Source organism: Neomonachus schauinslandi, chromosome 5, assembly GCF_002201575.2.
Source record: "Neomonachus schauinslandi chromosome 5, ASM220157v2, whole genome shotgun sequence".
NCBI lineage: Eukaryota > Metazoa > Chordata > Mammalia > Carnivora > Phocidae > Neomonachus > Neomonachus schauinslandi.
The window spans coordinates 48,088,197-48,159,194 of NC_058407.1; the positions used below are offsets into that span (position 1 = coordinate 48,088,197).

The window sequence follows — 70,998 nt, forward strand, 5'->3', positions numbered from 1 at the left end:
TGCAAATCTTTGATCAGATACATAATTTGCAAATATTTTCTCCTGGCCTATGACATCTTCTCATTATTTTTAAAGTGTCTTTTGAAGAGAAGACATTTTACATTTATTTATTTTATTTTATTTTTTAAGATTTTTTTATTTTATTTATTTGACAGAGAGAGACACAGCGAGAGAGGGAACACAAGCAGGGGGAGTGGGAGAGGGAGAAGCAGGCTTCCCGCGGAGCAGGGAGCCTGATGCAGGGCTTGATCCCAGGACCCTGGGATCATGACCTGAGCCGAAGGCAGATGCCTAATGATTGAGCCACCCAGGTGCCCCCATTTTACATTTTTAAAAAAGTTTTATTTTTATTTATTTGAGAGAGAGCAAGAGAGAGAGAGAGCCAGTGCGGGCTGGGGGTGGGGGCAGAGGGGGAAGGAGAAGCAGGGAGCTCGATGTGGAGCTTGATCACAGACCTGAGTGGAAGGCAGATGCTTAACTGATAAGCCACCCAGGTGCTCTGACATTTTACGTTTTGATGATGTACAATTTATCAATTTTTTCTTCAGTGAATCATAAAATCATACCTTTTGTGCCATATTTAAGAAATCTATATTTAACACAAGGTCACAAAGAATTTTTACTATGTTTTCATCTAGAATTTTTCTAGTTTTAGGTTTCACATTTAGGTCAATGCCTTTTTGCATCTATTGGGATGATCATGTGATTTTTATTTTTTAAGCAATTGATACAAATTACATTGATTTTCAAAGTTAAACCAACTTTGGATTTCTGGGATGTACTCTATCTGGTAATAATGTGTTATCCCTATCATGTATTGTTAGGTTCAATTTGCTAAAATTTTGTTAACAATTTTTGCATCTACATTTACGAGGGACGTTAGTCTGTAGTTTTCTTGACTTGTAATATCGTCTCATTTTTGGAATTAGTATAATGCTGGTCTCATTAAGTAAGTTGGAAAGTATTCTCTCCTCTTGAATTTTCTGGAAGGAGTGCATAGAATTGGTCCTTTGAAGCCATTTCTGAAGCCAATGGTCCAGTGAAGCCATTTTTGCCTAGAGTTTTCTTTTTTTTTTTAAAGATTTTATTTATTTATTTGAGTGCGCGTGTGAGAGAGTAAGGAACAGCATGAGAGGGGAGAGGGTCAGAGGGAGAAGCAGGATCCCCACTGAGCCAGAAGCTTGATGTGGGACTCGATCCAAGGACTCCGGGATCATGACCTGAGCCGAAGGCAGTTACTTAACCAACTGAGCCACCCAGGTGTCCCTAGAGTTTTCTTTGTGGGAAGATTTTAAGCTAAATATTCTATTTTTTTAATAGATGCAAGGCTATTCAGGTTATCGATTTCTTTTTGAGTGAGCTTTGATAGCTTGTGTTTTTCAATGATTATAAATTTCCCTTTTGATACAACTTGAGCTACATCCCACAATCTTTGATATGTTGTGCTTTATTTTCATTCACTTTGAAATACTTTCTAATTTCCTTTTTGATTTCTTCTTTGATCCATTGGTTATTTGGAAGGGTGTCATTCAGTGTCTGTATATTTGGGGATTGTTCCAGATGCCTTTTTGATTTTGATTTCTAATTGATTTTATTCGGGTCAGAGAGCATCCTTTATATGACTCAAATCCTCTTGTATTTATTGAGCCATGTTTGTGGCCCAGAATTTGGTTAATTTTGGTAAAAGTTCTTTGTGTATTTGAAAAGAATAGCTGTCTTGCTGTTTGGTGGGGTTTTCTAGAAATATCCACTAGATCAATTGGTGGTTACTGTTTTTCAATTTTTCTATATCTTTGCTGATTTTCTTTCTACTTATTTTATCAATTATTGACATCTCTGACATTAACTGTGGCTTCTTCTGTTTCTCCTTGAAGTTCTTTCAGTATTCATGGTAGATGTTCATATGTAGTGTTGTGTATTCTTCATCAGAGGCACATAGTATATGGCATTTATGTTTATCATGTTAGCAGTCATTAATTATTATCTAGATCTATTTATTCATAAGGCATTGCAAACTGATACTTTACAAATTCTATTATACCTTCTTTATTTATAAGTGGGGTAATTCCATAAATAGAACTTACCCCTTACCACTTGGCTGTCCTGAGAAATTGATCATACAAAAAAGGCAGCACAAATAGTTCTTTTTCTTTACCAGTTTTCAATATAAGGAATTGCTTTTCTAACATTCTTCTAAGGCAATCAATGAGTAATTATTTTGTCTTAGTGTTATTATTAACTCATGGACTTGTATTATTTTTCATTTTTGAGGAATCTTTCTGATTTCTACAAGCTTCCTGCCTTTTGGGATTCTTTGTAAGTCCACTAAGACTGGCATCTTATTGAGCCACTCGCAAGAGACAGCAGCATGATGATTATCATGGTAGACCATTTGGTCTGGAATTCCAGTACCATTGTATTTGAATGTCATCTCCTTGTTTTTGGTAACATTCTAGGCATTTTGCAGTACCTAATAAAATATTACATATTAAAATAGTCTGATTTGGGTGATTAAGATGGTATAATTATTCAAAGGAAATAAGTTATGGGTGATGTAAACATTTTTATTTTTATGATCTTTGCTAGCCATAGTATTTGGATAGTTGACCTATGTATATGTAAAAAAGACATTAAAGATTCTTATAGAATTCAAATACTCTCAGACTTAAAAAGGAACTTAATAGTTGCTTAGTTGAATTTACAAAATAATTTGCCTAATTGCTAGTGATCCAAATTGAAACTGAAAAAAAAATTCCATTCATTTTTAAGATTTCATGATCTACTTTAATTAACATTTTGAGAGCTTAAGTAGTAATGGTGATTAGATACATTTCTTCATATTTATTGTACGTATTTAATTTCAAAGTCTGGTAAGTCTTGGCAAATAGAGTATTGGTGTCTCGATTTCTTGTCGTGTGTTCAATAAGTAATTTGTATACCCAAGTGCAACTAACTCACCAACTTATGAAGCATTGCCAATTATTTATCCTGGTAATTTCAGGGTTTTTTTCATTTATTTTACAGAGAGACACAGTGAGAGAGGGAACACAAGCAGGGGGAGTGGGAGAGGGAGAAGCAGGTTTCCCGCTGAGCAGGGAGCCCGATGTGGGGCTCGATCCCAGGACCCTGGGATCATGGCCTGAGCCGAAGGCAGATGCTTAACGACTGAGCCACCCAGGTGCCCCAATTTCAGGTTTTTAATTGCAATTGATTGAAGTGATAAAACCAGAATTAGGAAGTGAGACCAACCCTGTGTTACTCTCTCATTAAGTGCAAAGTCCAAAACCTGTCTTCAACAATACCAATAATTTCATCTTGTGGTTGTTGGAAGAATTAAATGAGATAATATACCAAAGTTCATAGCATGTAGTAGTTCCGTAAAATTGTTAGTGTCGTTTCTTATTGTTTTCTTTACACAGAACACTAATTTTCTTCCAATTATATTTTCTCAACAATTTCCAAAGGAGTGGTTCACCTAAACAACAAATTCCTTTTCAGTGCCAATGTTAGTGTTAACTTGCATAATATGTATAATTTACAGTAATTCTTTAAAGATAAAGAGATCATTTTTGAATAATTGAATATATTATTCAATGTAATTGATTTTTGAATACTTAAAAATATTATATAAATATATTTAAACCAATATATTTGGTAATATATATTTTCTTTTTTTTAAAGATTTTATTTATTTATTTGAGAGAGAGAGAATGAGAGACAGAGAGCATGAGAGGGAGGAGGGTCAGAGGGAGAAGCAGACTCCCCGCCGAGCAGGGAGCCCGAAGCGGGACTCGATCCCGGGACTCCAGGATCATGACCTGAGCCGAAGGCAGTCGCTTAACCAACTGAGCCACCCAGGCACCTGGTAATATATACTTTCTAATGATAATATAGAATAAATATATTTTCTAATGATATTATAGAATCTCTTTGTTGACGAATTTACTCCTTGGTTAGTGATATATAACTTTTCTATCAAAATTATGGGGCACAGCTCTATCCTTCCAGGTGCTAAATTACATGGACTTATTCTCTTTTTATTGATATATGATTGATGTATAACATCTTATTAGTTTCAGATGAGCAACATAATGATTTGGTATTTGTATCAACTGTGAAATGATCACCACAGTAAGTCCAGTTAAACTCCATGCATGGACTCATTCTGATAAACAGTTACACTGAGAATTTTTAAAAATCTGCAATAAAGTTATACTACCCTAGTATCTGTATTTAAGGTATGGAAACTCTTTCTAGTTTTTTCTATGACTGGAATGTGGAGAAATGTTGAATGAGGGTCTAGGATTATTGTAGGTAAGCAAGATCATATACACAAATCTATGTCAGATGATTCTATTAGTTATGGAGACTATAGACATAAGACAATGTTTTGTAAACTCTTCTGATATATATTTATTCAGGAATTGGCTACCTGTCATTTGTTTTTTAAAATTAAATGTCAGATTATGAATTTGGCTAATAGTTTAGTCATTTTCCCTCCTTTCATGCAAGTTCTTTGGACACAAATTTAATTATGCTTTCTTACACTAATTAAAAAATTTCATTTCTAGGTTTCCTATAAATCTTTCTGGTCTTAGTAGTGTTGTATTGATGTCTTAAAGCCCATACTTTTGCCAAACTGACATTTAGTTTTTTCAAAATGGGCTACACTGATATACTTTTCTCAACTGTTATTTTAAATGCACATGAGATCGTATTTGTAAGACCTCACATAAAAAACTGCAGAAAGCTAATTAATAAGATTTGCTTAAAACTCTACATTTGCTATCATACAACAAAATTAAATTAATTTAATATTTAATTGAATCCCTTATCTATCATTTGCATTCTGGGGGAAAGAATGTTTCAGGAAACCAAGGTCATGGCCAGAGTAGGAACTGTGTTAACTGTTTTTTTTTTTTTATTTATTTGACAGAAAGAGAATGAGAGAGAGAGCACATGAGAGGGGGGAGGGTCAGAGGGAGAAGCAGACTCCCTGCCGAGCAGGGAGCCCGATGCGGGACTCGATCCAGGGACTCCAGGATCATGACCTGAGCTGAAGGCAGTCACTTAACCAACTGAGCCACCCAGGCACCCTGGAAATGGGTTAACTGTTAACCATTAAGGTCAACTAAAAACAAAACCAAAACCAAAAAAAAAAAAAAAAAAAAGAAGACAAATTAAAAAACAAAAAGAGATGGTACAATCCATTCTGAAGTCATATGCTGAGGTCAATATAAGATTTTATGTATGATTTTATACTCTTCCAGAGGTTGTGAAAATGCTGTATATGTTTATGATAGATGTAACATAATAGAACTCTTCAGAGAAAGAATTTGAGGTTGTTCATTTGAGAATACACTCGGAGCAATTAGTTCTCTGCAGGACTATACTGCATGTAGCTGTCTAGTCCTTGACGCACATTTTTCATTTCCTCAGAATGATCAGTGGAGACGGATTTTCCATTTGTGCTTTAGCTGTGATACACAGTACAGATTTGTATGATTATTCATTTTTTTGTTTGTTTGTTTTAAAGATTTTATTTATTTATTTGAGAGAGAGAGAATGAGAGAGAGCAAGCACATGGGAGGGGGGAGGGTCAGAGGGAGAAGCAGACTCCCTGCCGAGCAGGGAGCCTGATGCAGGACTCGATCCCGGGACTCCAGGATCATGACCTGAGCCGAAGGCAGTCGCTTAACCAACTGAGCCACCCAGGCGCCCTGGATTTGTATGATTATTCAAAACATGAGGAGATTAGGGTCACAAAATTACAGATTGTATCTGTTCGCCCAATTGTTTTTAACAAACCAAAATGCTCACGAGTGCCCAGGACATTCATTCTGTTATTAAACCATAGGCTTTGTGATCCCTGAAGCCGTAAGCTGGTTCTTGCATTGTATTCATTGAGTCATTCATTCAATGAACATTTATTGAGCATCTAGTATTTGCTGAATACTCTTCCAGATGCTGGAACAATAAAAACTGACTGATAAAGTCTCTGTCCTTTGAGAACTCCTTGAAAATGCTTCCAGCCAGGTTCAGCCGGTCTCAGCTTCTGCTGGGTGCTGTGTAGGAAGCAGGACTCAGGAGAAGCTGGAGCAGGGCTGGAGGCTAAGGGCCACACCGCCCGTCATTGACTCTGGCCATTTTAGCTGAGACGGGAAGGGCGTCCAAATCATCTCTGCTCACTTCAGGCTGGAGCGCTGAGCTTCCTCTGCTTGTCCCTTCTCCCTGCTCCGGCCACTTTATTTTTTATTTATTTTTATTATTTTTATTTTTTTATTTTTAAAGATTTTATTTACTTATTCATGAGAGACAGAGAGAGAGAGAGAGAGAGGGAGAGGCAGAGGGAGAAGCAGGCTCCCAAGGAGCAGGGAGCCCGATGTGGGACTCGATCCCAGGACCCTGAGATCATGACCTGAGCCGAAGGCAGACGCTTAACCATCTGAGCCACCCAGGCGCCCCGGCCACTTTATCTTATTCACCATTCAAGGTGCAACTAATTGGTTTTTTCTTGGGATCCCACAGTCAGGCTGCCTCTGCTGTCTTAGAGAAATTGTATTTTTTTTATTACAATATTTATCACATAGTATTTGCGTCACTGTCTGTCTCAGTAGATTGTGAACCATCCCTCGTGCCCCAAGGCCATTTTTATCTTGTAGGCTACTTTTAAAAAATTAAATTAATCGGGATGCCTGGGTGGCTCAGTCGGTTAAGCATCCGAGTCTTGGTTTCGGCTGAGGTCATGGTCTCAGGGTCCAGAGATCGAGCCCCACGTGGGGCTCCTTGCTCATCGGGAGTCTACTGGAGATTGTCTCTCCTTCTGTCTCCATATGCCCCTCCCCCCCACGCTCCTGTTCTCTCTCTCTCTCAAATAAACTTGAGAGTGTTGCCTGGTGTTAGTTATTCCCTGACTATCCCACACTTTCTTTGAGTCCTAGTTATTCTAGTCCTACTGACAAATGGCCTGGAGTCTAGATCCTATCTGCTCTGGTCAAGTCTGTCAAATCATGCAGCCATTCCTACAGTGAAACGGCTCACCCTATGTCGTGCATCGCTTTCAGCAAATGCAACTATACACTGAAATAGAAGGTAAAGGAAATCATTCCTTTAGAAATGTCTCTTTCCAAGATAAGTCATCTGAATTGTGACTGTAAAACCTGGCTGTCCTCCTGGGTCTGTAGACATGTTTACAACAGTGAGGAAAAGGAGAACCTTCTGTGCAGGATCTTTAGTAGGAGGTCATTTACAGTAAATGGAACTGGAGACACCAGAAAGCATCCCGTAAACCAGCACAGCCCTAGTGGCAACACCAGCAGCTGTAAGTGGTTTTTGCTGTTGCTGTGGTCGTGGTGGTTTTGCCAAACCTCGTTTTCTCCTTTTCTACTCTTCTTGCTCTTCTTAGATGGAGTGAAGTCAGATGCCTTTCTTGTCCTTCCCACCCGGTGTGGGATGAACTGCAGGTCGGAGTTCTCCGGGCAGAGACATAGTCAGCAGGAATGCCTTACTGATATTTAACTTCTGTACTGTCCAGAATTTGGTTGGTTTCTTTGGCTTCCCGCTGTCGGTGTTAAACCTTTAAGCCCTAGCGCATGCATGCTTGATACTATGCCATCTGACTTGCTTCTGGGCTTTGTAGTTGATCCTTTGCATCTAAGAACTTGGATATTGTGCCTTGGAATTAAGCAAGTATTGATTTTCTTGATGTTCTCTTTCATCCAATTGCAAGATTTGGACCAACTACTTTTATATTAGATGATTTCGGGTGAGAAGGAATTAGCATCTAATCAAACTCTCTATTTATAAATTAGTGGGAAGACTTCTCTAAATTCTTTCCATAGCTACTATCTTGGCTGGACTAGACTTGGTTATTTCTAGGATTTCCTTTTGTAGTTCCAGTCTGAAAAACAAATGAAAAAGAAGCGCACACGCACACACAACAAACACGGGATTTCTTCTGTTTATTATCATATCATCCATTTTCGAGTTGAAATCTCTGTCTCTGTCTCTCTCTCTGCCAATCAGCTTAGCCCTTTAAGGCCATCTCCAGCATTTCCCTTCTGTAATGCAGAGCAGAGATCTTTAAGCTAATCTCTCTTTGGAACTGGACTTTCAATGTTTTCAACAAGAGACTGGCTTAGTCAGAATATCTTTTCCAAGTTATGCTGGTTGTTGTTGTTGTTTTATTTTTTTTTTCCAGTATAATAGAATGGTTTTAAGTACAGACTCTGGAGTCTGAATATTTGGGTTAAGATCTCAGCTCTTCCTCTTACTGTGTGAACATAGGCAGAATATTAACTTCTGTGTTCAGTTTCCTGATCTGTAAAATGAGGATAACAATAGCACCTATCTTATAGGATTGTTGGGAGGACCAAGTGCATGAATATAATCGAAGCCTTCAGATTAGTGCCTGCTACGTAATGCTAGCGTGATACCTGTTGACTGTTCTTATTTTCCCCTAACAATCTCCTCAGTATTTTTGTCTTCGCTTGAAGGGGAATTGGGATAAAGAAGAGAGGTCCCGGACCTGCTGAATTTTTACCTTCTCACGTTGATCTGGTATTTCCTTGATTTTCCTATCCACAACTCCTATTTTCTTTTTTTTTTTTTTTTTGTCATCATGTCTTTAGCGTCTGGCACTGAAGCCTGACACACAAGAGGCACTTCACCAACTTTTGCTTAATGAATGAATAGATTCTTTCTGACTGTACTGTCTGACATTGGCTACCACTGTCCCGGAACTGTCGCTGTCTGTTTCGGCCTCCCTCCATCTGGTCTGGGTTGGAATGTCCTCTTCTTAATTCAGGGCTCTTATCACAGGGCAGTCCAATGCCATGCTTGCAAATCCTGCAAACCAGATCTTTACCGGAATGTTCTGTGTCTGCAGCTCTTCTGTGCTTACTCAGGGAAGCCCCCTTGACAAGAAGGATCTCTCCCTTCCTACGCAGTGTCTGACCTGAAAGCAGAGTCCCCATTTGGGCAGTCGTGACACCATCACCACCTTTACACCCCACAACAGCATTTGAGATGTAGCCCAAATCATTTCAGTTGTCTCCTCTTGATAAGGAAAGGAGCCTGCATGCTGCCCATTCTCCCTGCTCTCCTCCTCCTTGTGTTTTGGCCTCAAGGGACCTGCTGGTTGACATTGGCCATGTTTTGATTCTTTCAACAAATGTTGTCATTTAGCTGCTTCCATTTTGTGAGTTTTTACTGTTATCTTTGTTGATGTGCCTGGCCCTATTTTATCACTAGGATAGGACCTCCGTGACACCTTCAGCAAGTGACTTAACCACTGGGCCTTGGCTTCCTTTTCTGTAAATTGAGAAGAATTGGCCTATACAATCTCCTTGGTCTTTTCCAGCACGAAGCTTCTATGAGTAAAGACTAAAGAGATAAATTAGACATTTTCACCTTTTTCTTCCATTTTCTCTAATGAACCCTATAGAAATGTGGGGGTGAATAGAGGACAAAGTTAATGTCCTCCCACTTGATTTCTAAGCAATTTCTGTGCTTAGATTGGGACTGGAAATTCACCTCCACAAAGGAGGCTGGCAGTTTCTCCTGGCCTGGCTACTGCCCATCTTCTCAAAATGTCAACCTGCTCCTTCTTCTTTTGAAGAAAGTAATATTTCCTGGTCCTTTCTCCTGGCAATCAATACCTGAATATTGTACTATGCAATGCACATAGCAGACAGGGTGATTTTTCAAAAAGGGGATTTTTTCTTGTCAGTTCCCACATCTTCCATGCTTCCTACATCTCCCTGCTTAGATTGCCCTAGCCATGCTGTCATTCTTTTATTTTCTGGGAAGCACTAAGTCTTTCTACCTCAGGGCCTTTGCACGCCTTCTCCTCTACCTGAGTTTTTCTCTCCTGTGCATCCTCCCCAACACCCTCTTTCCTTTCTTCACTTCCTCATACAACTGGCTCCTTCTCCTTTTTCAGATCTCAATTTAAATGTCATTCTTCGAAAGAGCCTTCTCTGACCATCCCATTGAAAGTAGGTCATTCCTGTAAATTCCTATATAAACTACAGATTTCATTGTAGTTTATAATTTGTAACTTTCTGTTTTTAAATTGATTACCTGCTTCTCCCGTGAAACTATAACCTCTGTGATGACAGAAACCAACTATTATTTACCTGCCAGGGCACACCTATGCTCAGGACATTATACCTGCTCGATAAATGTTTACTGAATGGATGGGAAAGTATTATCAGAGCCTCTTCAATAATATAATCTGTGTTTTCTGTTGATTTATTAGATTTCCTGTGCTTCCTCAGCTAGAGAGATGAAAACGATTACCAGGATGAAAAGAACATTTTATGAGGTAAGTATTTCAAGTCATTGTTTTTGAGTACTCTGTTTTTTATTTATTTTATTTTATTTTATTTTTTGAGATATTATTTATTTATTTGACAGAGAGAGACACAGCGAGAGAGGGAACACAAGCAGAGGGAGTGGGAGAGGGAGAAGCAGGCCTCCCGCAGAGCAGGGAGCCCGATGAGGGGCTCGATCCCAAGACCCTGGGATCATGACCTGAGCCGAAGGCAGACGCTTAACGACTGAGCCACCCAGGTGCCCCGAGTACCCTATTTTTTAAAATGTGAAAATTTTCTGCTTTTATATCTCCACTTTATCTGCAGATTGGAAACAAAGGAATCTACAAAGCCATCAGTGAACTGGATATTCTTCTTTCCTGGATTAAACAATTCCTGGAAAGCATTAAGTAACTCAAGGAGCCAAGTGCATGGATTGGATTGCTATTTTGGAATATAAGGAGAACTACTGGAAATACATTTGTAAGAGTCTATTTCTTTAAAAAAGTTTTTGTACAACTTAGACGATGCAGAATAGACTATGGGAATTTAACATAATAAAGTTTTGGAGATACGTAAATTGTCACTAATATGTACATTTTTCTTTATTTTCAAAGAATGCTTTCATCCTGAACATGTCTTATTATTCCCAGATACATTGTATAAATTTAATTTAAAGCTGTATAATCAGAATTAACTCACATAATATTTGTGGAGGAAAAATGACAGCTTTCTGGGATACAGTATATTTTTATTGCAACTTACATAGATGCTATGTATATGATTATTACCTATTTAAGTGTTTGACAATTATTAATTATGCCCGGTATGAACTTAGCTCCTAACAGATTTTTTATTTTAATTAAATACACTGTCTTTCTTTCTCCTGGATGTCCTTTCTATGAAAGCATGCTAGAATTTCATGGAGTACAATGGGTGACAAGCAGATGTGATCACATAGGACAGACATGTAAATGAACTGCTTGGAATCATTTACCAGGAAGGCCTTTGACAGATGATAACTCAAGCCACAAAGACCACAAGTTACCAAGCTGAGATGATGTGGAGCTTGATAATGCTCTTTCCAGGTGCTGTGCAGTAAGGAAAGTCAACAGGGGCCAAATAAAAGCCTCAGGGCAGTTCAGATTCCTCCACAGGAAACCTTTCAGTGCTTAAAAGCCTTCCTTGCCCAGCTAGCCCTTCAGTTAAATGACTAATATGGACGGACCTCTGTGTTTGCGTTACATGGACTTGGCCCCTCCACTATGGTGTGCAAGGCGTGGGCTCTTGCAGGGAGCAGTGTATGGGACCCACGGCCAGTTCGCTTCCGCAAAGCATTCCTTGTGCCTCTGCGGCATACAGATACCACCGTGATGTGGTGTTTTGTGATATGAATAGGCAGGACTTCCTCCAGGCCTGTGTGGATTTGGGCACCTCTTCTTCTTCTTCTTTTTTTTTTTAAATTAAATTAAATTAAATTAAAAAAAATTTTTTTTAAAGATTTTATTTATTTATTCATGAGAGACAGAGAGAGAGAGGCACAGGGAGAAGCAGGCTCCCAAGGAGCAGGGAGCCCGATGCGGGACTCGATCCCAGGACCCCGGCATCATGACCTGAGCCGAAGGCAGACGCTTAACCATCTGAGCCACCCAGGTGCCCTAAATTAAAAATTTTTTAATTAAAAAAATTTTTTTAAAGATTTTATTTATTTGAGAGAGTGTGAGAGAGATCACGAGCAGGAGGGAGGGGCAGAGGGAGAAGCAGACTCCCCACTGAGCAGGGAGCGGGTACGGGACTTGATCCCAGGACTCTGGGATCATGACCCGAGCTGAAGGCAGACACTTAACCGACTGAGCCACCCAGGCATCCTTGGCACCTCTTCTTTATTGCTTTCCTGCCATCCAGTTCTTCTTTTCAATAGTATGGTAATGATTCTATTCACTAGGGACTACCCTCTCTTTGGATTATCTCATATTCCAAAGTTACTTCTTTGTTCCCTGCCCCTCGTCCTCTCTGCCTTCCCCATCAACACCCTGTGGTCCCATGTTTTATCTCTACTGGGGACTCCCTTATTAGACCAATCCACAGGGAGGGAAAGGTGTGGAGAGCCGAGGGGAATGGTGAGGGGGAGACTGGAGGACTGTCTGTCTGCATCTCACGCTGTTGACCTAGGGCTTCCCAGTGCAGCTCCTAGGCCATCAGTTATGGGAAGCCTACTGTTTGTTTGTTTATTTATATTGAAGCATAGTTGACACACAATGTTACCTTAGTTTCAGGTGATTTGACAAGCCTATATGTTACGCTGTGCTCACCACAAGGGCAGCTCCCATCTGTCACCACACAACACTATTACAATACCATTGACTCTATTCCCTATGCTGTACCTTTCATTCCCATGACTTACTCATTCCATAACTGGAAGCCTCTACCTCCCACTCCCCTTCACCCGTTTTGCCCAACCCCCAACCCCTCCCCTCTGGCAACCATCAGTTTGTTCTCTGTATTTAGGTTATGGTTCTGTTTTGGACACCCTACTTCCTTCTTTTTTTTTTTTTTAAGATTTATTTATTGATTTTAGAGAGAGAGAGCGCATACATGTGTGAGCAGGGGGACGGGCAGAGGGGGAGAGAGAATCTCAAGCACACTCCCTGATGAGCGTGGAGCCCAACGCAGGGCTGGCTCTCACAACACTGAGATCATGACCTGAGCCAAAATCAAGAGTCAGATGCTTAACTGACTGAGCCACCCAAGCACCCCTGGGTACCCTTCTTTCTTGGGGAACATTTGGGAGAGCTGGGATCCTGGGGATCAGGAATATACACCCTGGCTTTGCCATGGACTTGAGAGGAGGCGGTGTACCCATGGCCTCATTGTCCCACTTTTAGGGAGCCTGTGTCTTCAAGAGGAGCCTTCACGGCTCAGTTTGACTGTGCTGCACTTGCAGAGAGCCCGCGTCTCCAGTCTTGGTTGCAAACCATTCCTAAGCTGCTGCATTACTTAGGGACTTCAGACATGAGAGGGGCTGCGAAATATTCATTTGCTGGTCAGCAAAATTTAGGTCCTTAGGGATAAAATTTCACTTGTGCCCCCAAATATGTTTGGTGAATGAATTCAATTTTTTTGTTTGTTTATGTCCCCAAATCTTTGGTTTGCCCAGGACAGTGAAAAGGCTGCTAAACTCAATCAGAAGCACTCTAGGAATGTGAAGGTCATCAGCCAGTAAGAAACAAATATCCACGTTAGTGCCTTTTCACAGACTTTTTAAATGCCAAGGAAAAAGTGTGGTTTTAGTGTGTTTGAGTAAAGACTGGTATATTGAAAAGGCAGCTAAGAAGGGAGAAGCTGGTGTCCTTATGCACAGTGAGAAAAAGTGTTTGGTGGAGTCACTGGGCTCTGGATGAAGACTTCTCTTGAGTTTACAGGTCTTACTCTGGACTTTGTCAGAACCAGAGATGGTTACATTTTGGGAAATGGCCACATACCCCCAAACACCCACAAGATGCTCTGTGAACCCTAAAGACATTTAGCATTTATAGGTGGAGATTTCTTCTGATAGATCCTTCCTGGATCTTACCTGGGAGACTAAATTTCCTATGAAGATGTGTATACCAGCATATGATTAGAGCTAAAGGAGTTGCATCTGCTCTTAGCACGGGGTAGAACAGAAGGAGCCTGAATACCAGTGAGCAGCATGGAGTGGTGGGTAGAGCCCTCAGTGAGGTTAAGAGACCTGACTAGTCCCAACTTCCTTCAGGCCTCTGCCCACAGCATCAGATGGTCACCCATCACGAAGTATCAACCCCCTCCCAAGCCATCCTCTCACCCCTCATCACTGATCTAAACCACTTCTCTCCCACTGACATGCTTGTATTGACTCAGCTGTCTCCACCATATCAGAATATAGGGTCTGTGGGGCAGGATGTTGTCTATTTTGTTCCCCGGAAGATTTCCAGCACCCAGAACAGACCTCAAATACAGGACACTACCTGAGCGTGTGGTAAATGTATGGACCCAGGAGAGAATGGATTGAGGCCTTGGTCACACTGCTGTTAGGATGTGTGGCCAATGTCAGGTCACTTTGCCTCTTGGGCCTCCATTTCTGGATTGATTTTGATTGAAATTACCACAGGCAATCTGTACTGGTATTTGCAAAATGAGGGACTGAGATTGTCCCTCACTCCAGCTACACTGCACCTCTGGGTCTCCCACACCCTCTTCTCTTCCCGCCATCTGCCTCCCGTATCACCCCCAAACCCCAGCTGGCCTGGTTAATTTCTTCTGATCCTTTAAGATTTCATTCAAACATTATTCAGCTGTTAATGGTTTCATACATGCTTTACTTCTTCACAGAAACTATCATAATTATAATTCCTCTGTATATCTGTTTCTCTCACTAGACTCTCTCTCTGATTCACTGCAGTTCTATTCAGACCCTAACACACAGTAAGTGCGCCAATAAATATTTGTTGAATGAATATTCAGTGAATAAAGTATTGAATTAGATAGCCTCCAAGGTTTCTTCTGGCTCTGGCATATCTCCTACCATAATTTTTACTGGGCGGTGTGAATCTTGAGGAATGTCATTTAACAGTGCGTCTTAACCTGGTCCTCTAAGAGTATCTATACTATTATTTGCTAACAATGGATTTAAATCAACTTATTTTTTTACTTGCCCCCAATAAAAAGGTAACTGTAAATAAATACACTTAGGTTGCTAAACTTAAACAGATACCTTTTTTAAATTTTATGTATTTATTTGAGAGAGAGAGTGAGCACAAGCAAGGGGAGAGGAGGGTCAGAGGGAGAGGGAGAAGCTGACTCCCCCCTGAGCAGGGAGCCTGAGCGGGGCTCAATCCCAGGACCCCAGGGATCATGACCCAAGGCAGATGCTTAACCTGCTGAGCCACCCAGGTGCTCCTTAAACAGATACATTCTTAACTAAAATACGTTCATTGGCATACCATGTAGAATCATCTTGCAAACCCCAGGCGGAATGTGCTTTACACTTTGGGAAACACTGCATTATAATGAATTTCCACTGCCTCATTCTGGTCCAACTTAGAAATTAGAACTTGATCATTTTAACCTGCCCACAGATACCAGCGTAGAAAAAGTCAAGCCACGACGTTCAGGTTTCAAACTGGTTTCTGAGTTCGTGTCATTGTTTCCAGAGATAGAGGTACGAAAGCACACTCGCCCAGGCAGTCATTCCGCGGCCCTTACGACCAAGGCTCTGGGCAGAGGATTCTGGGATAGCAGTATGGCACTGGTCCTTCCCTCTGCAGGCTTCTGGGACCGCAGCGTCTGCCCAGGGAGCCATGGTGCATGCCCTGGGGGATGCAGCTTCCCAGGGAGGAAAGCTGCTGTCCTTCCTCTTAAGGAGGCTTCTGGAGCGCTCAGATGTATACACGGTGGTAGGAACAAAAAGTGAAAGCTCAGTCAGGCTGAACAGAACATCTCAAAAGCAGACGTGGAATGTGCTGTGAATTACTACACATCAGAAGAATTTGTAAGAATGGAGTCCTTCACCAGGACTGTGAGTTATTTAACTGCAAGGAAAACCAATCGATTTATGAACGCTGATTGAATGTATACCATCTGCTTGTCACATGGTCATCGCTGAGGCAATAAGGATAAATAAAACTCCGTTTTCTGTCAAGTTAGGACCCAGGAAGGGAGATAGGTAGGAAGATAATCACATGATGAAATATAAGCAAAATGGGGAAGTATACAAAGTGCAGTGGTGGAGGGCAGGACATGCTGCACTGAGGAGGTGAAGTCTGAGGTGATTTATCCTTTGAGACTCAGCTCAGGTGTCACCTCTTCCAGCAAGCCCTCCTTGCTTGATTCCCTCCTCCAAGTCCCCACTCCCAGGCTGTGCCCCTTGCACAGCATATTTTTAGAATAGCATTTAGCACAGCAGATTATAATTTTTTGTTTGCTTGCTTATCTCTTTTTTGAAGGCACAGACTGAGTCTTATTCAGTGTTGTGTCCTCAGTGCTTAACATGGTGCTTGTCATACAACAGTCATTCTGGAAATATTTTTGGAATGAAACATTGGGGAAAAAAAAAAACAATGACAGTGAGGCTGGAAGAGAGGAAATGGGTTTGGGTGATATTTAGGAGGTAAAATGGATAGAACTTGGAGATCAGTTGGTTGAGGGGGGATCAGTACTGAGGAAGTAGTCTAGGAGGACTCTGGGTTTTACATTTTCTACTGATTTGTAGTAAATGAGGACTCAGAGAAAAGCACTGTAAGGAGCTTCTAGCATCGCTTTTTGGCCAAACATAGAAATGCTTTGAAATTTGCACTTCATAGGAGTATAGAATCTCATCATTTGAAAGGACCAGTCAGACTACATTGTCCGATTTTGCATCTTATACCAGAACCTTCTCTATAACACTGTTCTCATCTAGCATGTGCTTGAGCACTTGCACTTAAGAAAGACAAAATACTTCGTGGAAAAGCCCTCTCTATCTCTAAATAATCCTGCCTATTAGAAATGTGTTAAAAAAAAAAAAAAAGAAATGTGTTTAGATTGGTCTGAAATCCTCTTGAAACTTGTCATCTATTTTTCTAGTTTCCAAATTTGAGGTTTCGAGTACTTCTGTCCCATCTTGCATGGGACAGGTGGATTAGTTAAGAGGTATTTTTGTATAAGATTTTATTTATTTGAGAGAAAGAGAGAAAGAGAGCGCACAGAGGGAGAGTGGGAGAGGGAGAAACAGACTCTCTGCTGAGCAGAGATCCCGATGTGGGACTCGATCCCAGGACCCTGAGATCATGACCTGAGCCGAAGGCAGACGCTTAACTGGCTGAGGCACCCAGGCACCCTAGTTAGGAGATATGTTGGGGAAGAGGAGGCTCTGCCCCTTCCTTTTAAAGGTTCAGCTTGGACGTTACATGCACCCTGTGTGTGCCCAGACGAGGGCCAGAACTTGTTACAGGAGTCACAGCCAGCTCCAAGGGAGGGGGAAAACGGCGTCAGCGTTTGGGGCAGCCATGCAGCCAGCTAAAAATCAAGGGTTCTGTCCTGTGAGAGAGAGGCGGGAAATGGACATTAGGTGACACCCCCACATACGAAACCCTGGCAAACAGTAATCATTTCCTCTTGTTTCCACTTCAGCTTCATCATCTCTTCCCACACAATCTCTTCTCCAGGCAACATGGCTTCACATTTCCCCACCTGTTTTCCAACGGCATGGTTTTGGGTGCTTTCAATATCTGAGACTAATTCTCTTCCAAATGTGTTCCCCACTGTCCTTAATGAATCCCTGTTGGGGTCTTGGGCCATGTTTTCTCACAATCGTTCCCTCGCTCTTCTCTTTTATACTTTATAACAGTTTTTAAAAATTATAAAAATACTGTATACTGTTGTAGAATTGAAATAATATCTAGCAAGGCAGATAAAGAAAATCATCATCTCTCTCTGTCTCTCTACCTCCACCTTCCCGATGAGCCAATGATGGTGGTTTGCTAGCCTTTGCCTTATTTTTCTATTTTTGTCAACAACAACAATTAAAAATATATATACACATATCTTTCCTTTTTTTAGAATCACAAATGGTATCACATTGTTTATTGTGCCCTTCAACTCTTTCCACTCAACACATCAGGAGCATATATATATATATATATATATATATATACACACACACACACATATACATATGTATATATATATATACATATACATATAATTTTATATATATATATAAAATTTGGAAAAACATTCATTTTAATAGCTATAAAATATTCCATAGAATGAGTACAGGACAATTTATTCAACCATTCCAGTTTGCTATTTTGGTATTTGGTCCATACATAACAGGCTATAATAAGCATTCTTGTATGTATATCCTATGTTTTTATTTTTATAGGAATGCTTTCTATATATAGGAAGCAGGATTGCAGGGTCATAAGATATGCTAAATGTTGCCAAATGATTTCTTATAATTCTTATATTGTTAATTTCCCCCAAATTCTTCCTAGTACTGGCTATTACCAATATTTTTCCATTTTTGCCAGCCTGATGGTTGAAAACAGCATCACATTGTTATAGCTTGCATTTCCCTGACAACTTGTCAGATGGATCATCTTTTCATATGTATACCCCCTTTACATTTTCTTTTTCTGAGATACATAGCCCAAAATGTCCTATGGGCCGTTTATTTAATAATAAGTTTGAAATCTTATCCATGTCTAACTACAAACGATACATTGCAATTGATTTTTAAATTTCAAATAATTTAATAGAGAGAAGCAAGCCCTGGATAATACATTGTGCTTTCTCTTTACCCGTCCAAAGCCCACTTTGCTCAGCAAGAGATTGGGGCTTCTCCCCGTGGCCCCGGTGAGATTGGGGGGGGTGCTGCACCCCAGCTGCCAGCTGTTCTGGGTGTTCCAGGGAGAGGGAGAAGTCCTGCTCTAAACTCAGGTGTTTGCATTTGCTGTGGGAAGTAGAGATGGGGACTGAGAATCCCCCAAGGGGAAGGAGACCCCACTTGCCTATTCAGCTCCTATCCAAAGCTTCCTCCAACTCCTTCTGCTCCCCACCCTTCAAAACTAGACAACCCATATCCCAGGTGATTTAGGATGAATTATGCTTGTTCCATGTTTTCAAGAATGAACTCTGATCTATGCACTTCCAGCAGCCTTTGAGGACCAGCAGTGGTACTTTGATGTCCTCTGGAACCCCACTTCTCCCCTTGCATTAAATGTCTTCATGCACCACTGGTTGGAAAAAAATTCTTCACAAATAAAGGTAGCTGGCACAGAAAAAAGTATCTAAGAGGGCGCCTGGGTGGCTCAGTCATTAAACGTCTGCCTTCGACTCTGGTCATGATTCCAGGGTCCTGGGATCAAGCCCCGCGTCAGGCTCCTTGCTCAGCAGGGAGCCTGCTTCTCCCTCTCCCTCTGCTGTTTCCCCTGCTTGTGCTCTCTCTCTCTGTCAAATAAATAAATAAAATCTTTAAAAAAAAAAAAAGAGTCTAAGAGAAGTGGCCATCCTCTTTAAAATCGCACACCTCCTACTATGGCACTCCACATTCCTTTTTCCCCCTCTCCATAGCATGTATCACCTTTAATATACTCTACAAATGACTCCCGTATTATTTCTATCTAGTGTTGCCTGCCTCCCTCTACTAGAATTTAAGTTTCATGACAGGAGGGATTTTTGTATGATCCTTTTACTTTTGTGTCCCCATGTACCTAACCAGTGCCTTATCCAAGTAGGTGCTCAATAAACTGCTGTTGAATGAATCAATGAGTGAGAGAATGGTGTATTCAGAGATAAGGGCGAAGAGCCAAAGGAGCCCTGTTGCCAAGAATGCTGGAAATCCTAACCATGGCTGGTTCCTAACCTTACCCTCCATGACAAGATAGGAACTTCAGCAAGAGAGTGGGCGAATGGCTTCCCAACCATGTGGTTGCATTTCTTTTGAATAGAACTGTTTCCAAAGCAGTTAATCTGAAATGAGGCTCTGGTGATTTTCTATTTTCCATTTACCCATACCATTTATGATCGAGTCCTGCCCCATTCAGATCAACTTAGAGTATCTTAGACTGAGAAGGCAGATTTGGGGCTAAGATATGGACCACCACGAGTGCCAGCAGCCTTTGCATGGTAAGATAATCTGACTCTTCGGCACTGGTGAGAAGGCATTCTCTTCGTAGAAATCAGGTCCCCCCCTAGCCACGGTGATTTTGAAATTCTGGTGAGAATGTCATGCGAAGTACAAGCTATAGTGGATGGTGGAGTCCCAGCTTTTCATCCATATATTAGGGCTCCCTAGTCACAGTGACTGATAGAGAATTCTGGAATAAGCCCATGATCCAAGAAGGTCCAGTCAGAGTGAATTCCAGGATTCTCTCCCTGCGCATGGCGGGGGGTTGGGGGGGTGGGGGTGGCGGTTGTGTACAGGGAGGGGGAGAATCTCTCTCTTCTCTATGAGCCTTAAGCTTGAAGGGATATAGGCTGAACTGCTGCAGCCAAGTTGCCACCATGAGGACAAAGCCTGGCTGAGAATCAAGCTAACACTTTAATCGCCTAGATTCTGGAAATCCACACTCCCCTGGGGTTCTTTCTACCTCACTTGGATACTGCTTCTCAGGCCTTCAAGTGAGTTGCTATCTGAAAATGACAACTTGGAGGACCCCAGGGCTTGGCTTTGGGCCTCTGCTAATCCTTGTGAGAAATCGCTATGAGATATAGCCAATTCCACCCCAAGGCTTGAAATACTGTCTGTGTGCTGATGACTCCATCGATGTCTCCAGGCTGACCTATCCCCTGAATTCCATACTCACACATCCAGCTGTATACTTGACATTTCCACGTAAGACATCTCACCAGAATGTCAAAAGCAAAAATTTTGTTTCCTCTTCTAAAATCAGTTCATCCTTTAGTCTTTGGCACCTTGGAAATACCAGATAAAATGACATCATGGTTAGGCACTCAGACTCTGCAACCAATAGAGCCTGCATTCAAATATTGGCTGGAATTTAAAGGCTGAGTGAGCTTCATCTCTATCCCTCCCTTTCGTCATCTGTACAGTAGGGATGATGGAAATAGTATCTATTTTTAGTGTTGTTTGTGGAGGATTAAATGAGGTAATATATGTAATGTAATTAGAGCCCATTAGGTGCTCAACAAGCATTTGTCGAATAGGTGACTGAGTTTACCAATCCAACACCCCCCATTCCCTGACATGTATGCTTCCCTTGAGGTCAGTCCATTTTTCAAAAAAGTCCCCCATATAAGACAAGCTTTTTCTGCTTTTAAGATCTTGTATATGCTGCTTTGTCTACCTGCTATGCCCTCTTGACCCTTACATTTCTAGCCAAATTCTATATTTTCTTCATGATCCTCCCTGATCTACAAAGTCTTCTGCGACTACCCTAGCCCACAGTGACTATTCTTTACCAGTTAATTTCCTGATGTTATCAACAATTGGCCATAAATATATGTTGAGCTTTCATATGTACCTGATTTTATTGATATTATTTCCAATTCTGCCAATTTATTCTAATATCACTTTCCAAGGGTTTACATAAATATTACTACATTGCATTTTTTTATTCCAATGAAGATTGACTTGTTTTATTTGTTATATGTCAATCTCTGTTTTACAAGTTAAACAGGTGAAAATACCATTCTAGTTGGGGGGGGATACAAACAATAAACAAATAAAGAAGTAAATATAGAGGTAACTTATAAAATGGGAGAAAATATTTGCAAAGAACATATATGTTAAGGGGTTAATATCCAAAATATATGAAGAATTCACACAACTCAGTAGCAAAAAACCAAATAATCCACTTTAAGAATTGGCAATAAGTTGAATAGATATTTTTCCGAAGAAGACATACACATGGCCAATAAGTACATGAAAAGGTGCTCAACATCAGCAATCATCAGGAAAATGCAAATCCAAACCACAATCAGATATCACCTCACACCTGTGAGGATGGCTATTATCAAAAAGCCAGAAGATCACAAGTCCTGGGGAGGATGTAGAGAAATTGGCAGCTTTGTATCCTGTTGGTGGGAATGCAAAATGTTCAGCTGCTATGGAAAATAGTATGAAAGCTCCTCAGAAAATTATAAATCTGACTACCATATGATGCAGGATTTCCCATTTCTGGGTATATATCCAAAAGAACTTAAATCAGGATCTCAAAGAGATAGCACTCCTATGTTCATTGCTGCATTGTTCACAATAGCCAAGATATGGAAACAATCTAAATGTCCATCAACAGATGAATGGATAAGGTAAATGTGGTATATCCATACAATGGAACATTATTCAGCCATGAGATAGAAGAAAACCCTGCCATATGCAACAACACGGATGAATTCGGAGGACATTATGCTAAGTGAAATAAGCCAGTCACAGAAGGACAAATACTGTATGATTCCACTTACATGAGATATCTAAAATAGTAGCAGGAAGTTGAATGGTGGTTGCCAGGGGCTGAAGGAAGGGGGAAAATGGGAAGTTGCTGTCCTGAGTGTATCGTTTCAGTTATACAAGATGAATAAATTCTAGAGATCTGCTGTATTGTACTCTTCAACTCTATTGAGGGTAAATCTCATGTTAAATATTCTTTTTTTTTTTTTAAAGATTTTATTTATTTATTTGACAGAAAGAGACACAGCGAGAGAGGGAACACAAGCAGGGGGAGTGGGAGAGAGAGAAGCAGGCTTCCCGCGGAGCAGGGAGCCCGATGCGGGGCTCGATCCCAGGACCCTGGGATCATGACCTGAGCCGAAGGCAGACGCTTAACGACTGAGCCACCCAGGCGCCCCTCATGTTAAATATTCTTGCTACAAAAAAAAAAAAAGTAAAAATAGGGTATATCAGATGATGAAAAGCGTTAAGAAAAATCAAGGTGGGAAGGAGATCCGGGTTGGAGGCGGTCAGGAAAAGGCTCTCTGATGGAACTACCATTTTTGCACAGATTTGAAGGACCCTCCCAATGACTGAGAAGTAGATGGCAAAGGTATTACTGATTTTGTGGTTTTGTGGATATAGAAATGGAGGCTTGAATATTTTCATTAAGATCATATATTATTATGAAATAGACTAAAACCATAACCTACAAGACTTTATACTTCTCTGAGCTGCCTTTTGTACATTAGTTTCTCTCAGGTGAGTATGTCAGTTATCTGATAAATTGTAATAAACAGCCGAAGCAATTTCTTGAAAACTGTATTGTCTTGATTGACCAAACTGTTTTTCTATGTATGTAGTGAATGTGTTTTCTGAATCAAAAATTGGGAAACAAACTCTGAAAAGTTCTAAAATGCTTAGAGGGACAATGGGACCAAGTAACTGAAATTGGTGCCAAATCAAGAATATGTGGCCACCATAATAGTACAGATCCTTTGGACCTAACAGCATTAAACACAAACAAAGGCATTCCTCGCTACCAAGAAAAGAGCGAATGTGACAGACGCCAGTATTTCTCACTCTGTTCCATGGAATATTAGCATTTCCTCAACATGTTAATGTATACTTTTTTTAACTTGCAAAAGTGTTTTCTTATTTAGCAAGTTTGGGAAAATGATGCAAACTATATTTTCTATCTGGGAATTAGATTTTACAATGGAATATTAAAGGCTTGGAGGGGTTCTACATTAAAACAACTCTTTAACATTGTTTCACCTGTTTCCAGAAGTTGTTTGATCCAAGAATATGTTAGCTTTATCACTCAGTAACAGTCTGTTTCTTTGTTTCATAGAAAATAATTTGAGAAACACTGATCCACACAAGTGATAATCTTGAGATGAAGCAGAGCTAGAAAAAATTTAGTACTTCTGATCTAACTCTAGATGTCGCTCAAGGAAAACAAGATAAGGGTTAAAACTGATTTGCTTCGTTTCTTAAATAAGAGAAGTGAGTTTGTTTTTCCAGTTACATTACTTTAGGAAAAGAGTGTGCAGTTCACACTTCAAACTATCTTTCTGGATCTCTTTCCTCAGCATATGATTATGTAGAAAGCTCTCTTCTTACAAAAAGAAACCTTGTCCCACACTCACAGTCTTCCTCAAGCCACAGCCCTATCATCTTTTTCCACTTATAGCCAACTTTCCTGCAGGAGCAGTCTATGGTTGTCCTCTGCTTCTTCAATAGCCATTCACAACACACACTTCTACAAACATCCATCCATCCATCCAACCAACAAATAGTTATTTGTGCCAGACACAGTTCTAGGCACAAGCAACAAAACAAAGTCTCTACCATAATGGGGCTTATATTCTTTTATGAAAATAGACAACAAGTAAACACAAGTATATAACAAATTGAATGATGAGACCTACAGAGTAAAAATAAAGCAAGGAAGTGGGGAAGGATGAAGATAAATGTTGGTCAATGTCTTTGCCACAGTGAATGGTCCAATCAACACATGACCAGTGGAATTAACCTGGCTATGGAGGTTCATTCAGAGAGAGTCCAATCATTCTGAAGCTCTTAAATTTTGATCAATAACCAAACGGAGGAATATCATCCCTTCCTGATGTGAATGATCGAGATCGTAATACCAGTTACTGCTGTAGGCATCTCATTACCAAGAAGAAATTTAGCCTAAGAATGAAGCCAATATGAGGAGGCCAAAGTTTAGAGAATCACAAAGAAATGGAGTTGGCTTCTAAATTAAATGATGCCCCAAACCTGCCTTATGTTTTAGTCAAGTGTTATAATTAATCCCCTCCATTGTTTTAGGCCAATTTGAATAGAATAGTTTGTTATTTGCAACCCAAATATTCCTAACTCTATGGTTTAGATTTCAACTCTCACAGACATGGGATCTGTGGGCCTGGATACAATTTTTGGGATTCTAAGTTATTCTTAGAGATTCCTTTGTTGTCCTATTTCCATATTACTGCCCTCTCTTTTGACAGTGATGATGTCTCATCAATGTCCAGGTGCTGGAACCAGTTTCTAAGGCCTACTGGCTGCTTACAACTATTCTTCGTTTAGGTGCTGATGCCCAGGCAGCCATGGATCCGGGGCTACATATGTCCTAGGAGACAACTTTTGAAGCCTGAATGGCCCCACAGCTAGCCCTTACCATCCATTCAACCTCATTTTCCAACACTCTTTCCCTGAAATGTTCTTGCTTTTAGTCTCTTAGATTCTCAATTCCCTCTTGTCAGGAACATTTGCAAGGGTCAGAGTTGAAACACAAAACTTGGGCATCAGCCCATCAGAATGGATGGTGACTTGAAAATGGCTGGCACACCTCTATTATTGTGTGAAAGCATTAACCCCGGGAGCCTGTGCATTCTGTTTCCTCTCTGTGGAACACATTTCTTTCTCTTTCAAATTTCTATTTTTTAATTTTAATTACTTAATTAATTTTTGGTAAAAACCCTTCCATGGTGCATCCTAGAGGCCTGGCACTATTTTAAACACTTTATAAATATCAACCTATGTAATCTACATAATAATACCATTACTGTACCCATTTTATAGATGAAGAAACTGACACACAAGAGAGTGTAAGTGAAGTACACAAGGTCACAGAGTGGCTAGCCAGCAGTGGTTACTGGCATCTTGGCATTCTAACTTCAGGTCCATCTCTTCACGCCTCCTCTAAGCTTTTGCAACCTCTCACTTTGATCAGAAAAGAGTAGACAGAATATTAAGTTTCTAGGCAAGGCCTTTGTCCTTTAAGAAGCTATGTCACTAGAAAGGCCAAAACAGAAATATAATGAATGAAAAGGGAAATTCATGTAACTTCACAAATAACTAATTTTTATTTGTTCTCAGGAAAGTCAATTATCATATGGTTTCATTTATTTGTGGAACATAAGGAATAGTATGGAGGACATTAGGAGAAGGAAGGGAAAAATGAAGGGGGGGAAATCGGAGATGAACCATAAGAGACTATGGACTCTGAGAAATAAACTGAGGGTTCTAGAGGGGAGGGGCGTGGGGGGATGGGTTAGCCTGGTGATGGGTATTAAGGAGGGCATGTACTGCATGGAGCACCGGGTGTTATACAAAAACAATCATGGAACACTACATCAAAAACTAATGATGTATGGTGACTAACATAACATAATAAAATAAAATAAGATTTTTATAAAAGGACTCCTAATTCAAAATTTCTTACACTTAATCTTGTATTTTATTAATATCTTAGCTGGACAGAATGTGACCCATGGATTATACCTCTGTGTCCTCAAATACAAGACCTAAGAAATATAGATATTCCAAAAGAAGAACTTCTCTGCCTTTCTGGGAATGGTAGCAATACACAAAGGCATACCTGCAGATAACTTTCCAAATATATACAAAGGGCCTAAATATGTAAATAAGTATGTTCCAGTCAAAATGGAGGTAATTAACTGATCTGAGGTTGATGACCAATTTTGTAAATACAAAGACAGGCAACATCATAAAGAATGATCAGTGGGGCTTATTAAATCAGATTTTTAAAATTGTACTAAAAAAACTCCTTTTAGCAAATTTAAAAGATAAAAACCATATTGGAAAAAGATTCTTTTAGAAATCATGGCAAAGATTTAATATCTTTAATATATAAAAATGTCTTGTCAACAAATAGGTATAAACAGTGGTGTAGATAAATGACATAAGCCTACAAGGATTTCTTTCTTTCTAAAAATAGCAGGTAAGGATGTGTATCAGTTTTTTTATGGTCACAAAATCCTGTGTAACAAACATCCACCAAATCTCACCATTATACATAAACACTCATTTGGATCTTAAGTCTATAAGCCATCTGGGGTCCATTGACCAAGGTTTGACTTAGCTAATTGGCATTGCTGACAATGGCTTGGCTCTGCTTTCAGTATCTCTCTCTTTGTCTGAGGATCTAAGAGGGTGAATGTAAAAATGTGAGGTCTCTTAAGGTCTAAGCTGTTAAGGTTCAGGCTCAGAACTGCCAAGCTGGCATGTCCTCTTTATGTGATTGACCACTGCAAGTCAAATCCAAAGACAAGTGACAGGACGATATTTCTGCCCCTTTAGTGGGAAGAATGGTAAAGTTCCATGACAAAGGGTGTTGATGAAAGGATGAAGAATTGGGGCCAATAACCTTACCTATGATAAGAAGTAACAGTTTGGAAGCTGCATCTAAGAAGTAATCTGTGAAGTAAGAGTAGGTATCAATGACATGCCTCCATTTGCAAGGGCTGCAAGAGCAGTGTGCTGGAAGAGAGTGCTGGAGAATGTGGATGGCATGGATGGCTTGCATTCTGAGTAGTAGTCAAATCTGACATGGATACAAAGTATCAACTCCCTAAGGGGTTCTTAAGAGAATTTTAATGCAACATTGCTTTGAAGTTATTGGAATATCAGTGAGAACTTGTTCTGAGGCCACCAAAGTAAATTCTTAATCAGGTGAATCAGGGATAGGATAGGTTAATTTTCCAGACCCTTCCATCATGTGAAATTAAGAGTAACTCCCAAAGGAAAAAGGACACAAGTATTTCTTGACAGTTTTATAACCTGCATTATTTCTACTTGGGTAATTGGGGAATTTTCATTGACTGAACCCTGGTTCATTGCTCCATGGGCTGCTGGCATGGCCAAAACCTTCCTCAATTATGCAAATAACAATGACAAGTTCACTGATGAAGAAGACAGAGGGAATAATTTCACTGAACTTTGATTTCTGAAGTTCCATGTGAGGATTGTCTTGTGATAATGCTGTACAACAATGCCCAAATTTCAGTGTCTTAAAACAGTGTCTTGTTCATAGGCCTGGGTCAGCTACAGGCTGCTGGTCTAATTTCAAATATACTCCACACATTTCATTCTGCAACCAACAGGCATGTCCTTCTCATGGTTAGTGACAGAAGCGCAAGAGAACAAACCAAATCATGCAAGCATATTTTAAGCTTCTGTTTGCATTATGTCTGTTAAGGTTCTATTGGCCAAATCCAGTTATATGGCCAGTCCCAACATCAATAGCGCAGAAAAATAAATTCCACCTAATCTGGTAATCATGATATAGGAAAGAGGCATAGATGAATAATTCTAACATAATGACAAAGTGAAGAATTGAAGTAATAATCTAATCTACTTTAAGGGCTTTACTGAGCTGTTAGAGTTTATATCCACTCACTCTCATTTTATCTGATGAGACTAGCCCATGATTTGTAATCCTTTGGTGACTTGGGTGATAGTTCTTACTTTGATTTTTTGTTCCAGCACCATCTGTGAACATTGCTACAGTTGTCCTGTCTGCCACAAATGTGCTAGAGTTGTCCAGCCATTTGTGACCTTGGGAAAGGCATTCTTAGAGCAGGAAGCCAGAGAATTGTTGTCTTATCAAGACTGTGACTCTGTCATCACCCTCAAGTCAGGGATTCAGGTCCCAGGTAAGAAGATATTCTCAATTTTAGAACAGAGACCAATTTTGGGGGAATGAATCAATAAGAAGTTGTGGTTCACCTTTCCTTAAATTTTACCCAGTATTATTTGTAAGGATAAAAATAATAGGAACTGTTGCCATGGTAATGTGTTGATACTTTCTCTTATAGCTTCCTATCCTGATACAGCAATTGACTAGAGGAGTGCAGGTGTCTGTGAATCTTAATCTCTTAGAGACCTGCAATTTCATTCACCTGTAAGAGGAGTAGAGATCTGGGGAGGGAGAAGTAATGTGAGATCAGCTGTGCTCTGCCTTCTGTAGCATCTTTTGAAGTGGTAAAGTGGTGGATTATTATTTATGTATTTAGATACCATCTACTGCTCAGATCTGGTCACATGATGACCCGGTATTCTGGCAATACTGGATTTCTCTAGACAACAGTCATCTCTGAGCCAACTAAGAGGAATATCTTTGAATGCTCTGAGGTTGTGTTACTGCATCATTTCCATCCAGGGAATTGGGTCATAATTCTACTTCTGACTGTCTAGATTTTTAGTTTGAAGAGGTACTCAATTGATTAGCTAACTCAAGGTCTCTGATATTGGTTCATTCCCCCCAAATTTCACTATGTTTATGCAACATATATTTACTGAGTGCTTATTATGTGCTAGGTATTATTCTAATACTGGGGAACAGCCGTGAAAAGAGACAATACCGCTTCCTCAGGCACTTACAGTCTACTGGGGAAGCTGAAAACAAACAACAACAACAACAATAAAACAGTTAATTTCAGAATGTGATAAGTGCTATGAAGGGAATTATCAGGGTAATATGACAAACATAACTGGCTGGGGTGGGTGGGTATGCAGAGTGTTATTTTAGAAAGGGTGCTCAGGGCAGATTTCTTAGAATGAAACAACATTGATATTTAAGTTGAGACTTGGAAGATGAAAGTTGAGACAGCCATGTGAGTTGCTGGGCAGAGACACTCCAGGCAGAGGAAACAGCAAGTGCAAGGACTTTGAAGAGGGAAAGACTGTGGAGTGTTCAAGAAGCAGAAAAGGGGTGAAGGCAAACTGGAGCATAATAAGCAGCAAGAATGGGGCAAATGGGGTTGGAGGAGCATGCAGGAATTAGATCATGTTGGACTGGGAGGATAGGCTGAGGAGTTTAAATTTCATTTGGAGAGTAAAAGGACATCTCCGAATGGTTTTATTTCTATGAATATTTTCACCTCTTTATTATAAAATCTTGAAACTTACAAAAAAGTAGAGAGACTACTATAAAAAATATAAAAACTGGGACGGCTGGGTGGCTCAGTCGGTTAAGCGTCTGCCTTCGGCTCAGGTCATGATCCCAGGGTCCTGGGATCGAGTCCCGCATTGGGCTCCCTGCTCCGCGGGGAGCCTGCTTCTCCCTCTGCCTCTGTCTCTCTGTCTCTCATGAATAAATAAATAAAATCTTAAAAAAAAAATAAAAACTGACAGACTTTAATATAGTTAGCATTCAGCTTTAAAAAGTCTCAACATCTGGCCATCCTGATTCACCTATATTTCCCACTCTCCACCCCAGATTATTTTAAAGAAAATTCCAGATACCATAGTTTAATCCATAAATATTCTAGTCTGCCTAAGAAATAAGGACTCTGAAAAACAAACAAACCATGACTGGAATATCACTATCCCATAAAAAATTGACATCAATTTAGTAATACCATCAAAATTGAAAATCTCACCAATGTCTTTTTTATAGTTGGTTTGTTTGAATCAGAATCCAAAAGAAATGGATAGATATATTTCCTAGAGCTGTAATGGTACCCACATGCTTCTCGCTCTCTCTCTTAACATTTATTTGTTGAAGAAACCAGCTTATTTGTCCTATAGAATTTTCCACTTTCGCATTTTGCCGCTGGTATCCCCATGGTGACGTTTAACTAACTGCCGATCTTCCCCTAGAATTTCCTGTAAACTGGTCATTAGATGTGGGGGCATAATCAGATTCAGTTTCAAGTTTTTGGCAAGAATACTTGATGGTGGTGCTGTCAGCTGCCTATTGCATCACTCAGAAAGCACAGATGCCTGATTGTTTCTCTTTCTCGATGTCAAGTTAAATCAGTGGTTTCAGGTGTTGTCATCCAGATAAAATCATTATATCAGAGGAGTGGAACACCATGATTTATGCTATAGAGATCACTCTGGCTATTAGGAGGCAAAAGGATTGTGGACAGGGATGGCAATACAAATATTTAGCTAAGAGTCTGGCATGGGTTTTGACCAGCCACAGTGGCCTGCAGACATTCCCTCAGCCCTCCTTGTAGGAGTGGAAGTTTGGGAAGCAATCAGAAAGCACTTGCAGTGGTGCAACATGGGCCAGAGAAGAGGTAGTGGAGATGGAGAGAAGGCTGGTTTCAGGGAGCTCTGGAATGATCTAAGGGTGCTGGATGTGTAGGTGCAACCATGTACTTATGGGACTCCTGATTTGAACCCCACGCAACTTACTGTTACTGAGTTTTCTATCACTGCCCCAGAGCAAAGCCTGGTTCTAGAAACAAAAATGGTCATCCTCATAGTCTTTTTTTGTTTTTTAAAGATTTTATTTATTGTCAGAGAGCAAGCACACAAGAGAGAGGACAAGCAGGGGGAGTGGCAGGCAGAGGGAGAAGCAGGCTGCCCTCTGAGCAAGGAGCCCAGTGTGGGACTCGATCCCAGGACCCCAGGATCATGACCCCAGCTGAAGACAGACGCTTAACTGACTGAGCCACCCAGGCATCCCTGTCCTCATAGTCTTTTTGAGATAGATACCAACTAAATAGAAAAACAGAAGAATCAGTGTACCATTGATGGAGAGAAAAAAATTGATTGGATTTCTTTTCAAAGCAAAAGAAAAACACTTAAGAAAGCAACACATTAATATGATTGGTCTGTTTTGAGGAGATTAGGAGAAAATGTCATAAGTATATAAATACTCACTTTTATGTTTGCTAATTTGTATTATTAAAGCAAGTGAATATCATAAATGTAAAATTCACTGACGACAAGTCTCAGCTCGCTGCTTCCTGCTTAGCTCATCTCCTAATGAAAAAATGGTGTGTGTCACCATAGTGACTTTAACCACAAGTGAAGAATTAAGTTCTATTTCCTAGACAAAAGTCTAAGAGCCAATGTTATTCACTTTTTTTCTGTTCATGTGTAACATCTTGGGAATGGCCAATGACACTTTCCTACTGAGAAAGAAAATTTTCACGGTAGTGGTAACCACAGGTTCGGATGATTCCTCACACTACTACATTGGTATTGTCTTTTGTTCTATGCTCCACACAAGGGAAAAAAGTGCTGAAAGCAAAACCACAACCTCAGCTGTCGGTGGAAATGATAGTTAATGGCACCTCACTGCTGCATCAGAGGGCCAGTTCTTGGTAGAGAAGTTTCTCTTGAATGAGGTTTCCAAATTAATGGATAAGAGTGAGCTATGGCAAAAGTGAAGTGATCCATTTGCTTATTACACTTTAAATATAGATTGATTTTGGGGGGTATGATAAATCTGGTTATAAATAAGCATATACACATAAATTATAGAAATATATATGTAAATTATAAACGCCCTAGGTATGGAATCAATTGTGCTTTCCAAAAATTATTTCAAAAGTTTCCTTTTTTTTTGGTGGGACATTCCATCTTTATACGTTTATATATAGTCCCAAGATTTTTCCGGGAACCCAGCAAGTTTTCCATCAGCACAGAGAAGCACACTTGTGTTCCTGGCAGGTGGCTCTCGGGGTGGGCACACAGCCAGCGCTGGACCTGGTGTGACCTGGCCAAGAACACATACCTGAGTCACACCTGGGAGGTGAACAAGTTATGGTGGAAACAATTTGGGGCCTCCAAGTATCAATTTGGAAATCTAAAAGCCTGTACTGGAGAGTTAAGATCATCAAAGTAGCCAAATCAAATCCTAAGAAACAATGACATTTAGATAAGAGCCTTCAAGAGGGACGCCTGGGTGGCTCAGTTGGTTAAGCATCTGCCTTCGGCTCAGGTCATGGTCCCAGGGTGCTGGGATCAAGTCCCGCATTGGGTTCCCTGCTCAGTGGGGAGCCTGCTTCTCCCTCTCCCTCTGCCTGCCACTCTGCCCACTTGTGAACTCTCTGTCAAATAGATAAATAAAATCTTTAGAAAAAAAGAAAATCTAGATTTATGAAATAGTTTGTCAAATTTCACCGACATCACTGAAACAAAATATGTTTAAGAATAATACAGATTTTCTGTAACTATAATTTCTAAAAATCTTAGGATATGTTTTTTTTTCTGAAACATTGCTTAAACAAAGCTTTTAGGCATATAATCCACTTGGATTTTTAATTTATCAATGATTTTTCAAAGAATGTTCTCTGAGAATGTTGTAATGGTAAATACTAAAGTTTATTATTTTAAATTTGTCATGTAACAGAACATTTTACTTCAGGGCCCATAATTAGTGACTACAGTACCAAATGTATAAGAAAAATCAATTACTGTTATCCTGTAATGAGAATTTATTGGTGGCACCATTGAGGCAGCTACCAATAATAATGCTGTGAACAGAAATTTCAAGTGGATTATGAGAAACTTTTTTTTTTTAAGTAGGTACCACACCCAGCATGGAACCCAACATGGGGCTTGAACTCATGAACCTGAGATCAAGACCTGAGCTGAGATCAAGAATTGGACGAACCAGATGCCCCTATTGCAAACATTTTTAAATAAGTTTTGCCTATTTCTAATTAAAGTATTTCCCAAAAATAAATCAATATGCTGTCATTTTTTTTTTTGGATAATTATTTTTGAGGTGAGCTTTCCAAGTTATATTACATAGGTCCCTACTTATAGTTGGCTTGCTCTACTTCTCTGAACTCCGATTTCCTCCTCACTGAAATGAAAACATTCATTCAGACACTCCTAAGTTCCCTCAGAGCTCCAATATCTCTTACTGGCTCCAGGCACGTTGTCCTTCTTTCCTGTATGTCTGGCTTTAGGTGGCCTCTCTTTCTTAGGAGGCCTTCCTCCTATGACTTCATCTGTAGGTATTAATGAGATGTGACATCCTCTTCCCCAGATAGCCCAGAAGGAGCCTAGAGCTCCTGTCTCTCTGGGAAATAAGACCATGGCTTCCTCAACTTCCACATAACCATTGGCAGGAGTGAAGAGGGGACCCATGTCTCTGTTTTCTTTATAGGAGCCTCAAAGTTCCCAGCCTCCCTGCCACTCTGGGCTGTGAGACCACCAGGGATAATCTCATGGTGCTCTTCATCCCTGTTTAAGACTGATGCCACAGCAACCAGGACTCTCAGGTCACCTCTCATCCTCAGACCTTCTTGTCTATCATGGCTCTTACTTCCTTTTCTCTGACCTCATCTCCAACTTTTGAAACCCTTTCATTGTGTCCTCTGAACTCACTGTCAGTTGCCAGCAAAATCCCCTGTATCTTTAACACTGTCCCTGAACTTCACCTTCTTGCTGTAACTGACCTGACTCTCCCCTGGTGAACTGGCTTCCTTTCAGCCCTCTCTAGATGTGGCTGTTTTCTCTTCTTTTCCTCTCAGACCCCGAGGCATGGAGGTGGAAGGAGTTTAGGTGTCCTTTTGTGTTTCATCACAAGCATCCACACCATTCTTCCTCTCTTATTCCCAAATTCATTAGCTTCTTCCTGTTTTAAGTATCATATCATCAGACTACGTCACCCACAAGTCCTCTGGTGGTCATCATATACTGATCTTTCAGTCACTCCTCCTCATTCTAGAAAGATTTTCCCTACAGGTTCACAGTCATTCTCTCCAGCACCCCTCCTAACACCAACTTCAGTGTCCATATAGATGGTACTTCAAACATGCTGGTCTCTCAATTCCATGAACTCCCTTCCACCTAAAAGTTACCTTCTGTCCTACCTTAGCCAATTGTTTTACATCGGCAGACCCTATTACTCCATTATAATGACAACAGCTCCCACTCTCACATTATCTCAATTTCATGAGTCCTACTCTATGACTTCCCAGCTTGTCCCCTCTAGTTCCCACTCCAGCAATTGCTCAGCTTCAATGAGATTGAAAATCCACTAATACTAACATCTTTTCATTGTCCTTCACCTCCTTTATTTCTTTACTTCTCTCATGTTTCTTGGTCTCTCATTTGCTCTTCTCTTCATCATATTCTCCTGGCAAAACCTCAGGCTATAGGGGAAATATTTATCTTTTTATAGAACTTGCATTAGAAACTAAAGCTGTCAAACTGGCAAGTGCCATTAATAATGACCACCATCATCATCATCAGCAACATCTTAGCTAACTCTGTGCCTGGCAGGACTCTAAATGCTTTAAAAACATCAACATGTTTGTTCTTCATAATAGCTCATAATGAGATAGGTGCTATTAATGTCCCTATTTTTATTTTATTTATTTATTTATTTATTTATTTATTTATTAAAAAGATTTTATTTATTTATTTGACAGAGAGATAAAGAGAGAGCACAAGTAGGCAGAGTGGCAGGCAGAGGTAGAAGGGAGAGGGAGAAGCAGGGTCTCCGCTGAGCAGAGAGCCTGATGTGGGGCTCGATCCCAGGCCCCTGGGATCACGACCTGAGCCGAAGTTGCCCCAACTTCCCTATTTTTAAATTGAAGAAAGGAAGAACCTGAGACGCTAAGTAACTCACCCAAAGTCACATAATGAATGAGTAGTGGAGTTAGGACCTAAACCACTGTTCTCTGGCTCTAATGTCTGGGCTCTTAATTGCTATCTCATACTGCTTCCCAACTTAGGATTCACTCAATAAAAAACATAAATCAAGCCAAAACCAAAAAAGAAAAGAAAAAGTAGATGTGTTTATGCCGGAATGTTAGGTGCAATCCATGTAGGGAGCCAGCACTCCAAGTGCTTTTAGCAGGCTCCTTGCAGGTGTCTTTTTACAGTCACCTTCATGTGTAGCCAGCATGAAATGCTCTACAAACTCACTGTACAGATCTTATGACGGTTTTTCTACCTCTCTATTTTCCCCCATTATAAGGATGGAACTTTTCTTCCCACACTTTGTTGGGGGAGCTCCATGAATATAATACTCCTGCTCTCTCTCTGCCCTCTCACTCACTCTGCCCTGGGGGGTGGAGGGTCTCATCTGGCTGCCATGTTTGGGAGAACAAACAGAGCAAACATATCCCAAATTATTTCTCTTCTCTCTTCTTTTCCTCCTGGGAGTGACCTCCTGTGGGGAACACAGGTTCTGTTCTGCTCCCCCAGGGGCTTGGAGGGGGTGTCCATCCTGGGTAGCAATGCTGGCTGGGTAAGTCTCTAACTCTGAGGTTCAGTTTTAGGATTCCCACTTGCCTAAGCCACATTCACTAATACTGGCTCAATCAGCAAAAAGATAATTATTTTGCTTTTCCATTTGTTCCCTCTTTTATTTTTTTTAAAAGATTTATTTATTTATTTTAGAGCAAGAGCGAGAGAGACAGTGGGGAGGGGCTGAGGGAGAGGGAGAACCTTCAAGCAGACTCCTTGTGGAGCACAGAGTGGATGTGGGGCTCGATCTCACGATGCTGAGATCACCACCTGAGCCAAAACCAAGAGTCAGATGCTTAACTGACTGCTCTCCCCAGGGGCCCCACTTTTATTTTATTTTTTAACTGACACAGAACCAGGAAGAAAAGAGGGATGCTATTTATTGGGTGTTATTGAACTCTAAAATTCACTCACCTTACAGCAAGAAATCCAGCATTTCCTTCTTACAGGTTCTTTAAACTTCCCTTTACAAAAACCCTGGGGGCTTAAAATCCAAAAAGGTAGTTGCACAATGAAGTGGTTCCGAATGATGATTTCCTTTGCTGCCACTTGATGTTGTTGATGAAGATTGACCCTACACAGCATGAAGGGCAAGGCCACTGAAGGAGTCCAAGGCAGGTGATTTCAGTCTTCCTATGATGAACTACCAAAGGTGCCCCAACTTCAGCTCCCAACCTTGCTGCTCTTAAAGCTCAGTTCTTTCAGTCTCCAAGCCGGACCACCTCTCAAGTTCCCTCTGCCCCAGGAGCACTTCCTCAGAACTGGTTCCAGCATCTGTGCCTTCAGGGACTCAACCACCCTCCTCGGCCCTGAGATCTATTTCAAGGCTATGGAAGCTTTTCCCTGTTAAGTTATCAAAATGCAAAGGGTCTGCTATTCTCTTAATTTTTGTCTGTCTGTGTGCTGGCGCTATTGGCCCTATCTTGATTCTCTGTGACTGTTTGATCATCTGCAAAGTGGGATAAAAATAGTACCTACTTTATAGAATTGTTGGAGGATTAATGATTTAGTACATGCAACTGGAATATAGTAAGCATTCATTAAATACTGTGACAATGTCATTACAATTTCTTTTTAGAGAAGAGGTGATGTTCCTACTACTTTATAATAGGTAATTGGCTGGGGACTGTAATTGACTATCATTGGCTGTCCTTTTGGGGGACTGAGTAGAGATGATGCCAGCACCAAGAAGACAGAATACAGAGGAGGAGAATTTGGGAGGATAGATTATGTTTGAGCTGACTGACTGAAAGACAACTTCAGTAAACTCGTTTGAGTGTGTATTCCCTGCTCACAAAACTGCCCCTTTTCTTTGAGATCCACCATGCATCTAGCAGCCATGTTTGTTGGCTTTCTCAGGTGTAAGTCAAGAAAATAGAAGCCACTTTAGATATTTCATGTACACAGATTTTAAGGAAGGGAATTAGTGTTTGATTCAATCAATGTCAGGAGCTATGGTCAGGCAAGCTGCCAATGACAATGTCAGCCTATAGCACCGAGCTGTGTGGTTTTTAAGACTGATCCTGAAGGAGCTATGAATCGTAAAAACCTTGAGAGGCTTCTACGGATTACTTCAGTCTGCAGAACTGAGGTGGGAAATTCTCAGGAAGCTTGTCCTGAAACTGCTTTGACCCTCATATCTGTCCTTGTGCCTGCCTCTAGAGGATAATGGCCTCCCATCTCTTCTACTTGAATCTTGTGCATGTGCCTTCATTGGCCCACTCTAACCAGGGAATATACAAAGAACAGGATTCTGGAAAATGTAGTTTCTGGCTTCATCGCATCATCTCACAGATGAGTGAGACCTTAGAATGAATATGGGTTCTGCAAGGCTGACGGCAGGTGATGTCCCTACTATTTTATAAAAGGTAATCGGTAAGGGATTGTAATTGACTGTAGTTGACTGCCCTCTAGGGGGACTGAGCATAGATGACGCCAGCACCATAGAAAGAGAATACAGAGGAGGCTTGGATGGATCAGTTAATTACATCGGAGATCCCCATTTATGGTTTAGAGACAGTCAAATCTCTGCCAGCTGGAACCACAGGACAAGTAAAAACTCCAGAGCTGTGAGGTGGCCACTATTTGTCCTGTGAAGGGAGAGGAAGACAAACACGCATTTTGTGGAAGAGAAAGAATGAAGCAAATGTGCACAGAAAGGGAGAGATGAAAACTCATGTAGCCTATAGTCAGAGAAAGCGAGAACGAGTTGGGAGGTCTCTTGAACTATGAATGAACTTTCTGCCTTGGGTTCTCTGAGCAAAACCTGGGTCCTTAGAATAAATTATCTTTTTTTAATGTTTAATTTTAATTTTATTTTGTTGCTTAAGTAGCTCTAGATGGTTTTCTAATCCTTCTAAATAAAAGTCTTTTTTGTTGTTGTTGTTAAAGATTTTATTTATTTATTTGACAGAGAGAGACACAGCGAGGGAGGGAACACAAGCAGGGGGAGCAGGAGAGGGAGAAGCAGGCTTCCCGCCGAGCAGGGAGCCCAATGTGGGGCTCGATCCCAGGACCCTGGGATCATGACCTGAGCCGAAGGCAGACGCTTAACGACTGAGCCACCCAGGCGCCCCTAAATAAAAGAGTCTTAAGCAAGATAGTATCCTATCGGTGATGTCCACATGGAAGTAGAATGGGTGGATCAGAGATTCAGAAGAGAGTTCTCTGTTGGAGGTAGACTGAGGGGCCCGGAGCATATAGAAGCAGCAAAACTGAAAGAATAGAGGAGCTCAGACAATGGCTTCTTTATTCAAAGGTTAATGACAATGTGATTATTAAAAGTTATAAGTGGATCTTTAAAATATTTTAGTGTTAGTACAAAAAAAAAGATAGTCTGTGTTCTATGAACAAATGAATAAAACTGTAGTGTGAGATGAAGTTGGAAGGATGGATAATATAGACAAGTATATGAATAAACAAATAAGTTTTACCTGATAAATGCTAAGAATAAAGTATGTTTACCTGCAAGAGTGCTTTTCAAGCCTTGATTTTTGGCACGCACTTGATAATAAATGAAGAAGTCTAATTTCGAACTTTTTTTTTCCAGTATAACTAATCATAACTTTGAGCTTAGTGTTTTTATTTTATTTTTTTTTGTTCTGAGAATGCTGTGTATTTTTATGGTACTGGGTTATAAAACTTTAAAATTAACAGTTAAAATTTAACATGTACACTTATAGGATAATGGTAGTATCTTGAAAGCAATATTTTATATATTTTTTATTTTAGGAAGAAGATACATTCCTATGTTTAAAAAATGGAAATTTCAAAGCTGTACTAACCTATTTTATTTACATATTAATGCTAAAACATGATCCTGAGTTAACAGGATATAAGTATCTAAGTATAAAATAACCACTTTTTTTGAGGTAATTTGTAAACTGAATGTATGTGAAGGGCACCTATTATTTGTCCATCATCTTTTTTTCATCTATAGAACCTGGGTTATGTTGTATACATGATCTATTGAGGATCACCATATTTTTTTAAAAAGATTTATTTATTTGAGAGAGAGAGACCGTGTGCATTCATGCATGAGTTGGGGGGAGAGGCAGAGGGGGAGGGAGAATCTCAAGCAGACTCCCCGCTGAGCATGGAGCCTGATGTGGCCCAATCCCAGGACCCCAAGATCATGACATCAGCTGAAATCAAGAGCCAGATGCTTAACCGACTGAGCCATCCAAGTGCCCCAAGGATCACCATATTTTTCTATGACTCCACAGTTAATTGTTTCTGGGGTGGGCACCTGACTCAGGTTCGACTCAAGCCTCGCACTTGGATTTTTCTGGATGACTGCAGTAGCCTCCTAATTGGTCTCTCAGTTTCTAGTGTCACTTCACTGGAGCCTAATTTCCTGATCACGTTAAAAGACAGGTCATATCATTTCACTCTCTTGCTCAAAACCCACTAGAGAACTATCCCATTACCTCTAGAATAAAATCCAAAATTCTTTCTCTGGCTGCATGATGGGACCCCTGGCTATTTCCCTTCAGGTCCAGCCACACCACTTTTCGTGATATAGCTCAACTCTGGCTAAAAAGGTTGTCCTCAACCCTGGAGGACATTATGTCAAGTGAAATAACCCAGACATAGAAAGACCAATATGGCATGATCTCACCTAGATGTGGAATAATACATTTTTAAAAAGTCAAACTCAAAAAAATAAAAGTAAAAATAAAAAAATAAACATAAAAAGCCAAACTCATAATGACAGAGAGTAGAATGGTGATTACCTGAAATGGGAGTGTGGGGAGGAGGGGGACAGATGGAAAAAAAAAGAAAAGCAAAAGCGGAAAGGTGGTTGCCAGGAGCTGGTGGGTAGCAGGTCATGGGGAGTTATTGTTTTACGGGTACAGAGTTTTAGTTTTGCAAGATGAAGAGTTCTGGAGATGGATAGTGGTGATGATAGGCAAGATTGAAATCATCTCATCAAGGGAAACAGAGATGAGAGCCAGAGAGACAAGTCCTGTCAACAGTGGAGTCCCTCGTTCCAGCTGTCCCTGAGCTTCCCCCTCTGTTACTCATGATAAACACTCCTCTTGGATTAAAATAGTGTAGCTAGGATTTCCATCGTTTGCTACGCAGACAGCCCTGACAAATGCAACTTGTTGGTGTACTATCACTATTATCCAAAAATAAAGGACATAATGAAAATGGAAAAAAAAAAAAACCTATTAGGGAATAAATTTAAGGAGTGTTCATAGAATTTACCATTGTAGATGCAGTCAGTGCCTTGCCCCTATCTCCTCAGGAGGCTCCCTTGCTATCCTTACCCACTGCACTGAACTATAACAAGTTACTGCTCCTGAGGGTTTCTTTGGAAGTTCAAGGAAGGCGATGTCCCTGGGTAAGAGGAAGAGAGTTGGAACATAAATACCCACACTTCCTTGCCCATTGGGTAGGACATCTTTGAGGTGTGTTCTATGCCATTGCCCAGAGGTCTTTTGTGGGGTGAGTCCAAGTTGCCCACAGTGGCTCCTGTTTGTAAACCCCTCCCTCCATAGACTTCCTCCCACTCCTGAGTCACCCTGCCGCTCCCCGTCCCTGCTTCCAGGCATCAGCACCCAAATGATCCTTGGCTCAGCTCTGCCTCTGATGTCGCTCAACCTAAGCCAGTTTTCTACAGAGAAAAATTTCCATTGAACATGAACAAATAAATAAAAAATGAAGAAATGTATGAATATAACTTACTGTAAATCAGTTTACAAACGAGAAAACATGAAACTAAAATAAAAATAGTGAACACATTGTTCTTACTATACGCCAAGTATTGTTCCAAGAGCTTCATGTGTAACTTTTAATTCTCACAAAAGCCCTGTGAGGTAGATGCCATTATTTTCAGCTAAATTCAGAGAATTTAAGGAACTTTCCCACTTTTACAACAGCTGGTAAAAGATGGAGCCAGGATTCACATGCAGTCTCGCTTCTGTGTCTGTGCTGTTAGCCATGACACTATATTGTAGAAGTAATTTTTAAAAATAAATGTTCAAGAATGCCATGCTATCATGCAAGTATTATGCACAATTAAATTGCTTATATATATAGTATATATAAATAATATAGAAAACTAATGACATTTGTAATCACTATAGTCTCAAGGAAGAAGGATCCTCATATAAATAGGCGCAGTTATGACGTGAACACTTTCCTTAAATCCCATGCAAGTTAATCAGTTGTTCAGGAGAGCAGTTTGTCATTAGCACGTAATTGTGAGTGGGCATTCTGTGACTGGGGTAATACAGCTCTCGGGAAAACAGTGGGCAGGCATCGTATAAAACTGAAATTCAGCACGTGTAGTGAGGTATCACCCTGTTACCTAGAGGGATCTGGCACTGAACTGCAACTAACAAATCGAGATGTCTTCAGGCTTGCAGCCCCAGCTAAGTGGCCTTGCTGGCTTCGTCCTCCAGGCTTGGTGGTCAAGACTCACTGGACACTCGAGCGTAGTAGCACTGAGCGGGCCGCTCTGAGATAGACGAGGAGGCTGAGATGTAGAGTATACCTTCTAGGGCCTTAACGTCTACTGAGTGAGGCAGGCCTTTAGGATAACTTGGATTTTTTTTTCTTTTTTATGAGAAAAACTTCAGGTGACGTTATCCAGAGCATTCAACTTCATCTGGATTTACACGCGTTTGCACAGCGTCTCTTCCTTGGCTTGAGCTGTTGCAGCTGTGGTGGGGGGGGGGGAAGTGTGACTACCTCAGAAGAGGGGAGATGCAAAACAAACTCTTGCAGCCCTGGGAGCTCTGCAGGTGTTTTTCTTAACGTTCTTCAACTAAGAGGAAGTCAAACAGCCTCTTGACTCGGTGACAGAGAACGCTGCCCTGCCACGCTGTCGCTAAAAGCCTTTGTCCTCTTGCAGAGGCTGATGCGTCTGTGAGCGGGCCAGACACTGTGCTGGAGAGAGAGAGGAAGTGGAGGGGGATAAGAGCAATTTCCTTCTTTCTCGGGGGACCCACAGGAAACAGAGGGGAAGTCGGGTCAAACTGGCTTGACACCTCTGTCCTGGGAAATCCTATCAGGTGACTGAAAAGAAAACTTACCTCGCCAAGTCACTGCTCTTTGCCAAGAGATGGAAGGCACCTTGGGGGAAACCCCCGACCACAGGCCTGTAGAACCAAGGGAGGCTAGTATTGCTGAAAAAAAGACTAGAAAAGTACTTCTTCAACTTTAATCTGGAGTGACAAATATTTCCATCTTGAGTCTTTTCACTTTCCTAATAGAAGTATAGACTGAATGCTTCGTAATATGTCATTTAGATTTCCCCTCTTTTGACTGTTTTTTTTTTTTTTCATTTTAGGAAGAAAATAATCTGAATGAATGCAGTGTGTGTGTGTGTATGTGTGTGTGTGTGTAAAAGGTTTCCTAACAAACGCGCCAACTATGACCAGCATACAAGTCATGATCAATAACTCTAATTAGCAAATGATGTCTCTAATTTTCAAGAAGGGCAAATCATATATCATTCAGTTTGAGGATGCCGAACCTTAATTAAAGACATTGACACATGCTTAGAGCTGTCTGGAGTAATAAATCTGCTATAATTGGAAAAGAAGCAAGTTTACCTGAAGAAGAAAAAAGATGAGGATTTAGTTTTCTTGACAATTCTTTTCAAAATTAAAAGGATGGGCAAAACCTTTCAATGCCAGTCACTTCAAATCCTTTGTGGAGTGAGGGAAGGTAAAGTTAAAATGAGCAAGCAAATAAGCAAACAAACAAAATATAGGAAGAAAACAAGAAAAATACTGGAAGTAAGGATACAAAATTTAAAAGTTCATTGAGTAGCCCATAAACAGAATGGCCTTACAGACTTCTCCAGTTGAAGAAGTCTTGGGGCACTGGGGTGGCTCAGTTGGTTGGGCGTCCAATTCTTGATTTCAGCTTGGGTCGTAATTTCTGGGTGGTGAGATCAAATCCCAATTCTGGGCTCTGCACTCAGCACGGAGTCTGCTCGGGATTCTCTCTCTCCTTCTCCCTCTGTCCCTCCCTCTGCTTGTGCTCTCTCTTTCTAAATAAATTAAAAAAAAAATCTTTTATTTATTTATTTTTATTTTTTAAAGATTTTATTTTTTTATTTGGCAGAGAGAGACACAGTGAGAGAGGGAACACAAGCAGGGGTAGTGGGAGAGGGAGAAGCAGGCCTCCCGCTGAGCAGGGAGCCCGATGCAGGGCTCGATCCCAGGACCCTGGGATCATGACCTGAGCCGAAGGCAGACGCTTAACGACTGAGCCACCCAGGCGCCCCCCAAAAAAAATCTTTTAAAAAGAAAAAGTCTTAAGAAGGTAATCCTCAGAGGAAAGCATGTGAACAGACATACTTCAAAATCAACAGTAAATATGAAGAGAATGGGTTTTAGGAGCAAGATAAGTCTGAGTACACTGAATACCTTGACAGTATTTGCTTTAAAGCCTTTAAAACGCATTTAAAATTTTATTTTAAAATATGAAATACATATATGTCTTTATTTAGGTAAAAGCTGGAGTCAAGGTATGGGGTTTCAGTAGCTATATTAAAGTAATGTGAATGCCTCTAAAACGCATTAATGGCCAAAACCTAATAGAAGCTTATTTCTTTGTCCAAAGTGGATGTGTCAGAGCAGTGGGTATCTTTCCTCTTAAGAGCACCAGGCCCCTTTCATTCTGTGGTTCCACCATCTTCAATACTTAGACTGTGAAGTCACTGTGTACATTTGTATCAAGCTGGGAAACAGAAAAGGAGCGAGGAAGATCGCACATAGAGGGTGGCAAACACCACTTCCACTCACACTCCAGGGGTGAGAACTCAGCTCTATGTCTACACATAACTGCAAGGAAAGCTGGAAGTTTGAGCTCTGTGCCAGGAAGAAGAAATAGGTTTGGTGAACGTCAAGTCAGTTTCTGTGCCCAAAGTTTTCCCAAGTGGAATGTACATAAGCTGCTTCCTATTGAGCAGTTACTGCAGTGATGAGCCTCTTCGTTCTGTTCACTCAAGTGTTAAAAGTTTCAAGGATTGCCCTAGAATGTTAAAAAGAAAGGCAAACCGGAAGGTTTTGCCATTCCATGAAGTCCTCTGAAAATCCCTAGAGAGGTCATTTTTCCTCTTGTGGCAACCAAACATCCTCCCCCTTCCTAATGGCCCTCTTGTTACCTTTTGGAGAATCTCATCACCTCAATAGGTGTAGTCAGCCTGGTAAATCTGGTTTCCTATACTCTCGTCATGAAATCCAAAGGGGTCCCTGGAAGATCCTTCTACCAGAGTTTCTTTCCCCACCCCCCCCCAATCACTGTAGGATTGACTGTCAAGGGGCAATCAACTGACCCAAGATGAGCCAATATGACCCACTTCCTCAGGGTGAGGGCTTGATGCAAAGATAGGAACAAAAGCTTTGGTTTTCTGATTCATTCCTTCAAGGTGCCCTGAAGAAGCCGAGTAGTTTCTGGGACTGAAATGTGGGCTGGCCAGGTACAGCTTACCTGTTTTACATATGTTTCTTCAGCTTCTTGGTCCATCCATGATCTCCTCCATATACCTTCAATACATGTTCTCTTTTAACTACAATTAGTCAGATTTGTTTTTTAATAGGTGTAAACAAAGAACCTTAAATGATATAATATTGAACGCATCAAGCTTTCAGGACTGCCTGAGGGAGCAGTGAGCAGTAGGCTTTCTGTGATCGAGGGCTGGCTCGGTTGCAACAGAGTGGTTAACAGCAAAGCAGAGGATCCGGCAACACTTAGCTTTGTCACTTATATCTCGGCGACCTTGGATGAGTTGTTTAACCTCTCTAAAAGCCTCATTTTTCTCCTCTACAGGATGAAAATAAATTTGTCTTTCTTAGATGGTTGTCATCATTAAATGAGATGATGCACATAAAGTGCTTACCATGGGTAGCCAGTACTTACTATTAGGTGCCATTATTTTAACTGGCAGAAATATTTGGCCGCACAAACTCTTCTCTGCTTCTTTGTTTCATTTCCCTGAGGCTAAATACAGGTTTACTGAGATTTTCTTGCAGTTTGCTGTCTTCACACTGAGGTTAGAAGCCTTCAATTTACGTACTGTTTTGACTTACAATGGCCTCAGCTAATCTGAAAAATATTGTAACATATACTGGAGGCTCACCCTAAGTAACCACAACAAAATAACAATAATGACTACATATATCACTTAAACAACATTTTAAAAATAATTTCTACTTTTGGGGCGCCTGGGTGGCTCAGTCGTTAGGCATCTGCCTTCGGCTCAGGTCATGATCCCAGGGTCCTGGGATCGAGTCCCGCATCATCGGGCTCCCTGCTCGGCGGGAAGCCTGCTTCTCTCTCTCCCACTCCCCCTGCTTTTGTGTTCCCTCTCTCGCTGTGTCTCTCTCTGTCAAATAAATAAATAAAATCTTAAAAAAAATAATTTCTACTTTTATCAAAGTAATACATGTAGAGGTATTGCTCTCGTTACAGGTCCTATTTTGGAAAACTTCATGTTTGGCAAAATCTCTAAGAATAACAGGGTTTTTGTAGATTTGGGACAGTCTGCTTAATACCTCTCCAGCTTTACAGTCAGAGCATTAACAAAAACAACAAGAATTCTAATCAAAACACAAAGATTGTTAAATCTCTAGAGAAGTTTCCACCTATCATCACATTGTATCAATCCTTGGTAGCCTTAAAATCTGGCTGCAGCTTCCTCTTTTGAGATGTGGGACCCGAGGACATTTACCTTTGATAGAAAACATTTTTGTTCCTAGTAAAAACCTATCTGGGGTGTGGCCATTTTAATTCACCCATTGTTTGTACACAGGAGGAAACATCTTTTCAGTTTCTTCATCTGTACTTCCTGCTTCCCAGAGAGTGGAAAGTTAACAATTCTTGAATCCGTGAAACCAATCACCGCCTGCCCCAATATAAAACACTTCTGGCACTTTTTTACTTTTTCCTAAGGTCTTCAAATATCACAAAGGCTTTCTTATAATGGTGAGTGAAATTGTACTTGATTGCCTTTTCACTTAAAACTGGGAAAAATCCAGGATGAACCAAAGTGAATTCCACATTTTATTAACATCATTTTCTTACTTACCAACTGGGTAGGAGGTAATCACATATATCATATTATACATTTATATATGATTATATTATATTATACATATTATATATGGTATATAATGTTATAGCAGAACAAACTGTATAAAAAGAAAAAAAAAACCAAAATAGTATTACCCAGTAATGGATTAACCTTGTCCAAAGAGAGAGGTGGCCTTTGCCCCCAGCGGCTGGGTGGTAACCTCTAAGCCCTGTTTGATCATTGTTTATCTAGGGCCTTGGGCCACATCAAATAGTCTATGCTAGATTATTGCTAATTGAAACAATGTGATTTATGTTGGGGGCCTTGGGCCACAAGGTATTAGCTTGACCTCTTGAAGGACTGTGAGGGAAGGTCAGTCATGCAGGTAGTCACCTACGTCTATAAAAGCCCCAATATAAGTGTTGACACTAAGGTTCGACTGCCTTCCCTGGTTGACAAAACTCCATGCATACCGTCACATATCATTACTAGGAAAAGTTTGCACTGATCACGACTCCACTGGGAAAGGACAAATGAAGCTCCGAGCATGGAACTTAAATGAAGCTCTGAGCATGGAACTTTTCTGGACCCTGCCCTATGTACCTCTTCCTTCTGCTTACTTTAATCTGTATTAAAATTTTGTTTTTAAGAAACTATAACCTTTTGCATAATAAACTATGAATCTGATGCCTCTTCCTGTGCTCTGTGAGTCGTTTTAACAAACTGTTGATCCTGAGGGTGGTCTGGGGACCCCTGAACTTGCAGTTGATGTCAGAAATGAGGCTGGTCTTGGGGACTCTAAAACTTAGCAAATACTTATAAAGCTTATAACAAAGTTTATAATACTACAAGCTCTCCGATCCATGCATTTCCATTTCTGAAACACACTTCTCTAAGGCAATCAGTTTTAGTTCATTTAGCTTCAGTTCTTAGCTCAATTTCTATTATATCACTAAACATTTCTTATACTGCATTTTCCCCATTTTTTAGATGGCATCAATATACTTCCTTCTGTGGAAAATTATGATTGACTTATTTTACTGTATATGCATATATTTAGCTTCCCCTCTCTCCTATCTTCCCTTTATAGCTATTTTACATTTTTTTGGAGTAAAGTTTGCATTATTATGATTAGGTAAATATTGTTCACAATATTTGTTGTATGTTTTTGCATTTATTTCTTGTACAATATTTGTTTTTCCTGGAGTTTGCTGTTATTTTGGTTTTCTCAGTTTTCCACACGCCCCTTACTAATTCACCATCTCCCAGTCCCAATCTCTGACAGGGATAAAATTTCTCTGTAGTATAGGCTAACACATATTAATTACTTTTTAAAAAGAATTTTTATTTATTTATTTGAGAGAGAGTGAGAGAGCGAGCGAGAGAGCACAAGCAGGGGGAGTAGCAGAGGGAGAGGGAGAAGCAGGCAGGTAGCCTGATGCAGGGCTCGATCCCAGGACCCTGGGATCATGACCTGAGCTGAAGTCAGACACTTAACCAACTGAGCCACCCAGGTGTCCCTTAATTACTTTTTTCTTGCAGACATCCTCCAGTTCTCCTCAGTCCTTTGGTTCCAACCAGTGATGGTTGCTCTGTAGGCCTGCTGCACAACCGTCTTCTTGGGACTACCTTCATAACTTGCTGGAAAATCTTAAGCTTCTTTCCTGTGTTGGATTCTCTGTTTCTTGGATCCCAGGCCTTCTTCCTTGATTGATTTTTCATTTTGGTTAAACATTTTCTCAACTTTCTCAAAATCCTTCATGAGAAAAGGTATATGGGAAGTAAACCTATGAGATCTGAAATGAATAAAAAAATGTCCTTATCCTAGTAGTTGATTGATAGTTTGGCTGAGTATGAAATTTTAGTCTAGACATTACTTATCAGATTTAATCAGATATTTGAAGGTATTGCTCCATCAACCTCTAGCTTCCAGAATTGCTATTGAGAAGTTAGATGACATTCTATTTCCTCATCCTTTGTATGTGATCTGCTTTTCTTTCTTGAACTTTGAGGATCTTCTCTGAATCCAAGATTCTCTGAAATTTAATAATGTAGCCTGGGGTCTGTCTGTTTTTAATCACATTGCTGTGAATTCATTAGGCTTTTCATTTTGGAAGCTAATGTTTTTAGTCATGGAAAATTTTTTTAAATAATGTCCTTGATAATTTTCTTCCTTTAATGTTTTCCTGTCTCTTTTTGGAGCTCCTATTACTTAGGTGTTGAACTTCCTGAATCAACTCTTTAGTTTTTGTGATTTTCTTTGTATTTTTCCAGTTCTCAGTCATTGTGCTCTTTCTAGAGGAGTTCTTCAACTTTATCTTATAACCCTTCTGTTGCTTTTTAAACTTCTGTTGCTATATTTTTAAGTTCTAAGAGGTTATTAGTCTGTAAATGTTCTTGTTTCATGAATCTTCTCTTAGTTTTTTATTTTTTTCTCTTCATTTTTTTTAAAACTCTGCTTTGTCTCTTTATTCTCTGAATTTATTATTTTTTTCTATTTTTTTTTTTTGAACTTTGTCTTTACCCTACAGTATTTTCTGAAGTGCTTTATGGTCATTTGTGTTTTTGTGTTTAATAGTAAGTTCCCAATTATTGGAATGGGTACCTTATTTGCTTGTAAGTCAGGAAGAAAGAGCTTCCTGACTTATAAGCATCCTAGCAGGTGATGCTTGAAACTGTCATATTTCATTAGGGGAAATCCTGTCAGTATGTCTTTTCCTTTGGGCTAATCAGTTTTCTTAAAGACAAATCTTTTAGTCTCTTGCCTGGCAGTTATAAGCTTGACAGTAAGCATTTTGGAATTCTGTCCTACTGTTCAGTATAATGGCTTTCAATTAAATCATAATCTTATCAAGACAATTCCTTCTCAGCTCTGCTAGATATCTAGGACCTTTCTGGAAAGTAAATGTTCAGTTTTCAAACAAGGTATGGCAGGGGTAGTGGCTTGACTGAGTGGGCTGGCAGGGATCTAACTACATCTTACATATATTTCAACAAGTTGTCCTGTTTTCAGTCCTACCCTGAACTTCCTGTTTCAAAGTTTGTTGATAGACCAATTCTTGAATCTTCTGCACTTTTACAATGTGAACTGATTTTCATCTTGTTCAATTCCTCTGCTCAGTTATTTGTCAAAGTGGAGAAATCTAAAGTTGAAGTCAATTATCACATGCTCAACCTCTGTCCATCTTTTATAACTTTATTGACATTTCTCATCTGCTGGTGTCTTATTCTTTCTGTCTTTGAGGATTTATAGATGTTTTATTCCTGTATTATTATTACTGGCATTATGAAAGAAAGTAGAAGTAACATATGTATTTGATCTTCCATGTTTCATCTCCAAAAACATATGATCTCCACCATCACTGTAGCAAGGGAAGAGAGAACTAGAAGTCTTCCCAGGGGCTCAGCCTTTGGCCACACACACACATAGACTTAAAACAGACTGACCAGGAAAAGTCACAAGATCCCACTTAACTGTAAGAGGCTGTGAAGTGTCCCACGTGTCAGGAAGATGATTAGATCTGGGTATTGGAAGATGTAAGTAAGGTTGACCAACATTTATCCAGCTCTTACTATGTGTCAGGTATTGCACTATTACACCTAATTTATACTCATGAAATCCTTCAAGACAGCTACAATTTATATCACCTTTTTATATATGAGGAAACTGAGCGCAGAGAAATTAAATAACTCACTTCAACTTAATAGAGAGTGAGGAGCCAAGTCATGACTGAAACCAACAGCCTGATTCTAGAGCCTTTGGGCTTAAACACTGCATTATTTTTCCTCATATTTAATTACCCCACATTAGTTTATTGAGGAATAATTTTGTGCCAGACACTGTGATAAGTATATAGAAAAACAAAATGAAAGATTCTGTACTAAAATGCTAACAGTATTTACTTATGGGTTAAGTAAAATCATAGATGGTTTTTTATTTTCTTATGCTCTTCTGGACTGTCTGGTTTTTTATTTAAAAGATCCCACTTAATTTTATAAGCATGAATGACTCCATTTAAAAACATCAGATGGGAATTTGGTTCAGGTACTTCATGAATTGGTTCAAGACTTAAGGACACAGTAATAATGACTCATCAAACCCTAGTTTAAAATACTTATTATTTATTGAATGATTATGGATTCAGAATTCCCCCTCCACATAGCCTTGGGAAAATCTAAATGTGCTGTATGGAACTTTTATGATGAGAGATAGAAAGGTATGTCTCCTTTGGAAAAATGCATGTTTTCAAAGCTTAGTGCCATTTTTAGGGACCACCTGGAGGACAACTCACATTGTAGGCATCACTGAGAAAAGAAGCACATGGCCTTTAGGATTAACTACAAACTGTGAAGACTTATTCCTTATCTGACCTTACAAATTCTATATATCTTTCAAGGCTCAGTTCAAATTCAAACCTCAAATTCTCCTTAAATTCAGAACATGAGCCCCTGACGAAATTCCTCAACTTTTCCATCATTCAGATAATTATTTCTCTTTGAATTCCTAAGTCTGTTGGAATTTGTACCTTAGTTCTTTTTTTTTTTTTTAAAGATTTTATTTATTTATTTGACAGAGAAGGACACAGCGAGAGAGGGAACACAAGCAGGGGGGAGTGGGAGAGGGAGAAGCAGACTCCCCGCCGAGCAGGGAGCCCGATGCGGGACTCGATCCAGGGACTCCAGGATCATGACCTGAGCCGAAGGCAGTCGCTTAACCAACTGAGCCACCCAGGCGCCCTGTACCTTAGTTCTTAGTAATGTCTTATGTTCTTTGTAAATCATAGTCATAGAAAAATAGAATGTTAGAAATGGAAGAAAACACAGTTCATTGGATCCAAGTCTTCTTTCAAAGCTGATATAGCTGACATGTAAGGCACAAGTAAAGTCTTTGCTTAAAATTCCACATCATACCAGTAGCATATTTAGGACCAGAACTTGAGACTCCTTCCTGGTAGGCCAAAGATCTTTGCCCTATATTACTTCATGGGTTGTAATGATTTTCTCTAATACTAATGTTCTCGGAGCAAGAGATAATGTCTTTTACTTCTTTGCAATTTGAAAGAATTCATCTAGCAAATCTAGGTAAGAAGCATAACAACAAGAAGGAAGCTTAGTCCCAAGAAGGAAAATAGGTAATGAAACATTAATGAATTGGCAGTACCTACATAGACTTCAGTGTTGAAGAGGTTTCAGGGGTTAAATTTAAGCTTTGACATAGGAAAGAATGCCATGATTGACTAGTAATACCTGCCATAGATACAGGAGGAGAGAATGCAATGCATATGTCAGGCATGGCACAATAACCAGTCCTCTTCTACTGTATGACCCCCCTCACCTCCCAGGAAAGATACACATGGAGAAAAGAAGGACAATATGGATACATACTCAGTATCCAGAATGGAGGAATCAATCCTAGTTACCAATGCAGTGACATATGCTCCTACTAGATTGTCTCACTGTTAACTTCTTTGTAACCCCTAAAACTATAGGCATGTAGTAGGTGCTCAATAAAGACTTACTAATTGATTGAAATTAGGCTATAACAAATATTTTCACAACAGAGCTGTCCCATCTTTCTTTGATTTCCCTGTGCCAATCATAGTTCTTGGCACTTAATAGGTGCTTTAAAATTCCTTGTGGAATAAAAACACAACCTTCCAAGCATGGCCTTAATCTCTAGGTTATCAATGCACAGTCCCATCTGATTTACAATTGAGAATATTGTGAGCCGATGACTGCATTACATTAGTGTCTTCTATATTCTTTGAACCTCCTCTCAAAGTTGCCTAGATGGCATGAAAGAAAAAGGGGGATTCAGAAAACTCTAACATACGGGATTTTATGAGTCAAATTGTGGGGAAAATCTGACTCCGCACGGACTTCCATTCTGTATGTCATTCTTCTTCCGTAGGCTCATAGGCTCACTTTGCATGATGTCAGGAGTTCCGGGAGTCAAAATAGCGTGGGGGCATAGATCCAATATTGACTCATACTCGGTGGAAGAAATCTACACCAAAGTCTGGATGAGATAATTTGGTTGTGAGTGCTAGGGATATGACTGCTGATCACAGAGGAAAAAGGGTAACCAAGGTGTAAATTTTGTCTTACGATTACCTACTCAGTTAAGAATAAGGAGAGCATGAGATACGATCAAAAATCTTGCTGACGCCTAATGCATAATCATAGCCAGTTTTCAGAAAGAAAGTCTAGCTGAAAAGAAAAAAGAAAGTTTTCAGCCCCTTTGTTTTAGTAATATGGTCACACTTGGGCTCCTGGTGGGTTTGTAAAACTTTTAAAGGGTATCTTGGTGGTGAATTATTCTGCAGTCTCAGTGTTGGCTGAACCAACAAGGTGTGAAACCTCTAGTTTGCATGTGTAACATAAGGTGTTTTACAGGCAGAAAAGAGAGAGAAATGTCTTCTTTGGTAAAGTTGACAAGACAGGAAAAGATCACAAAAGGAAATACTATTGTAGTGACAACATTCTGAACCAAAGAATCATATGTCAAAAGATGAAAATCTAATTAAATGTGATTAAATTCTAGCCTGGGATACAGGACCGGTTACACAATTTGCAGAAACCAGTGTGAAATGAAAATGGAGCCCCTTGTTAAAAAATTATTAGGAATTTTAGAAAGATAACAAAAGAGCATTTAAACTAAATGTAGGCTGTTCCAAGTACAGATTCTTGATAGATTGTGTCTCATGTCCATGTAGTCTCATGTCCATCAAGTTGGGCCTGATGGGATGTCTGAGAATTTTTAAAACTTTTATTTAAGTCTTACTATTTTTTAAGAAATTAAAGAATGACTATTATCTCACAAATTCTACAGAAAAGAAAATCCCAGAAACCAAACCTGATAGGATGTAATTATTTGAATTCACATATCTAACACAGTTGGAGACATATACAATAATCTTAATGGATATTGACTGATTAGGGGACAGGTAGATTAGGGAAAAGATCTTGGTTCTAGACTTGGCTCTACATTATCCAGTTGAATGAATTTAAGCACATCACTTTATTTTTCTGGGTCTTGATTTACAAATCTAAAAAGTGAGAGAATAGACCATAGATAATCTCCCTAATTCCATATTTCTGTGCTGTGCTTGGTCATGTTATCAAGATATTAGAGGTTGGATTTTAGTTATGTAGTTACTAATTGCAAATATCTGACCATATTGTAAACATATTCTTAATATAGATCTGTAATTTTGAATAGGCATACCCAATTTACAAACACCCAAATAATGTATAATTCCCAATTATGGCCCCCCACTGCTCTTAACTCCTCACCCCCAACACCATATTTCAGTGGATAAATCAAGGAATGGGCAAAACCAATCTTAACTCCTTTTCAGAAAGCTGGGAATATTCCTTTCAGTACCTAGAAGTTTGGCCATTGGTTTCCTAGATGGTGGTGAGTGCCTGCAGAGTGTCCCAAGGTTCTGATAAGGCTTTCTTGCCACTATGTCACTCTGTGAGCACATTATCTGGGCTGTATTTTTTTTCTTGAGGAGACCTACAATAGAGCTTTGTAGCCAGCATTGTAATTTCTGTACTTTTCACTTGTTTAACATGAGACTTTTGTCTCACAGATAGGTTTGGATCTTGCTTATTTTTGGGGAAGATAGCCCCCTCAAAGAGTTTTCTGGCCTTTTGCACATAAAATAATACATGAGATTGTCCCAGTAAGCAAAAGTTGGCTAAAGAGGCATAGCATCACATTGACCATAAATCCCATTTAATTAAAAACCAGTTTCCTACAGGTTAGGTCTGACAGTATTATGATGAGAAATTGAGGGAAAAGAACTCAGAGTAGATCTTCAAGAAAGCATTCAGATTCACATTTATTCATAGCTGTCTATGGGTATATGTTAAAGTGCTTTTAGGGAACAAAAGAGGGTTATAGAAGCAATACAACAATTTCTGGTTTTAAGGAACTTGGTCTAACAACAGGGGAGATAATACCTGAGTAACTCAGAATGAGGGGCCAGGGCTCTTAAAAAATTATGAAGCAAGTGCTAGGCCTGAATGGAGGATATAAGGTTAATTTTAATAAGGAAATTTGGGGAGAACTTATGGAGATAATGGTTTCTAGGCTAGGCTTGGATGGATGGGTACCACTCGGAGGGGCTGATGAGGGGGAAGGAACTCAAGGTCAAAGGAATAGCATAAGCAAAGGTTTAGGGTGTATTCTTTTTAGGAACAACTGGTCATCTAACCTGCCTAAAAAACAATAGATAACTTACTGAGTGCTGACTGCATGCCAGGCAAAATTCTTAGCGCTTCATGTGTATCAAGTAATTTAACTTTCCGCTGAAGTCTGGAAGGAGATACTAAAATTAGTCCCCTTTTAAAGACAAGGAAACTGAGTCTTAGAAGAGTTAAGATGCTTCCTCAAAATCACATAGCCAGATAGTCACGGAACCAGGATTCAAGTCTGCATCCATAACACAATACTCCAGATGATTTAGAGTGCATGTTGAAGTGAAATGTGGGCTGGAACCAAAGTGTGGAGGGCCTTCTGTACCATTCTGAGTGTTTTACTTCATAAATGAATTACTGAGGGAGGAGAAAGAATCCTACCTTTTTATTTTTTGGTATGTGGAAGGAAAAGAAATAAAAAATAAAAGAAAAAGATTCTCCATTATTAATGGTTATTTGGAACAATTGATCATCCGAGCTACATTGTTCAATAGGGAAGCCTCTAACCACATGTGGCTATTGAGCATTTGGAATATGACTAGTCCAAATTGAGATGTGCTGTAGGTATAAAATGCATGCTGGATTTCTAGGATTTAGTATGACAAAGAAAGGTAAAATAATTTTATGTGTTGATACATATTAAAATGATATTTGGGATATATTGGATTAAATGCAACGTATTTAAATGCAAATTATTTTTACCTGTTTCTTTTTACTTTTCTTCTTCTTCTTTTCTTATTTCTATTGGGCAGTGTTGGTCTAGAACAATGGAAATTTGTGGTAGATATTTTACTAACCAACTTTGATGAAGGACTTCCTTACCACCTTGGTCTTTTAACCACACTCTTTCCTTGCTTTCTGGTCATTTGCAAGAAAAATTTTAAAAGGCACCCCCTTTTGTAAAGGCTTGAGCTCCCCTAGAATTTCCTTTTTTACTTGCTCCTGACCACAAACAAATAATCAATGTGCTCTGTGGATAACGACTCAACAATTTACAAGGGCAAAGGATGGAAGTACACAAAAGTTTCCAATCCCTGGATGGTGTGAAGTAAAAGTGCTTTCAAAGGATGCCACAAGAATGGCACAGGTGGGCATAATGGGTCTGTCTCATCGTCAAAAGACCCAAGGAGTTGAAAGGAAACTCTAACTACAACACCAAAATGCCACAAAACCATAGTTATTAATACAAACTAGCATCTCCCCCTATCTGTCACCATCTCATTTAAAAAAAACTTGTGAAAATACGTAATCCTGAGGACTTCAACTCAGTATAAATACCAGCAGCAGAAGGAGATGCAGTACATTTTTCTGATTGTCTGTAGATCGGCTATTAGAAAAGAAAGATCAGCTAAGTCCTCTGGACCTGATCAACTTAACCTTAACCTCTGGATCTGATCAACTTAAGCTACTGATTTCAACTACTTCCGGCCTAACTACGAAACAATGAATTTTACAAGCTATATCTTAGCTTTTCAGCTTTGCGTGATTTTGTGTTCTTCTGGCTATTACTGTCAGGCCATGTTTTTTAAAGAAATAGAAAACCTAAAGGAATATTTTGTAAGTATGACCTTTTAATAACACTTGCTGTGGTTGAAATGACTGAATGTTGACTGGGAGTTGTCTCTATGATACGCTGCCATCTCTAGGCCATAGTCATCTTGAGAAGACTTGGTGTTATTTTGACTGTTTACTAGATGCATTTTTTAACTAAATGATCTAGATATTGCTTTTACCCTCTGCTCAACTTGCTATAGAGACTTAGGGGGCTTTCGCTTATCTTCCAAAAGATGGGAATAATATGGGTATAAAGCACAATGGTGTTGATAATTTTGTGGCGAGAATCCAGTCAGTTGTAAAGTAGTATGTATATTGAAAGAAAGACTAGCTATTAGTTTCTGACTTTAGAGTACTACAGGGGTGACAGTAAAAGGTCAAGATTAACATTAAACACGGTAATCTGAACTGATCAATTAAACAATGTGAAGTCCTTCAAGTTTGGGCTTAAAAAAATTATAGATGTTTCTCTCCAAAAAGTGGTTTTAAAGTTCTGCTCTCTATGTTAGCTATGAATTACCCTTGAACTCAGTCACTTGTTGATATTTTGTAGGAGTTATAATCTGGCTTATATTAAATTTTTGTTTGTTTTGTTTTATTATGAGCTTTAAAAATGTTATTTATGGTTAATTAAAATCATTTTTGCATTTTAAATATTTTATCATTTGTCCCAAATGTAGCTATTATAATTGGAGCTGTTATATTCAAGCATTCACAAGCTTTTTTATTCTCATGTCATCAAAACAATCTCTCTCTCACACACACACATTTGGAATTATCTTTTAAAGCTGATAATACCATATAGGAGTGCACCAGTAGATGTTATGGAGACCAGTACCATAGGGGGGCAGTATTTTATAGTGAGATGATTTTGCTGATTTTTTTACTAGGCTTGAAAATACTTCCTTTTCCTACTACAGTTATTTGGGACAATTGAAGTATCACTGGCCTTGTTGAGTTCATTTATGATATTGCAACTTAAGGGCTATACTAGAAAATAAGAAGCTAAAATGGTGTGATAGTCTTTGGTTAGATCCAACATAACAGCTTTACTAAATAGGGTTGAAAAGAAAATCAGCGGATATTGTCAGCAATAAAACTTGAAGTACATTTTTAGGGAAATTAATGGACTAATTGTAAACCATTTTTCTTTCTTTTTTTTTAGAATGCAAGTAATCCAGATGTAGCAGACGGTGGGCCTCTTTTCTTAGATATTTTGAAGAACTGGAGAGAGGTAAGCTGAATATTTTCACTTGGCTGATTTTCCTGTTGCTTATTTTCTGGTGAATAAATTCATAGCAACCTTTCTTTGTGCTCTTTTCTTCCAAGGAGAGTGACAAAACAATCATTCAAAGCCAAATAGTCTCCTTCTACTTGAAACTGTTTGAAAACTTTAAAGATAATCAGATCATTCAGAGGAGCATGGATACCATCAAGGAAGACATGCTTGTCAGGTTCTTCAATAGCACCAACAGTAAGCGGGATGACTTCCTTAAGCTGATTCGAATTCCCGTGAGTTGATCTTAATTCTTTCTTTGGTTTCACTGCAGAGGCTCTTGCAAAATACTGAATTTCCGGAAGGTAGATCAGCTACTGGGTACAGTTGTTAAAACTATGAAATGAACCCATGGCCCAAACTCCTCCTTGGTAATTCCATTTGCACTTGTGGGTGACTTTGCCAAGTCAGTATGGAAATCATTTAATTTTGTGATTGGGAGGGCAATGCTGGCATTATGTCTATTGTGCAGAGACAGGTGAATGGACAAATCCAGTGAGGAGGAAGTAGTGAAGGAGCCAAGGGGAGTATTGAGAAGCATTTCTCTCATTGCTCCTTGTTTGTGTGATGGAAATTCTCCTGCTTTGACTGGGAGACGGCAGGTCTTAATGGAAAGAGTGGGGTGTGGGGGTGGGAATGGAGAGGAATTTTGCCTTCCTCCCACCTTGGCCACCAAGGAGCCTTTTGACCTCAGATGAATCACAGGCTTGCCTAGAGCTCCATTTCCTCATCCTGAAAGGAGGCTTTTGGGTTCACTCTAATTTCTTTGGTATCTTTGGCTCTAAAACTGTACCATGCCATACATAGAAAAAGAGAATGAGATAGCAAAAACTCTGGTTTTTGAAAAGGCACTAGGCATATTTTCTTGCCAAGCTCTGGTCAACCTCTCATATGGTATAGCCCAAGTAGCAGCAAGAGTGTTTGTTTTTAGAGAAGAAAATATAATTTATACCTTATGAAGAAATTGTTCTATCAATTTTTGGATACTTAGCTATCTTAGCTGGAGAAAGCCTTAACTTCTCAAGCCTTAGCTCATGAAACTGCCTTGAATCTTTAAAGTTATGGCTTCCAGAAGCTGAAAGATAACTTTGAAGCGTAAAGATAAATCACATTTTCCAAAATTTTATCTAGGAGACAAAGGCCACTAGATTCCTTTGGGTTTGGCTTTGATGTACAAAATTTGAATGAGAAAGGGCGGGGTCTTATGATGACTTGTCCTCTCAGGATGTGTGGTGCCTGGCTGTCATTCTTCCTGGCCTGCCTCTCACCCCTCTCAGATCAGACAAGTGCTTGTTCTTCAGGATTTTTCTAGTCGCGAGTATGTTAGATGGTACAAAAGTGGTTTGGAAAATTATTAAGAACATTACTATGTTCCACTGATAGTGTTTTCCAATGGTCAGTGGATCCCCTCTGGCCCCAGGCTAGACACTGAAAAAGCACTTGTTCCTGATCTAGGGTTGCCCCTGGCTTGCCGTTCAGTCCTAGATGAGTCTCTTGGTTTCTTGGTGATACTCGGAACACTGGAAAGTAAAATTTATCACTGGCAAATACAGCTGGTAGAAACTTTTCCCTACTTTGCTGTAACTGGGACTTGAAAAAAATCTGTGGGTCCCATCCTTCTGGAAGCTCCAAGCCTCCTGCTTCATGATGGGCGATTTTGAGTGAGCTCTCAACCATTGTCTCCTTCGGCTCAATTGCTAATATTTAAGAATGTTATGCTTTTTAATAATTAGTCCTGAAACCTAGAATCCCTCTAGTTATTCAGAAGAGTACCAAGGTGGCTGCAGTGTTTCCAGTATTAGAAAGAAACATAGTGGCAGAGCCAAGATGAAAGTAAATGGTCCCCATTTTATTAACGGTGAATTCACCTAAATGGTCCTGTGGGTTAGAGTGAGGAAATAGTTTAATTTGCTGGGATAGAAAAGTGCAGGGAAATTTGCTGCAATTCCTAATTTTAAAAGTTTATGCCAGTAATTGCTTATTGCCATATGAATATGATTAGTGTTTATTTTTGGAATGGGATTCCATTGTGGAAATGATGAAACTGACCAAATTGGGGGAAAATGAGAAATTACAGTATTCATCTGTCTTAGACTTGGTGTTTACAAAGTACTGAACCTCTATTGGTGGTTGTCAAACTTTGGTGAGTAACAGAATCACCTGGGGAGCTTAGTGACCACACAACTGCCTGGGTCTTCTCTGACTTCATGCATGTGGATCTCTGAGTTCTTCATTAAGGTCTCCAGGTTATTCTGCTATACACCAAAGGTGAGAATCATTGACCTATAGTAACTCATTTGATACTGAAAGCAAAGACTAATTAAAGTGCAAGATGGGTAGAATTGGTAGGGACCCTAGAGATGATTGAAATAATCTCCTCATTGTTTAGATGAGAAAACAGAGGTTCAGAGAGGTCAAGTGACTGGCTCAAAGTCAGTTATTACACACAGGATTCAAACCCACATTTTTTGTCACTCCAAGGCTCTTCTCACTATATAATTTTGAGAATTCTATGGCAGTAAATTTGAGGATATATCATGTACCCCATCATATTACAGCATAACTGGCAATTTATTTATAACTTTAGTCTTAATAAGTGAAGAAACCACCATTGTATATTAAGGTAATATACTGCCAGTGAAAACCATTTGTTTTGAAGGAATACTTCCATTTTCATTATATTAATAGCATAATATCCTGATGGCTTGTATGCCTGGAATTAATTTTGCTGCTTTCTTTCCCAATAGGTGAATGATCTGCAGGTCCAGCGCAAAGCGATAAATGAACTCATCAAAGTGATGAATGATCTCTCACCAAGATCTAACCTAAGGAAGCGGAAAAGGAGTCAGAATCTGTTTCGAGGCCGCAGAGCATCGAAATAATGGTCATTCTGCCTGCAATATTTGAATTTTTAAATCTAAATCTATTTATTAATATTTAATATTTTACATTATTTATATGAAGAATATATTTTTAGACTCATCAAAGTATTTATAATAGCAATTTTTATGTAATGAAAACGACTATTAATATATGTCTTATTTATAATTCCTGTATCCTGTGACTATTTCACTCAACCCCTTCCCTTTTTTATTCTGACCAACTAGGCAAGACTGTGATTTCAAGGCTTAATCTCAGGGACCAAGTAGGCAGCCGATTTAAGTAAGACCCTGTGGGGTGTGCATTTATTTCACTTGATACCATGAGCACTTATAAAGGAAATGATGCCATCCAGTCCCTGCCTATTTGGGAACATGTCTGCATTATGGGCCACTGCTCTAAGGGCATGTCAGATACCACTTGAATGTGTCAGGTGATACAACTTGTCTCCTGATTAAGAACATAGCATTTCTTCTCATGCCTGGTGCTTCAGAATACCACTGACAACTATGACTGTACCCAAATGGAAAGTAATTAATTTGTTTAGTTTATCAATATTTAATATATATGAATAAAGTATAATTTCATAATGATTCGTGCTGTGTCAGACTTTTTCTAAGTGAAGACTGGGGTAAATGAACTAACTACACTCTAATGAGTTAGTAGGAAGAAAGTCATTCTTTAGCTGTGGAAATCTTAGACTTGAATGAAGCCCCAAATGTGGTATTTCTCTCCACTGGCAATTTGTTGGCTTCCCCTGCTCCATCTGATAGCTGTTTGAGCTATCTTTCCAAAATATGAATTTAATCATGTTACCAATTTACTTCAGAGATTCTGCCATGGAAAGTGGTCTAAATTGTTTAGCGTGGCACACAAAGATTTATTTCTACCACTTTGTCAACTCCCTATTGCATCCTTTACTTAGGTATACCCCATCTCCTCTGTCTACCTTGGGCAAACGCCACTGGGTATGGAATAGTGAGTGTGAGCTCTAAGGGGAGAGGCTTGGATTGGAATCTTGGTCCCACCATTACAGGTAGTATAACTTTTAATGAATTCTAAGCTCCAGTTTCCTCATGTGATAAAGAAGAATTGTGCCTTCCTCATAATATTGTGGTGAAAGTTCATTCTTTCACTCAAGAAATATTTATTGGAGCAACTGCTATGTGCCTGGTGATGTTCTAGGCATTTAAGATATCATCATGAACAAAACAGACAAAAATCCCTGCCCTTGGAGAATTTAAAATTTAGCCAGGGAGATACAGATAATAAATCAAATACATAAAATATTAGTAAATTGCAAGGCATGTTAGAAGGTGTTAGTTGCTATGCAAAAAAAGTAAAGCAGGATGGGGGAATTGGGAAACTATAAGTAAGGCCAAGTGAGTGGTCTAGAGGTTTAAATGGAATGATTAGAGTTGACTACATTGAAGAGATGACATTTGAGGAAGCATTTGTAAGAGGTAAGGGAGATAGCCATTTGGATTCCAGGCAAGGGAAACATCCCTGCAAAGGCTCTAAAGTGGAGATTTGTCTTGCATGATAAAAGAAAAGCCAGCAGACCAGTGTATTGGAGCAGAATGAGTCAAGAATAACTCACATTTTTTAGCTGAGCAACTAAAAAAATGAAGCTGCTATCAGCTGAGATGGGGAAACTGGAGTGAGCAGATCTGGGAAGGAAAGTCAGTTCAATTTTGAATAAAAAGTTTAAGGTGTCCATTAGAATCCTAAATGGAGGTGCTGAGGAGGCAACTGGCTAGATTAGTCTGGAGTTGGGTGAGAAGTCTGGACAATTGACATAAATTTGGGAGTTGAGGCACAGAGAGGGTATTTAAAGACCTAATACCGTGTGAACTCATGAAGGTCATGAGTTTATAGAGTGAAGAGGAGTGCAAGAATTGAGTCTCCAGGCATGCCATCAGTAAGAGACTAAGGAGAACCCAGTGAGAGAGACTGAAAAGAAATGGCCAGTGAAATAAGAGGACAACTGAAAAAGTGAGACATCCTGAAAGCCAAGTGAAGAAAGTGTTTCAGGAATAAACTTTGTCAAGTGCAGATAGGTCCAGTCAGATGAGGACTGAGAACTGGCTCCTGGATTCAGCAACACAGAGACCATTGTTGATCTTGGACAAGAGCAATTTTGATGTAGGTGAGGTTGAAAGCCTGGTTGCAAGGGGATTAAGAGAGACATTAGAGACGACAAACATGAATAACTCTTCTTATAAGTTTTGCTGCAAAGGAGAGCAAAGGAAAGGGTAGCTGTCAAGATAAGAGCGATCAAAAGAAGTTTTAAATTTTTTGGTTGTTGCTTTTGATGGGAGAATAAACTGCTTATTTATGCATTGATGGAAATGATTTAACTAAGGAAAAAATGATAGATGATGTAGGATAGAGAGGGGAGACCTGCAGAGTGGTTCCATGACTAAGTAAGAGAGGTAACTGAGGACACAGGAGGAACTGGCTTTAGGCAGGTGAATAGAAAGCTTATTGTTATTAATTGGTGAGAAGGTAGATTATGTGGATTCTGATTTTGACAGGTGGCTAAATGTGATGGTGAGAAGTTTTGGAAATTTTAGCTAGTTGTTTAAAGTTTTCTCAGTGAAAGAGGTGACTGAAGTTTACAGAGGAAGTATTGGAGGCTTGGGAAGAGCAGACAAATCAAGGGAGTGCAATGTGGATTGCCAGGCAGGTTTAAGGACCCGCTTGAGGTCCACATTTCATGAAGTTAAGGGACATCAGTCGGTGTAACTGAGTGTTTTTCTCCATCTATATAGAGCTGTGGGTGAAGATATAGAGTAGGCAGAGAGTTACATTTAGCAGACTTAATTTGGCCAAGGAAGTAGAACAGAAGAAGAGAAGACAAGGAGGTCATGGGGATAGTAAATTGGTGATAAAGTCTGAGCTGGTTCAAGAGGGGAAGGAATATATCCAGTTGCTGAAGGAGGGTGAGGAAATGATTAGAAGGAAAGGATATCTGCCCCACCTCCAGGCCTGAAAGATAAGAGAGAGAAAACCAGCCATCATTGAAGGGGATAAAGGGGAAGCAGTGTCCTTAGGGGAAAATCGGTTTATCTTTTGAGTATGAGGAAGTTGAGGAGTGATGGATTTAGTTGGTGCTGGACTGTGAATTCCAGAAGACCCAGTGAGTAGGGGTAGGAGGGGAAGTCATAAAAGGGGAGGTACATAAGGATGTGTTGTGAGTCTTGGACTTCTTATGATCACTGACATAAACAAGGATAATGGATATAATGAGATTAGTTTTGCTGGCTTTGGTGGCAAGGTTGTGAGTGTCAAGGACAGAAAGGGGTAGGTGCCTGGGTCTTCCTTCTTAACTATTTCACTTAACCCTTTCACAACAGTGGGAAATAGTGATGAGTTAAGTGAAATAGTTGGTTTAAAGGAGTCAGTTTAGTTCTTGACAATAATCAGTGGTCGTTATTTTGATTATTGGGTAGCCAAGTAACAGTGGGTGAGACCTGATTCCAAAACTTTCAATCTTGATGAGGCAAGATTGAAATTAGGCTGCTCTTGGCACAGCTGCAACTGATAATGAATTGTTGTTGGTGTCTCCACTCATTAGTACTTAAGATTGATTGATGCAAATTTATGGTATCTACAGATGGAGGACTACTGTGAGATTATCTTGTTTGGACCAAAGAAGCAGACCAGACCTCTTTGGAAAGGGAGAAGTTCCAACTGTCCATTGTCTTGAGAAGTGATTAATCATGAAATGGGAAATGAAGCCCCAGGAGGTGGGCCTTGGTTTAGGGCTACATAAACCATCCCCCTCTCGGAAGTTGGTGTTACTTTGGTGCGGCTTTGAGACATGGAGTGATATAGACTGTATTAGGTGATATGATGGAGGCTGGCAACGAGACAGAGAGAAGACTCTGTAAGAGAACTTGAGTGGGCCTATGCAGTAGTTATAAACTATTCTCTCTATTGTATGTTTCTTCCATTATGTGCATACCTAGTCTAAGAAGTACTATGGGGCTTGGAGAAAGGATAGCCTGTGCTTTAGACTAAGGGACTTGGGGACAGCACTGATTCCTGGTTCAATGCCTGTAGGGGCAGTCATCACCTTTGGCTCATGGGCAGCAGGGGCAGCAGCCTAGGCCTGGAATAGGAGAACCCACTTGTATAAAGTCCCACCGTTAGTGACTCCCCAAAATAGCTGGTACACCTTTACTGGCAGGGTGCTTTTGACAATTAGGCAATTAGTAGGAAGCATTAAGAATCAATGAAGTTGCAAATGGCAAGATCTCATTCTTTTTGATGGCTGCATAATATTCCATCATATATATATACCACATCTTCTTTATCCATTCATCTGTTGATGGACATCTTGGCTCTTTCCACAGTTTGGCTATTGTGGACATTGCTGCGTGGATGGAACTGGAGGGTGTTATGGTGATCGAAATAAGTCAATCAGAGAAAGACATGTATCATATGACCTCACTGATATGAGGAATTCTTAATCTCAGGAAACAAACTGAGGGTTGCTGGAGTGGGGGGTGGGGTGGGAGGGATGGGGTGGCTGGGTGATAGACATTGGGGAGGGTATGTGCTATGGTGAGTACTGTGAATTGTGCAAGACTGTTGAATCACAGATCTGTACCTCTGAAACAAATAATGCAATATATGTTAAGAAAAAAAAAAAGAAAATAGTAGGAGGGGAAGAATGAAGGGGGGAAATTGGAGGGGGGGGAGACGAACCATGAGAGACGATGGAGTCTGAAAAACAAACTGAGGGTTCTAGAGGGGAGGGGGGTGGGAGGATGGATTAGCCTGGTGATGAGTATTAAAGAGGGCAGGTTCTGCATGGGGCACTGGGTGTTATGCACAAACAATGAATCATGGAACACTACATCAAAAACTAATGATGTAATGTATGGTGATTAACATAACAATTAAAAATGTAAAAAAAAAAAGAATCAATGAAGTTTCCTCTTCTTTTTCTTCCTCTTCTCCTCACTTTTCCTGCCCCTTCCCATCTTGAACAATATAATCCTAAAGCAATTAGGTGCATCAGAGTAAAGTAGGCATCCGCAGTTGTCTACTATGGGAAGTCAAATTCTAAGCAAGATGAGAAGGGTGTACATGCAGGGAAAAAATCTGGTTTGGAAGATATTAGAGACCAGAAGAATATGGGGAATGTTCAAGAAGGGATGAGAAGTATATTAGTTCTGTTGCTGTCGTGATAAATGATTATAAACTTAGTTGCTTAAAATAACACTCATTTGTTATCATCATTTTGGATTGCTTAGCTAGTGGCCCCCTCTTCCTTCTTCAAAGCCAGCAGCTTAGCATCTTCTAATCTTTCTCATTCTGACACTCCTACCTTCCACTTTTAAGGGCCCTTGTGATGACATTTGGACCACTTAGATTATTCAGGATAATGTCTCAATCTCAAGATTTTTACTTAATCATATCTGAAAATTTCTTTTGCTATGTAAAGTAACATTCAAGAATTCCAGGAATTAGGATATAGACATCTTTGTGTGTGTGTTGGGGAGGCGGTAATTATTCAGCCTACCAAGGGAGGCAACATGAATTACAGCACGGTGAACATCATTAATAATGGGATAAATGAAAGGTGTTGCTACATGATAGGATGCAATGAAATGAACACAGCTTATCTTCTGTGGTATCTCTGTGAAAGATGCATAACCTATTCTAATCATGAGAAAACATTATACAAACACAAATTGAGGAATATTCTACAGAATAACTGGTCTGCAGTCTTCAAAGTATCAAGGTTATGTAAGTTAAGGAAATACTGAGGACTGAGAAACAGTTTTATACTGAAAGGGATTATAGAGATATGATAGTTATATGCAATGCACATTCTAGACTGGATCACTTAGCTATAAACAGCATTTTTAGAACAACTTGTGAAGACTGAATGGGGTCTGAAGATGAAATGGTAGTAATACATCATTTTAAGCTTCCTGGTTTGCATGGTTGCATCATGGTTAGGTAGGAAATGTCTTTGCGTGGGAAATGCACACTAAAGTATTCAGGGGTGATAGGCCATCAAGTCAGGAACTTACTCTGACACGATTTAGGGAACAGAAAGCTTTTCTAACTCTTCTGTAAGTTGGTGATTGTTTCAAAATAAAAAAATGTGAAAAAGCCACTGTGAGATTATTTCAGAGTCACAAGCTGGTGAGGTCTAAAATTCTTGACTTATTTTGTTCCAATCACACTAGATAACTTAGAATTCCCATATATACATGTGACAAATTGAATTTTCCAAAGATGACCACATCTATATATTTACTCTATTCCCATGCTATTCTTACAAGGGGACTGACATTTTTCCCACTGAGATGTGAGGTGTATGTCCCTCCCCTAAATGCTGGGGCATGAGCTTGTGACTTCCTCTACTAGTGGAGTGTATGTAAGTGATGTTTTGTGACTTCCAAGTCTAGGATGCAGCTTTTCCCTGGCTTCTCCCCACCACCCCCTCTACCTCCCCACCCCCCACAGCCACCTTTCAAGACATTTGCCCTTGGAACCCACCATCATGTTGAGAAATTCAGGCTGCATGGGGAAGCCACGTGAAGATATTCTAGCCATCAGTCCCAGGAGGCTTCCAGCCAACACCAATATCAATCACCAGACATGTGTGTGAATAAGCCTTCAAATGATTCCAGCTCTAAACATTTGAATATTCTAGCTGAGTCCTCACACACCAAGCTGCTTGTGATTAAAAAAAAAAAAAAATCATGGCAGACTTCCAGTTTCAGTTCTGACATGTGAAGAGCTCAGAAGTTGTTACTCCAGTCCTTAGAATAAGAAAAAGCTGGGAAAATTGAAAATTGATGACTTTTCTTGGTCCCATCAGAGAACTGAGTTTGCAGGACAAATTGCCACCGCAAAATCTGGAGGGACAGGCAAATTCAGAGAGCCACAGCCAGTATCTGCTTATAGGAAGCAGAAAACACTGGAACCAAATGTGTCCAGAAACAATGGCCTTCTCTCCAGGGGAAAAGATCTCAGAATCTTCTAAGAGAGCCATGGAGGATGCTCCTCCAACTCCAGCCTCCTCTGGTCTTCCTGTCTCACCTAAAGCTATATAAGAAGAAACACGTGTGAGGATCACAGCCCTAAGACACAGACCTGCTAAAACACTGAGATTTAATGGGAAGATCATAGAACACCCTCCCATTCCTCCATACCTCACTCATACTACTAGGGCTCTGGCATAATATTAATGGATTACAATTAAAGCGCTTGAATAACACAGACTCATTCTGAGGAATGGTACTTAGGGAAACACAGACATAAAGAAAGGAGACAAAAGCCACTAGAGGCACTTGAAGCCTTTGGCATGCTAAAAGGTAAGAAAAAAATACAAGCTGAAGAGATAAAGCAAGCATCAGAACCAGACTCAGATATGAGATATGACACAGGTGTTGAAATTATCAGGCAGGAAATTTAAAACAACTACAATTAAGATGTTAAGAACTCTAGTGGATGAAGTAGACTGTATGCAAGAACAGATTGGTAATGTCAGCAGAGAAATGAAAATTCTAAGAAAGAATTAAAAGGAAATGCTATAAATAAAAAGCACAGAAACAGAAATGAAGAAAGCCTTTGATGGGCTCATTAGTAGATTCAATGTAGCCAAAGAAAGAATCAGTGAGCTTGGAGATGAGTAAATAGAAATTTCCCAACCCGAAATGCAAAGAGAAAAAATAGTGGGAAAAAAAGTCACTCCAGAATGAAACATCCAAGAACTGGGGGGACAATTTCAAAAGATGTGACAAAATTACAGATCCTCAAGAACAGGAAGCAAATTCTCATAAAACTATATGTAGGAATATCATATCTAAACTGCAGAAAAATAAAGATTAATAGAAAATCTTTTTTTTTTCTTTGAAAGAAAGAGCATGTGAGTTGGGGGGTGGGGCAGAGGGAGAGAGAGAATCTCAAGCAGGCTCCACACCCTGGGTGGTATGGAGCCTGACACAGGGCTTTATCTCATGACCCTGAGATCATGATGTGAGCCAAAACCAAGAGTTGGACACTTAACTGACTGAGTCACCCATGCGCCCTGACAAATAGAAAATCTTGAAAGAGGCAAAGGAAAATAGAAACTCCTTACCTAGGGAAGAACAAAGATAAGAACTACACAGACTTTTCATCAGAAACCATGTGTATTAGTTTCCTATTGCTGCTGTAACAAATTATCACAAATTAAATTGCTTAAAACAACACAAATTTATCATTTTATAGTTCTGGAGACCAGAAGTCAGAAATCGGTCACAGAGAGCTAACATCAAGGTGTTAGCAGGGCTGTGTTTCTTCTGGAAGCTCTAGGAGAAAATCTATTTCTTTGCTGTTTTTGACATTCTAGAGGCTGCCTGCATTGGTTGGCTCATGGCCCCTTTCCTTCATCTTCACAGCTAGAAACATAAGGCTGAGGCCATCCCTCTAGTTTTGTTTCTCCTGCATCCCTTTTCTACTTAAAAGAACCCTTGTGACTAAAATGGGCCACCCAATAATCCAAGGTAGTTTCTCCATCTTAAGGTCAGGTGATTACCTTAGTTCCATCTGCAACCATAATTCTTATCTTCCATTGAATCTAACAAATTCACAGAAGAAAACAAAAGGTATACAGATGAGAAAAAAAGAAATAAAACTTCACAGATGACATAATTGTCTATGCAGAAAATCCCAATGAACAATTCAAATTTGAAGAGCACAGAAACAGACCCTCACAAATACAGTCAACTGATCTTTGACAATAGAGTAAAAGCACCTTAAATGGAGAAAGGATAGTCTTGAACAGTTGGTGCTGGAACAATTGAATGTCCATATGCAAAAACAAAAATTATCCTAGACAAAAACCATGGCATTGATACCCATAAAAATGAAAAAATTAAAGAAATTTTGGATCCAATATCAAAGACTTGTTATTTTTTCTATCCCTTGCATTTGCTGTTGTTTATTAATTTATAAGACTCTGGGATATTAGAAGACTTACATTTGTGCATTCTTTGGTGTTCCTTTGGAGGGAGATAGGTGCCTGACTGATGCTGATAAGATGTATCATCTGGACTGATGCCAAGTTGGCAGCCAATTCCTGAGGGACAAGACTGTCATTTCTACCTTGTTTGAAATGACAATATGTAATATGGTCCATTAAAACTAGCAAAAGGAAAAATGGATTATAAACTCTTATTTATGAGAAAGGAGAAAAAAACAGTTAAGTTGAAAATAACATGGAATCATGACCTTTTTTTAAAGAGTCATTCCCTGAGGTCATTCTGTTCTACCTCGATTGTTCATGTAAAAACAATTCATCCGGCACCTCTAGTACCTGAGATTTTGGTCTTCTTCATTAAAAAACAAGGGCTCCTTGAAGAGATATTGATACCATATTTGGAATGGAAAAATTCAAGTTGAGCTCAGGATATTTTGTAGCCTGTTGTTTGTTGCTTAACATTTTGTTGATATTCCTATCATTTTTGTAACAACTATGCAAGTTGACTTTATGCTGACTTATTTATTATGTACTTGGTATATGCTAGGTTCTGCACTATACCCTTTATTGTTACTGTGAACTCTTGACTCCTCTAAAAAAAAAGCCCCTGTTGACTAACCAAAGCTAAGTTTATTAAACCTTCTGCATAATGGAAAGAAACCTTGAAAAAGTCTTACTAATGTTGCAGAAAAGGAAGGTCAATGATAGATATTAATAGGGCTTAGGGAGTATGGGTTCAAGTGGTTTGAGAAGACAATGAAAGGGGATTGAGTTTGGGGAATTTTGTATTATAATAGTTTAGGTCTAGTGGAAATAATGAGGCAAGTTTCCATCAAATAACAAAAATTTACCCGAGTAAATTTTATTTTATTTTATTTTATTTATTAATTTTTAAAGATTTTATTTATTTATTTGACAGAGAGAGACACAGCGAGAGAGGGAACACAAGCAGGGGGAGTGGGAGAGGGAGAAGCAGACTTCCTGCCGAGCAGGGAGCCCGATGTGGGACTCGATCCCAGGACCCTGGGATCATGACCTGAGCTGAAGGCAGACGCTTAACAACTGAGCCACCCAGGCGCCCTACCCGAGTAAATTTTAAAGATCTAATTGGCTTTATTAATCAATTCATGAATTGGGCAGCACCCAATCTAGCAAGTAGAGGGGAGCTCTAAAGGGCTATAGAAAGGTTTTTAAAGGCAAGATAAGGAAGTCACAAATAGAGAAAAAGGATTATTTAGGTGAGATCACTTCTGTTTGGAGAGAAAAGGGTCTTAGTAGGTAGATTATTTTATCTTCCTTTGGGAGATGAAGAGGACCCATGTGACAGATTACCTTATTGGTGCTGACTAGATAATTCCTGACTGACTAGTGAAGACTACATTTTTAGGGGGTTGAAACTGTAGTTAGTTTTGGTATTAAGTCTCAGTTTACTGACTTGAGGCCTTAGCCTAAGTGATGCCATTTTGAGCCTGTGGTTTTCTTTCATAGTTCTTGGAGGAAGTCTTGACATGTAAGCAATTATTTGATTATCTGTTTACTCAGGTGAGCAATCTTTTTTCCTGAGAAGAAGGTTGTTTGTCCTAAATTGATTTTCAATAATTTCCTGAAGAAAACAATGAAATTATTTACTGGTTTATAGCCTTATTTTCCTGGGAAAGAATTTCCTAGAACAAATAGTTAAATCACCCGACCCAGGTGGTTTCAGTCTCTTTCCTGCTGATTAAGCTATGTGGATTCAGGCAGTCTCAGTTCTCACTATGACATAGATGTCATGGATGTCCTATGACCTCTGACTCTTGTATCAATGTGTGGGGCTATTTTTGACATCTTCTAACCCAGACCTAGAGCTTAGCTCTCCAAACTCAGCATAAAGTCAACTTGCATAGTTGTTACAAAAATGATAGGAACATCAACAAAATGTTAAGCAACAAACAACAGGCTACAAAATATCCAAATGCATTGATACTCATTAATTCAGGATGCATTCTAAAGGTTTCATAAGGCATTAAAAGCAGAACGACTATCACATATTCAGAAGATTTCTGATTTCCAGTTTTTCCTTAACTGTACTATCACAGG

The 70,998-nt window shown here is 39.7% G+C and overlaps 2 protein-coding genes across 2 annotated transcripts in view; both read left to right on the forward strand.

Moving 5' to 3' along the window:
- Positions 1-10,730, forward strand: part of IL26 (interleukin 26) — a 16,148-nt gene extending 5,418 nt beyond the window's left edge. Inside the window, exons 4-5 of the mRNA XM_021678616.1 lie at positions 10,262-10,327; positions 10,644-10,730. Of these exons, the coding sequence (XP_021534291.1) occupies positions 10,262-10,327; positions 10,644-10,730 (153 nt within the window). The remainder of the gene's footprint in view (positions 1-10,261; positions 10,328-10,643) is intronic.
- A 44,825-nt stretch (positions 10,731-55,555) lies between these two features.
- Positions 55,556-60,326, forward strand: IFNG (interferon gamma). Its single transcript, XM_021678617.1, has 4 exons — positions 55,556-55,771; positions 56,934-57,002; positions 57,098-57,280; positions 59,792-60,326. Exons 1-4 carry the CDS (start codon positions 55,658-55,660, stop codon positions 59,924-59,926), a joined length of 501 nt encoding a protein of 166 aa, XP_021534292.1. The 5' UTR covers positions 55,556-55,657; the 3' UTR covers positions 59,927-60,326.
- The last annotated feature ends 10,672 nt before the right edge of the window (positions 60,327-70,998 follow it).

Excerpts from the sequence above, each read along its gene's own strand:
- IFNG (XM_021678617.1), top strand. The coding sequence starts at position 55,658 with ATGAATTTTACAAGCTATATCTTAGCTTTTCAGCTTTGCGTGATTTTG. Across the intron at positions 57,003-57,097 it reads TTTTGAAGAACTGGAGAGAG|GAGAGTGACAAAACAATCAT; the intron begins GTAAGCTGAATA and ends TTTTCTTCCAAG. Across the intron at positions 57,281-59,791 it reads TTAAGCTGATTCGAATTCCC|GTGAATGATCTGCAGGTCCA; the intron begins GTGAGTTGATCT and ends CTTTCCCAATAG.